General features: G+C 45.6%; 2 protein-coding genes across 5 annotated transcripts; one reads left to right on the top strand and one right to left on the bottom strand.

The window, feature by feature from the left end:
- Nucleotides 1-380: 380 nt before the first annotated feature.
- LOC116940832 (cytosolic 5'-nucleotidase 3-like) lies at nucleotides 381-30,266 on the top strand. Of its 4 annotated transcripts, XM_032951064.2 has the most exons (10): nucleotides 420-518; nucleotides 9,573-9,662; nucleotides 14,755-14,853; nucleotides 19,171-19,240; nucleotides 20,043-20,089; nucleotides 21,714-21,799; nucleotides 22,375-22,464; nucleotides 26,290-26,452; nucleotides 26,841-27,041; nucleotides 28,141-30,266. In XM_032951064.2, exons 1-10 carry the CDS (start codon nucleotides 486-488, stop codon nucleotides 28,294-28,296), a joined length of 1,035 nt encoding a protein of 344 aa, XP_032806955.1. In that variant the 5' UTR covers nucleotides 420-485; the 3' UTR covers nucleotides 28,297-30,266. The 4 variants fall into 4 exon arrangements, with proteins under 4 accessions (XP_032806957.1, XP_032806955.1, XP_032806958.1 ...); XM_032951066.2 differs by lacking the exon at nucleotides 9,573-9,662 and having other exon boundaries at nucleotides 381-518; XM_032951067.2 differs by lacking the exon at nucleotides 9,573-9,662 and having other exon boundaries at nucleotides 444-523.
- Nucleotides 30,267-35,983: 5,717 nt separating this feature from the next.
- On the bottom strand, nucleotides 35,984-61,464 carry LOC116940831 (uncharacterized). Its single transcript, XM_032951063.2, has 2 exons — nucleotides 61,036-61,464; nucleotides 35,984-43,003 (listed from the first exon to the last, which is right to left on the bottom strand). The coding sequence occupies exons 1-2, from the start codon at nucleotides 61,097-61,099 to the stop codon at nucleotides 41,493-41,495; spliced, it is 1,575 nt and encodes a 524-aa protein (XP_032806954.1). The 5' UTR covers nucleotides 61,100-61,464; the 3' UTR covers nucleotides 35,984-41,492.
- Between the last annotated feature and the right edge of the window lie 3,391 nt (nucleotides 61,465-64,855).

A 64,855-nucleotide genomic window follows, 5' to 3' on the forward strand; every position in this document is an offset into this window, starting at 1 on the left:
ATTTATGATAGAATATAGTATCGTCATCAGTATGACATCAGTATACCAAGTTTGCAGTCGATACCACATTGGGAAGTGGGTTAAAATTGAGTTACAAGATTTGAGGATACAACAACGACAATAACAACAGAGTTAAAATAAAGCGTGTAATAAAAACTCTATTATGGATAATTAATATATATAAAATGCGGGCGGGGATTACGTGAAAAGTGGGCGGGGACCCGATCGAGGTGGGCGTGGCTATAGATGGTCTGGGCGGGGCGTGGAAGACGCGGGGGGAAAGGGGAGTGGGGGGGGGCGCCAAGTTCATAAGGATGGGGGTGGGGTGGAAGGGGGCAGTTTTTAACGCGACGTAAACATAGCGTCTGATTGGTGAATTATCCGCACGTGATGCAAATGGACCAATCGCAGCGCTCGGAGGCTGCCGTTATAAAGTCAACAGTCGCCGACGCCTCAGGGTTGCGGCGGTGTTGGAGGTGGCGGCGATGAAGACGCCGAAGACGCCGTGGCCGGCGATGGTGAGGTCCGCGTGGCGTTTCCGCTCTTGTCGCAGCGGGTCGGGGTTCTCACTCGAGCCCGTGCGCATCATTCGCTGCCCTTGTTGTTGTTGTGGGTGCGTGGGGAGCGCGCTGCGTTGCGAACCTCGGCCCGGCGATCCGAGTTCGATTCCCCGCTGACGGACACCCCTAAAGTCCTAAACCGTCGGTGACGGCTCGTCAGAGGCGGTACCTCGTGCTGTGGTGTGTGTAAACACCCCTGCTGGGGAGACAAAGGCGGCCGCGCGTGGTGGTGGTGTCCACCCCCCCCCCCCCCCCCTCGTGTGCCACGGTGCCGGCCTTCATTAGGTGCTACTCGCTAACAGCACTTGCCCCCACAACAACAAGCAGGCTACACGGGGGATCTTTGTCTTTGCGTCGTTGTTGTTGTTGTTCAGCGAGCACCTGCAGCTCGTCGTCTGTGTGTGTGTTTTATTAACAATTCCCTCCTGGCGGCAGCGAATTTGACCGCCACGTAACCTCCGAGGCTCGCTGATGATTGCCAGCACGGGCGAAGCCGCTTTGTGGATTACAACACACGCGCTTGCCAAGCAACGCTGACGGTTACCAGTGACTTTTATTTCTGGCGAAGCACATGGACTGTGTTTATTTAACAAAGACTTTGTTGTCACGCCGTGTAGCGCTGGTGGTTACAGTTGTGGGTGAAGCCGGATCGTGGTTGTTAGACTGACTCATGGATGGTGGTCACAAGTAATGGTTGTGGCTGGCTTGTATAGTTCACCCGCTTGTGCAATCGCGCCCATGATCGCCAGCAAGGCTAAAATAAAGGTGGCTTGTGATGTACACGCTTGGCGGGGGTGTGAGGATGGCACTGATGATTACTGATAGCGGCGAAGCTGGTTTGGCATGACTAATAGGATTCTACTTCTTCTTTGGTTCTTTCGGTAAAGTCGCGTAGAATGAGAATGATTTTACTTAACTGGTAACCACCAATATTACCAACCTGTCAACCCCTTATCAGTGCCCTACCTTATTACAGAACAATTCAGACCTTATTGGTCACCCCGTGCCCTCACAAATCTCAAAGTTCATCCTACAAAGTCCCATCGCAAGGGAGAAACACAAACAGACGACAACACCGAAGCAAATGTCTGGTAATGAAACGGCTGTACGCCGTATGGACCTGAAACCCCAATTTCCCTGTACAAGAATACGGGTTGGCAGCTATAAATATCGATTAAGCTATGTTTGTATAGTGTACCCTTCCCCTTGGAAACGACACGTAACTGATGACAACCAATTGGGGCGAATCGTATTAATAGTTCACAAAGTGGACATGTGCAACGGGGATATGATCCGCTCGTGGTCGGTCGGTCATCGTGAAGCTGGTTTGCATATTGAGCACTTGCCATTTAGGACTTCACTGACGAGCACCAACAAGGTCGAGACTCGATTTGTATAATGAAACAAGTGTCATTTAACGTGCCAATTACAGCGCTTCACCGATTAGCGCACACGATCGACTATCCAACAGCTGGTCGAGCTAACCGAGTAGTCATTGTATTCGCAGCAATGATGAACCCGGTAAGCGCCAAGTCGTTAATAGCACAAATGTGTCGAGGAGCTGAAGCTCCCGCCACGTGGAGCGGAGCGAAACGTCGGACACGGCGAGCCGTTAACAAGCGGTGCAACCCGAAACACATCCGGAGCGTTTATCCGGCACAATTGGTGACAACCTACGCGGTCGCTAACACAGTTGGTCACGTTACACTTGTGTTCAGTTGTGTGTGTTACAGTTGCGTTGATGATGATGATATGTGTGTGTGGATATAATAATGATGAAGCTGTTAACAGTTAGATATGGTGTGGTATGGTGGCGCTACTGAAGGACACCCCCCCCCCTCCTCCTTGATGGTGAAATGACGAGTCTTTCACATTCTTGGCACGCAAGTTAGCGATTCTGAAAATGTGCAAATGAAATGTTACTTAATTTTCGATTTAAAGCTTTCGTGACTGCAAGGATTCATCTTCTTTGGTTCTTTCGGTAAATTAACGTAGAATGAGAATAAAATAATAAATAAAATAACACAATAAAATTCTCACGACGTTTCGGCCACAACACAAGTGGCCTTCTTCAGGTGAAAGGAACAGACCTGTCGGGACGACAGAGCTTCAATGAACGTTGTTAAGATTCGTAGCGTCTTTTAAGCTGGTTTAGAGAAGTGAGCCACCTTGACAAAGGGGTTTACATATCAAACAGGATAATTTTAGCATTGAAATAGCTGAGTGATTAGCTCGTGACTGGTCATAGAAATAGCTATGTTAAAGTCAAAGCTTACACATCCACAGATTGATTTATAGTAGGTGCCTCTGTGGATGTGTAAGCTTTGACTTTAACATAGCTATTTCTATGACCAGTCACAAGCTAATCACTCGGCTATTTCAATGCTAAAATTCTCCTGTTTGATATGTAAACCCCTTTGTCAAGGTGGCTCACTTCTCTAAACCAGCTTTAAAGACGCTACGAATCTTAACAACGTTCACTGAAGCTCTGTCGTCCTGACAGGTCTGTTCCTTTCACCTGAAGAAGGCCACTTGTGTTGTGGCCGAAACGTCGTGAGAATTTTATTGTGTTATTTTATTTATTATTGTATTCTCATTCTACGTGACTTTACCGAAAGAACCAAAGAAGATGTTACTTAATAATATCGCATTAAGTTCTGAACGCTGGTGCTTAAAGAGCAGGCTGTTCTGTAGCTAGCCGACAGCATTGCAGTTTTTCCCGTTACTGTACCGTATACTCTATGCTGCATGATTGTTGTTGCCATGAAGGATTCCTTATTTGGTTACGTAACACTTTCGGCCTAGCTTAAATGGTACATAATGTGTACGTGTGCCTAGTTCATAGGTCTGGTTTGTAAAACAAATCTCGGACCACTCCTATCTAGGAAACTCCCTTCACTTGTGCAGACCAAAGTACTCGATATATATTTCGATTTGGGGCCGTCCATAAATGACGTCACGCGATTTTGGACGATTTTTTACCCACCCCCCCCCCATCGTCACACGGCGTCACAAAAAGTCAGACCCCCCCCTCAAATATGACATCACAAAGCTCTGCTCCCCCCCCCCCCCAAATATATAAAAAATGCTTCAAATCGCTTTAAACTATTGTATTGTCATTGTAGCACGTATTTAATGTACTGCTGCACTCTGATGTTGTAGGAGAAAACATTTATAAAAAAAAAGTCTTTAATACTGATAGGAACCTCCTGGTTACACCAACCCATGGGATTATTGTGTCCGTCGTGCATCCAAAAATGGGAGGGGTGGGGCTGGGTGGAGAGGGTGGGGGTGGATTGGGAGGGTGGGGGTGGATTGGGAGGGTGGGGCTGGGTGGGGAGGAGGGGCAGGGTGGGGAGGGGCTGGGTGGGGAGGAGGGGCTGGGTGGGGAGGGTGGGGCTGGGTGGGGAGGAGGGGCAGGGTGGGGAGGAGGGGCTGGGTGGGGAGGAGGGGCTGGGTGGGGAGGGTGGGGCTGGGTGGGGAGGGTGGGGCTGGGTGGGGAGGAGGGGCTGGGTGGGGAGGGTGGGGCTGAGTGGGGAGGGTGGGGCTGGGTGGGGAGGGTGGGGCTGGGTGGGGAGGGTGGGGCTGGGTGGGGAGGGTGGGGCTGGGTGGGGCTGGGTGGGGCTGGGTGGGGCTGGGTGGGGCTGGGTGGGGAGGGTGGGGCTGGGTGGGGCTGGGTGGGGAGGGTGGGGCTGGATGGGGGGTGGGAGGGGTGGGGCTGGGTGGGGAGGGGCTGGTCACCCCGTGGTGCCCTTATAAAACTCAACGTTTAACCTACTCACACCGCCTTGTGCCCACCCTCACAGTCGGGCATATTTGCGGAATACAACACGCCGCCGTTGACCCTGGCCATTGACCGAGCAACCCAACGTTCCTACCAGCTCCTTCCGCAGGAATGTGTTTAAGTAGAACGCGTTGTCTATATTTAAAGTTGCACATTTTGATGTGACGTCACATTTTTCAAACCCCCCCCCCCCTCGTCACACATCGTCACAAATGTCTGACCCCCCCCCCCCGGTGCGTGACGTCATTTATGGACGGCCCCTTTGAACATAGACTAAATGCTATACATTATGCATATGCAGGCCATGCATTTACTCGTGTTATTGCAAACATTTCTCTCTGTCCTTTTTTTAGTAACATTGGCTACGACGCTTTACTTGGGAGCACGTTTCAGGGTTTGCAATGAGAAGACCCCGTTAACGTAGCAGAGAGCGAGAGAGAAAAAAGCTCTGATTACAACATTTTGTTTACCGATTTCAGTCATGGCCTTCACTTGTTTGTTACAGCATGGTTGGTTGAATTGCTGTACTGTATTCTCTGGATTGATAAAAAAAACATTCCACCCCCTCTGTCTTTTAAAGTAAAAGTTTAAGGTGCATCCTAATTTTCGGAGCTTATAATCTGGAGAATACGATACATGTCATGTAATTGGCATTTATTTGCATGTACAGTATACGTGTTTTTATGAATAGTGTTGTCTTATGAGAGGCAGTTTGCGAGCGTTGGTTAGGACTCCACTGCAATCCCAGAACACGTGTTTTCGATTCCCAAGTTTGCACACGAGAAGAGACTCATCCGATCCTCTCCATGACTCTTCTCCAACATTGACTTGGCCAGAGATCAGTGGCTGGTACAGTATATCTATTATTATGATTGCTAAGGAGATAAAGATGGCTGGATGTTCTGCTGACCACACCACCCAAAAACCATCATTGTGCTGTAGCAGCATTTAATTTACAGAGCACTTGCAAATCCAGTTTAAACGCGGATTGGGGCATCCCAGAGTTTGGCTTTGTATCGTAGAGTTGGGATATCCGATTACTTAAGTACTAGATTTCCAATTCATATTTTAATAGCCCAAGGCGCAGTTGACCTCTAACTGGGATATGACATAACAACCTTTTGATTGTGATTGAAACGCTCGAACCTAGTCGGCCAGATTTCAACGCTTGAAAAATTGCCTGCAAATAAATGAAAATGAGATCTCTAAGCACACTTTCTTAATGAATATGAAGTTGCAAAACTCAATGAAATGTCACAATTCGGCAATTGAAAGTTATGAACCAATTTAGACATCTATTAACGTTTTGTCTCGTTTTTACTGGCTAGTTTGTATTGTTTCTCGTTTATCTAGCCACTTTAATTCCATTTGCCATCATGTAGAATTAATGTACAATTTGAGTACATCTTTAATAGTCACTTATGACATGTACAATTCAATGCACACATCATGAGCGTAATAAAAAAATTAGTTTGTTAATTATCACGTCTAGTCTCTCCAACTATCGTATTTTTAACATGGTGACCTTTGTAGTTGTAGAAGCTAAAATCGAGGATCTTTGTTATAAGTTGTTGACTTCAGGACTTTGTGAGAGGGAAAAAACCCTATTTAAGTAAAATGGCATCTACGCTTAACATTACATTGCTCAAGCTGGAGAAATATTCAACATCCTTATTCTGCCAATGTTGCATTGCGATTAAACGACACACACAAGATAATTTCAGCTAAAACAAGCAGCAGTAGTAAATTGATGCCCCTATCTGTATAATTGCAGGGGATACATGCCGTTCCTAGGTTACGATGTATTTGAACAACCTGCCACTAAAAGGAAGCTGTAAACGACTCATGTGTCTTTGTTATAAACCGTTAAGATGCATTTGCAACTGTTACGTTTGTTCTGGTAAACTAGGGCCATCTTGTGACATCGTGTTATTTCGCACAAGTGTAACCCTTGTGATCGGGCGTGACAAATAATGCAACTTTAATCCATAATATTTATCTTTTGTCAACGTGACACATTTTTTCCTGATTGGCCGTGTCGGGTGGTGGAGGGTTGCAACACATTTATAAATAACGCGATCTAACCCAAAAACCTTTATTACGAATAATATTTGTCGCGAAAGCCTACGTGTTAGAACGTGCCAATTCGTGACGAGTAAAGCACACCGGTTGGTTGGAGAGCAAAGCCACAACATTTACAATCGCCTCATCAGGCGACAGCCAGATTTGTGGAGAAATCCTCCTGTTTCGTTCCTTCAGACGATTATGGATGATATTGGTCACGAAAGCCTAGTGTTAAACCATACAACTTTGCTTTGCCAAAAGGAAACTGAGAGTTGTCACAGAGCTTTGAGTTTGTCGTCGTTTCTCAGTGATAACTGCACAAATGCATTCCACGTGGGTTCTGCTTGTTATGCAATCCATGTTATACTGTACCTCTGTTTATTACATCGAGTTCGTTACATAATTCACTTGAAATTTATTTATTTTGGGTGCAACTGCAGCCTTTGTCAGATCCTTTGAAACGTCTTTGACATGTATTCGGGCCCATTCAAACTACGGTCTTGTTGCAGTATTTTTATTTGTATGTTTTACATAATAAAACATTTGTGTAAAGACCATGTATGATGACGCATTGAGGCACTGTGGCAGTGTCTTGACAATTAATCAGATGCTCATTCATTATCATGTTGGTTGGGGTCGACTCAGCCTCTCATCATGTAATGTTCCCATGATTTGACTGGTTGCTGCTGCTTAGGGATTGTGGAGTGTTAACCATTCATTGATTCAGGATTAAGCATGGAGACACCATTGTGAATTTTAAGTCACTTTCACCAACATTGAGATCCGACGAGGTTCTCTAAAGCAGCAAATTATTGCATGCATGAGACAGGACGACTGTGGCCAGTAAACAACGATACAACGTGTACAGTAGACTTGTCGATCCATCTGTATGGGATTTTGAAATATCTCACCCCACCTAAGTTGGAGTTTACTCGCAGTGTTTGGAGATCTTGTCCTAGTTGACAGTCAATTGTGCCAGAGGTGAATTGGCATTTTTGTCGCCATAATTTCCAGAGTAGTCCATTCAAACTTGTCATTGGCATGGATTTATCATACAGTTCTCCATTGGAAAAAAAATACGTTTTGCTGGCTGGCTTCCTAGCTGGCTGGCACACGTGCGTGATGACGTCACCACGCACACCTACCTGGTAATAGTCCCATTTCTATAGCGCTTTTCATCAAGGATCTCAAAGCGATGTACAGGACAGTAGTAACAGACACTCAGCATAAAACGTATATAAATACATTTGAAGGATAATTTACTAAATGAACAAAAAAGTATAATAAGCGGAAGCGTAAAAATAGGTTTTAAGTCCCATTTTTTAAATGTCCACAGACTCGGAGATCCCTCTGATATCTCGTGGAAGAGCATTCCATAGCCTGGGGGCTACACGGGGGAAAGCTCGGTCACTCATAGACCGAAATCTCGACCTGAGAATCCCCAGATATTAGGGACCTTAAGGAGACATGGGTGCAGCATGGCAATGGTGTCGGCTGAGGCAAGATGGGTCACTGCTTTGTAAGTTAGCAATATGATTTTAAACTGTATTCTATGTGAAACTGGAAGCCAATGTAGGGAGGCCAAAACGGGCGTAATATGATGTGAAGAAGGTGTTCTAGTGAACACCCGAGCAGCCGCATTTTAAACATGCTCCAAATTGATCAGCACCTTCTTAGCCACGCCAGAGACTGAGAAATTACCATAGTCTATGCGAGATGAGATGAAGGCATGGACCAGCTTTTCTGCATCTGAGGCAGAGAGAAGCGATCAGATACGGGAGATATTCTGAAGATGGAAAAATTAAGTCTGATCTTTTTTATATATGCCTTAAAGGATAATGTGGGATCAGATGCCCCCTGGATTTGTGGCTTCCTGTGCCAAACTGATTACATAACCGTCTCGTAATGTTGAAGGGTGCAGATTATTTATTAAGTTGGTGCGGTGACCCAATGAGTATCACCATTCAATTAGAGAGAGTTTTGTTGCAACCAACTTTTGATGGAAGCCACCGCCAAAGTAAGCATGGAGGCAGAAAAAGGGATATCGGACTCAGTATGCAAGTAAAACAAATTTTTAAATCTAGAATTTAAACAATTTTCCAGAGCAAATGACCCAGTGGGACCATATGAATCCAAAGAGAAGAGGGCCAAGAACTGAACCCTGAGGAACCCCAAATGAAACATGGCTGGGAGCAGATTTAATATCTCCCATGGATACAAACTGTTCCCAATTAACTAAATAAGATCTGAACCAACGGAGAACAGTTCCTAAAAGCGCCATGATGCTTTCCAAGCGAATAGTCAAGATGTCATGATCGATGGTGTCAAAGGCTGAACTCAGATCCAGCAAAGCAAGAATACTGTGTGAGCCAGAGTCAGGAGCGATCAAAAGGTCGTTCACCACTTTAACCAGAGCTGTCTCAATGGGCGTGTCCAGCCCTGAACTCTGACTGAAATGGATCCAAAAAAATCAGGACAAATGGTGGTTCAACTGCAAGGCAACCAGGCGTTCAAGGACCCGCATTACACAACCTTCAGCTAATTCGTGTGCGTGCTGACGTCCCCCCTTCCCCCTCCCTCATGCCTGCAGGACATGCTGGCTTTGAGTGTTGAAAATACACAATAGGAGCCAGTTGGTTTTGGAGCTTCAGAAGAGTTGCAAAAGCCATCCCAATCCATACTGAAACTAGATCCCTAAAATAATAATTGCTTTCGTGTCACTTTTGGACCCATTGGAAGCGGGACAAGTTCAGAAACCAGCCAGAACTCTACCTTCGAGCGGGATGCGCTAGTTATGGATGACAGCTTCATGAGTGCCGTGAATGCTGGTCCCTGTGTTCTTGTTGCTGCTGCTGTGCAAAGTAATTGTGAGAAATAGCGTGCAGGAAGATACAAAACGGGCAGAGCAAATTAAATATTCATAGCGCCTGCAGCCGTGCACCTGGCCGTTCCCAGTTGGGTTGCCCTAACTCGCTGTTGGCTAGAATAATGATGGCTTAAGTGTCTGGAGGTCTTGTGTACTTGGCACTGAGTAAATGTGAATCAAAGCATTTGTGTATAAGCTAAATCCAGGCGGTGTATTGCATGTGTGGACATTGTTCAAGCGGAGCTGCTATGTTTGCTTCTAAAACTGTTTGCCCTCTTGTGTTTTTGTATTTAATCAGGTGGTGTTGTGGCAGAGCGTTCAACCTACAATCAGATGGTCGTTAGTTCAAACTCTGGTCAAGGATTGCCTTAACCCACCTTCCTTCAAGGTCAATCAAATATAAGTGGTCATCCTTTTGGGAGTCTCTTCCCCCTCGGTTACATTGGGGAAACAAAGCGACATGTCTCAGACCGTGTTCGTGAACATAAGGCAGATTTGAAACACGGTATGACCAATACTTCTGCCGTGGCTGATCATTATTTTAATGCGGCTGGCTCACACGAAATTGATTTCTTTAAGACGATGGTACTTTGCAAGCCGACTGGCTATCAACAAAACTCGTTCATGAAGCCATCCATATATACAGACACAGAGACAATTTCAACCGAGAGGAAGGTTACAGACTCGGCATCAACCACTTTGACTTGTGCTTTCTTAATCTTTGGATCTTTCGGTAAAGTCACGTATAAATAAGACATGATAAAATAACATAATAGCGTACGACGTTTCGGTTGCAACACAAGCAGCCATCATCAGGTACAGAAGAGCTAAATTTACGAGAGAGGGGAAACATATAACCCCAGATGTATACACAGACACCCAAGTAGGGGGAACTAACACAGACACAACAGGGGACACAGAGAGAGAAGCATACCAAACAGACAGGGTTTAGCAGAATTTGGAAACCATATAAAGCAACACAGACGGTCGGTCAAAACACAATTAACGCATAGCCTGGTTGATTACGCTATTTCAAAGATTGCTAAATTGCAAGTTAAGTATGAAATTTAAGATACAGATGGCACACACACATAGACATTCAAGTAGAGCGGACCAGCACAGGTACAAGCACACAGTGAAGTCGCCTTAAATAGGCAGAGAAGGCAAGGCTGAGAGACAATGGGACATATTAGCATGAGAAGGCAAGGCTCTTTTCTTGTCGATCAACCTTCACCGTCAGCAGTGTGTGTGGAGCGTGGTGCAGGGATTTTTGCTGCTGCATTGGCATTCTGCTGCATTGGCACTGCGTGCACCGCCCATGCTCCTGGTGCTGTTGATACACTTGGGCTACTTCGCCCGTCCCCAGACCTTTATAAACAGTTAGCCTTTAGAGGCTGACTCCTTTGCCTGATGACGACCGCTTGTGTTGCAATCGAAACGTCTGAGCCCATTGACCTTCAATTTCACCCATAGCTGTATATTTATTGTCCTCTGCATGCCCGGATTTGTTTTGTTGTAATATAAATATGTTGGATGATATAGACATTCACATTGCGTATCTGTACTCAGCCTGGGACTTATTGTTCCTGTACTCGCTGAATAAAACAGAAAAATTTGAGGAATTAATTAGTCATCCACTCCACGATTTCATTCATTTTCAAAATTTGTAGTCATGTTCCCCCTTGTGCTTCATGTACAATTTGTAGTGGTATGAATCTATTAAATCAGTAGTGATATAAAAACAATTGTATATGACCAGCATATCAGTTGAACGTAACCTCCTACATGCTCAATAATATTCTCGTGTAAGGAGCGTAGCTGTCTATTTTCACTGTCGAATTGTTACATCCTTACTTCACGCTATTTAACACGTAGGCTTTCGCGGCCAATATCATCCATAATAGAAGTTTTTGGGTTAGATCGCGTAAAAATATGAATGTGTCGTTAAAACCCGCCACCACCCAACACAGCCACTGGTAAGGGTTGTCACGTACACAGAACTTGCCATCATCATCATTAGACCTTTGCCAGTACCAAAATATAAGAATAGGGTTTTCCCCCTTTTTTCTGGCAACAAAACTGAAACTTTTTTTTTACATACCAATTCTTCTCTAGTACAGCACACCGGTGTGTTGGACTCGTGACAAATTGGTATGTTCTGTTTACGTAACAACCCTTACTCGTGGCTGTGTCGGGTGGTGGCGGGTTTTAACGACACTTTTATATATTTACGCGATCTAACCCAAAAACGTATATTATGGATTCACGTTATTTAATGTGCGATTCACAACCGTGCTATGTTACAATATAACGGGAATGCAGTCGATTTAGACGTGTTTTAGTCCACGGATTTATACCAGTACATTTTTACGGAAAGCAGGGTGACCTACTTAATATGTTATAGGACCTCCAGGGACTATGGGTCACTTGGCACACACAAACAAGATTCGAATAAACACTAACCACTCTCTAACTTTCCATCGTTTTCCATCCATACGGGGATCGAGTGTTGCCCCCTTAGGTGGGTTTCCCCGGGGGCTCTGGTTTCCTCCCACGCTTGTAATGACCCTCTTGTAAAAAAGCCCCAAGGACTCTGTCATATTCTTTATATATATTGTTGGTGGTAAGTGTGCAGATCTTGGTAAGCAAAAAAAAAAAGCTGTCTTTTCTCTCCATATTTTGTCCCAATTGTGCGATCAGCATCAATTCATAAGATAAAAAGAATTCAAGCAGAGCAGCCACCAAAGCTGGTGTAATTCCAATAATTATCAGTGTTTCGCAGAAATGCATACCCAGTCTCTCGACCTTTCCCCGAGTCTGATCACTCACGGGAATGTGCGATTGAGTACTCTTTTTTTTCCCCCATTAAACTCCGCCCTGTTTTCTGTTGCTGCCCCATATAAGTGGCTGCATAGGCAGTGTAACGATTAACTTACACTTCCTCTTGGTTTGGAGTCGGGGTGCCTGCAATCCTTTAAACGTGAGTCGAGTCTTCGTAGTAACCACATAATATGACACACGACATGTTTAATTTGAATGTAAAAAGTATATATACGCTTTAACTTTTGTCGCAGTTTACAGTCGTGTTATTTGGTTCTAGCGGAGTGGGGCTGCGGTTATGGCACGTGGTTTGTAATTGGAAACATTTAAGATTAACCTGTTGGGGTTCCATGTCCTTTGTCGCACTCGGATCAATACATCAGTTGCAACGTTTTGGGAAGTCAACAGTTGTTGGCCAGGTCGCTTGTGAAAGTTAAGTTAATACTTTAGTGGGCTTTACCTGGTAAGATAAAAAAAATATTTGTATATATTTAAGTGATTTGTTTACCTTTCCTATACTTTGCACTCCTATTGTGCTTTTGTATTTTTGTTGGTATAATGTTCTTACTCACCCTTACTGGACATCTGTGAAAAAGAGTTGTAGCTCATTGGATTCCTCCAGGATAAATAATTATTCCGATGCTGTATGATTAATGTCCTGTGAACCAGAAACGGCAATGCCCCCACCCTCATTTTATACGGACACCACCTTAACTTGGATTTTGTAAAAAAAAAAAAATGCGTTTGTACTTTATGCTCTTTGGTTCTTTCGGTAAAGTCACGTAGGTATAAAATAAAACAAATCGCGACGTTTCGATCGCAACACAAGCGGTCGTCCTCAGGCGTAAAAAATATAATCCAGCAGTGGAACTGCTGAACCAGCGAGAGAGCTGTTACAACAAGGAGGTTATAGATGTGGCGATGGGCAAGCAAGCGGGGTCTGAGCTGGAAAGGAATTCCATCCACGGACGCAAGCACGTCAGTTGTGTTAACGGGGGAGATTAGGGGGAGAGGGATTAGGGAGGGAGATTAGCATTAATGAGCTTCCGTCGCCGCATAAGAGTATCATGCCCGCATATGAGCACAACAGCAGTGTTAATGAGAGATGAGCACCATGAGAGTGTTGTACTTTATTGAACGTGTATAATATTATTTGAGGCCTGAACTCATTTCAACATGCCCATTTTAATTTTACCTGAGCGTCTTTATGCCCATACCTTCGGATAATTAATACAAATGTATGTGTTTGTGCCAAACGCAGTGTTGCAAGCATATTCCAGTATGATGCACAAATGCAATGATGTATCTACGCTTACCATAAGTTCCTCGTGTGTAATGAAAGCTGTAATTTCTCGGTTGGAGACCTGTGTCCCAGGCTTGAGTCGTGCTCCCCCACCAATAGGTGATCTTCGTATTTTCCATCATACAGTATTGATAATGGCTATTGATTCTTATTCCTGTCGTGGGGTTCATCATGACTGTCGTATTGTTTTGGTTTTAATAAAGACCCATCTTAATTCACAAGGTGCAACAATTGTATTACATTGTTGTAACCCAGCTGGGTTGTTGGAAGAGTGGTTGTCCTATCTATATAATGGCCCTGCCATAGGAATGTAGAATTCCACTCTTGGTTTATGGCTGCCAATCATTGTTTGACCACATCATCGCCAACATACACATTTTTAATGAAACTAGCCATAGCTAAATAATGGAAATTCATGATGAGTTATGAATGCCACTTCCACTAGCTCACCTGCAGAATAAACATTGTTTCTCAGTTACCTGTCATCCATTTGAATTAAACCGTAATTTGTTGAGAATGTTGAGAGTACTGCATCTATGCATCTCTGCTATTTTAATGTCAGAGGACACTATGGTCCTTTGTGGGACTGACACGACTGCCAAAAAACATGACATCCTGAAATATGTTCCTTCTGTGTTCACATTCCCCGTATAGTCTTGTGCTTTATAATTAAATATATGTCTTGTTTAAAGAACGCCTTACAATTGCCAATCAATAAGTTGTTTTGTTGTTTATTTAATTTCTTTATTTAAACACAGCTAAGCAACTACAATGGCCCAGCTAAAGTGTGCCCTGCAACCTGACACACCACAGGCATGATATGCCAGGCAGCTTTACACATTGAAACTATGAGGGGAAATGAATGTGTATTGTAATTGAATATGTTCTGTATTGCACTAAAGCCGGATGGTACTGTGGTAGGAGTGCTTGACTCACAGGAGTGATTTGCACGTGTGAGAAAACACAAAGCACTCTGAGAAAACAGTGGATAACACTCCCAGAGGCTTGCACATATGGGTTCACGTATGCATGTTGAACTTCTTTCGCACTGTACGTAGCCAACCGTGCTAATTGCTGGAGTGGGGCATGGGCAACAAACTAAACGCAAGAAGCAGTTCTGTGTGGTGCTGTCGAATACTTCCCGTACCTCCGATTATCACGGTGCAAAAGAAGTTGAGCATGCATGCTAGACACCTCACAATATTGTACAGTGGAAGTTTTACAAATCAATGTGACACATTGATCCATCAACCTTTGCTCACAGAGCACACGGGCTTACAGCAACAACAATAACGCCATTGACCATGGGAGGCTGGTGGTGTGGTGCCACTAACGGTTGTGTGTTTGTTTTGTGCAGATGCCGGCTTTTGCGGATCAAAAGGTCCACATGAAGGATCCAGCACGCGTGCAACAGATCGTGGATTGCCTCATCAGTGGTGGCCCCAAAAAGCTACAGGTAATGGCCAGATTAGAGACCTGCTCCGATTTTAATTGTTGTGTACCACCTCTCAATCAATGCTCTGGCAAATTGAATTCCGTGTTGGCAATGTGGCCATACAAGAGTTGTCCTCATTTTTACTTGACATGTTTCTGTGACTATCAATCCAAACATCCACGCTTTTGTTCCTCATATCCACGCGAAGATGCATGGATAATCGTGGATGAATTTTCCAACGCTTCTGGGTTAATTATGTTGTCGGCACTTTCGTTCGGACAACTTGATTAGTTTAAAACCTTCCGCAACTACTGCCGAGGAACTCCTATCCGTGGATATAAACCCATCCATCCCCATCGTCATCATTGTGGCTGCTCATCCCGATGGAATAACTGGACAACCTGACCGCTTTTGACCACGAGCCGACCCGATAGGATACGGTGAACAAGGAAGCTCCCATCTGTCTTTACAGGGAGCTGTTGTCTCTTTTGTCACATGTGACGTGATTCGTTGCTTGGTGTTTTACACTTCGCTTGTGTCAATCTTGATTTTAAGCTTTCGTGACTGCAGGAATCCATATTCTTTGGTTCTTTCGGTAAAGTCACGTAGAGGAGAACTGCCGTGTTTGTTTCACCTGATTGTGGTTGCTTGGGTTGCGATCGAAACGTCGTGTTCTATTAAATTTCTATCTACGTGACTTTACCGAAAGAACCAAAGACTACGCTTGTGCTACAAGTCTATCAGAGAAATGGCTTCTGAAAGACAAGATTATTCTTCCATAAACCAGCTATGGGTCCAGGTTCTATTGCTCAGCGCATATTTTAACTCTGCGGCAATGGCTTGCTGGCCAATCAACCATTAAGATCTTTTGTATGTCTTTATGAAGTCATGAGGATGTTCTTTTGCTTTTAAAAGACATTTTTCTACTTGAAGTTCCTCTTCATCATCACGTGCCCCTGATCTTGTTCGCTCATTTTTCCAGGTGAAAAAGAGTAAATATAGCAATCGTTATAAAAAACATTGACAGTGTTCCTAATGTACCGTCGTACTTACAGCTTCTAGAAGTTCGCAGCCATTTAAATTCCTCGGTTGTGTTATTTAAGACAAAAGGACCACTCTGTTTCTTCATTATACAACCACGTTATGTAAAGAAGAGACAGCGACATGTAGGGGCGTGTGGTGTTGTTTTGCAAGCCACTAGCTCGGGTGAACATTGGCACACTGTCTGGCTGCATTCCAGAGAGCAAGGCTAAAGAGGTCGATACTATCTTCTTTGGTTCTTTCGGTAAAGTCGCGTAGAATGAGAATAAAATAATAAATTGATAAAATAAAAACGACTTTCATTGCTCAATATAATTTATAATCGATGTACAATGCACTGAATTTGTGTTTAATACACGATCGGTATGGATTACAGCATTAGAGAATACTCTTTGGTTCTATTCGGTAAAGTCACGTAGGTAAAAAATAAAACAACAAAATTCTCACGACGTTTCGGCCACAACACAAGCGGCCTTCATCAGGTGAAGGGACGAGACTGTCTGGAGGACAGTGTTGGAGCGAAAAAGCCATGCTCAGATCGCGACCTTTAAGCTGTGTGAGAAGAAACAAAGCGCCTTGACAAAGAAATTAGCATAGAATTTAGCATTGAAATAGCTGAGTGATTAGCTTGTGACTGGTCACAGAAATAGCTATGTTAAAGTCAGAGCATACACATTCACAGAGGCACCTAGTACAAATCAAACAGGAGAATTTAGCATTGAAATAACTAGGAGAATTTAGCATTGAAATAACTGAGTGATTAGCTTGTGACTGGTCACAGAAATGGCTATGTTGAAGTCAAAGCCTACACATCTGAGCTATTCACAGTAACTGGGTATACACTACAATATATAATGAATACTATATAGTGAACCAATAAAAAACTAAAATATAAATTACCTCAATGTTATCAATAAACTCTATATATTCTCCAATCAGCTAAGCTACCAACAATAAGTCGTTATATATCACAATGCTATATGGCGAAAAAATGGGTGGATTCTTACCCTCAACTTTAGCAACACGGATAGCTACGGGCCCCGTTCAGACGGACGAGTTCATCCATGGTCGGAACAGAGGAGGGGGAGACAGACAGCTGCGAGGCGCTGTTATACTCCATGTTGTAAACCATACCATTAACCGTGGTGTGAGAGGTATTAAGAGTCAATGCCAGCGAAAGAGCTGCGGTCTGAAGGTCATCGTAAAATACAATTAATTAAGAATGGAAATGGTTTAAAACATCTTTCCAATGGTTACTAAGCCAGAATCCATCTTCTCGGTTGAAATTGTCTCTGTGCTTGTATATGTGAATGGCCTCATGAACGAATCTCTCATGGTAGCCGGTTGGTTTGCAAAGAACCTCCGTCTTGAAGAAGTCAATGTCATGTGAGCCCACTGAATTATAACAGTGATCTGCCACGGCAGAGGAGTTCGTTCTATCGTGTTTCAAGTCTGCTTTATGTTCGCGGATGCGGTTCGAGATATGTCGTTTTGTTTCTCCAATGTAGCTACTACCACAGAGGCACTTTAATTTGTAAACGCCCGGGTACTGTATATCTGGAACAGCATCTTTTACAGATGAACTAGATCACGGATTTTATGTACTGTGTTGAATCGGACCTGGATCTCGTGTTTATTCAGGATTTTGGAGATCTTTTTAGTGACCCCTGCAATGTAGGGTAAGGTGATGGTTTTGAGTGGCTCCACAAGAGGATCCTTCTTCATGACTGGAGTGATGGCTTTGCAGATTGTGTAGTCGGAGTAACCATTAGCCCTGAGAGCCTGGTGTACGTGCTTGAGTTCACTGGTAATGTGTTCCTGGTCGGAAATGCATTGGGCTCTATGGTATAGAGTCTTGATGAGGAAGTTCTTCTGGGATGGATGGTGGTGGGAATCCGGTTTCAAGTAAGCATCTGTATGGGTAGCTTTCCTGTAGACAGAGTGGCTCATTGAACCATCATGTCTCCTTTTAATTAAGACATCCAAAAAGGGTAGTTTGCCATCTTTTTCGACCTCCATGGTAAATCTGATGGCTGGGTGTATGGAATTGATGTGGTCGTGGAATTGGTCTAGAGCAGGCTGGCCATGTGGCCAGATGACAAAGGTGTCATCCACGTACCTCTTCCATAAGGTCGGGCGTAGAGTGGCAGTCTGCATGGCGTCAGTTTCAAATTTTTCCATGAATACGTTGACTACAACCGGAGATAGGGGGGAGCCCATTGGGGTGCCCTCAGTTTGTTTGTAGAAAGTTCCATTCCAGGTGAAGTATATGTTGATTAAGCAATGTCTCACCAGGGGGGGTACATCAGTATGCAGTCTTTGATGAACCAGGTCTTCAATGATAGCGATGGTGTCAGGTACCGGGACTTTGGTGAACAAGGACACCACATCAAAACTGACAAGCAGGTCGTCTGGGGACAGGGAAATGCCTTTGATTGTCGATACCAGGTGAGTAGAATTTAGTACCGCAGAGGTGGTTTTTCCAGTGAAAGGTCGCAGTATATCAGCAAGAAAACGTGCCAATTTATAGGTGGAGGAGTTGATAGTTGAGACGATGGGACGAAGGGGTGTATCTTCTTTGTGTATCTTTGGAAGGCCGTATACTAATTCATATCTGTAAATAATGAGAAAACCCCCGCACAGAAAAGAAAATGCAAACCATCACAACAGAGGTCAGCACACTGACTTTAATCATAGCTTTTTAAAATGTGTGGCCCGGAGAAGGTTTTTCTTAGATTTGACGTGCCAAATGTTGGGCTTAAAGCATATGTGCAATGTACATGTTTCTGTATCCTTATACATCGCTCTGAGGTAGCTCGATGGTCGAGTGGGATCATGAGTAAGCTTTTGAGCCAACTTGTCTGAGCACCAGCTATTAATGAGACATTTTGAGATCCTGGGTGCATTTGAGCAACTCAATTTGTGCCTTCCGTATCATCTAAATCATTTGATTTGATGTATAACAAAAAATATCCAAGTAAAAGCCTGTTTGTATGCAAATGGTGGGCACTCGCATCCGTTGGTAGCCGTAAACCAGTGGTGGAAATTCCACGTTCCAATGGCAGTAGCCATCATCTCATTTGGACCACCATCCGCTTATCTTCTCACAAAATTGGTTTTCCAGGAGGTAAGTTGGGGATCGGTCAGCACTGTATACAGAGTTGAATTCTCAGCCCTTCCGATTGTGGGTTGAACACCGTTTAACCTCACGTGGCTGATGACAGAACATTCCATATTTTCACGATTGTCCCAACACACACACACACATTTAAACCCCTGTTTTTTTATGATTCACAGGTGATTACAGACTTTGACATGACACTGACGAGGTTTTCCAACAATGGAAAGAGGTGCTCGACGTGCCACAGTAAGTGGGTGCACGTAAACAAGCACAGCTCCCATCAATGCTTCTCAGCTGCTGCTGTTGAACTTGAGCACCTCCCGATTGGCACGGTTGGCTATGGTGCGGCGTAAAAGAAATGTATGCATACACATGGCTGTCAACCCCTCATCAGTGCTGCCTACCTTATTACAGACCAGTTCACACCTTATTGGCCACCCCGTGCCCCTTATAAACCTCAACGTTCACCCGACAAAGTCCCATCACCAGGGAGAAACACGAACAAATAGACAAAGGAAACATTGTTTTTGCCCGGATTAAAACGGCTGTACGCCGTAAGGACTTGAAAACTAAACGTCTCTGTGCAAGAATACGGGTTCACGGGTGTGCATACAAGTCGTTTTTACCCAATACAGGCGGCCTCTGCCTTTACGATGTCACAATGCCTTCCTGGAAACCCCGTCGTCGTAAATTGGACCGTATTTTCCCATGGACGGTCGAAGCAGTAGAAACGCCAGTAGAAACGCCATTTACCGATGTGTTGTTCCTTTTTATGAGCCATATTTTAGCGGGGGTTCAGTCGGTAAAAAAAAATCCACGAAAACACTCGAATAACAAAAGCTCCACGCCAAGTTACATCGGGAAACCAGACTGACTGTTCAAATGTGTTCCGAGTCGTGTCGGAAGATGGGTCGTATATCGGGTTACTGCTGCCATACATCGATCCGAGGTGGCGTTGTGTAAAAGTCGTGAATGTGTGTGTTGTTAATCGCCTGTACTTGTCAGGTTGGACATTGATATTTAATACCTTTGTCCATTTTTTTTGCAGATGCAATTGAGTCTTGCAATCTAATGACAGAAGAAATAAAAAAACAGGTACGGCCATTTTTTTATCCTGATCATTTTGTGCGTTTCACTATTTTACGTGCTCCCCTCCATCTAAGTTTATTCACGAATTTTATTCCTTTAACCTCCCCATCCTGTACAGTTCTGTAACCAGTAACCCTCTTCGTGATATAACCGGTCAAACCGCTCAAGTCGACCTTTCACCTTCCCCGCTGTTGCTGCTGTTGTGGAATTTCTGCCCGCTTTCTGTCCGCATTGCTGGCATTTTCTTCCTGTTCAACAGCTGCCTCGAGACACATCGCTTCTACTCTGCGTATGCATGACTGCCATCACAGTTCAAATCAAGAAAAACTCACCGCATTTGTGGTTATACCATTGTCTTATAACAGGAAAATATAGAACGCAGAAGCGTGGCCACCACATCTACGCTTCTATATAAGGAACGAAACAGGTGGACTTCACAAATCTGGCTGTCGCCTGATGAAGCTAGTTGTCATTACTGGCGAAACTTCGTACTCAGATTGTAAATGTTGTGGCTTGGCTCTCCAACACACCGGTGTGCTGTAGTAGTGACGAATTGCCATTACGTGACAACCCTTACTAGTGGCTGTGTCGAGTGGTGGCGGGTTTTAACGACACTTTCATATATTTACGCGATCTAACCCAAAAAACCCCTTGTGGATGATATTGGTCGCGAAAGCCTACGTGTTAAACTTCTAAATAGTTGTTGATTAATTTTCTTTATTAAAACTTTACATCTATTTTACATCATTTCATCTTTATCACTGACATGACTTTATTGAAACTCATTATGCATGTTAGTGGAACATAGGTAATTACATAACTAAGCACAAATCCATTAATTGTTTCGTTTATAAATGAAATGTTTTGAGTCCTGCCTATTGGTTTTCAAAACCAACATTATCCAGCAACATCTGTTTTAGGAAGCAAATTCAGGATTGGTTTTGACTTTCTGGGTCCCATCAGCAGCGTTGGGCTCATTAAACAAACACTGCTTGAGTTGTCATGTTATTGGCAATAGCCCTCTTTTTCAATTATGGGACCATGTTCCACACAAACATCAGTATGGTATGCTTGCTAAAACATATTTTGTTGATATGTGAAGATACATTTCTTTTGTTTATTATTTCACCTGCTGTTTTCATTACTTACATCCCACTGCTGTATATCACTTGAAAATATTTTGTTTAGAATCAATCTAAAATTGTTGTTTTGTAATTAGCACAGATGCAAAGCACTGAATTCTTGTGGTTATGATTGTTTTTTTTACGTATCATGCTTGCTGTAATCGGGGAAGCCAAACTGAGCCTCAGGACTCGTTTTCATGAGAGTCCTGCCAAGTTTTTGATATTGCTGCTGTGCAATATCCAAAGAGACTGATTTGCAGATACTTAGTCAGTATTGGGATCTTTGGCCAATACAAATGATATTGTATGGGTTTTTTTTTCTATGGGAGCAAATCTGGAGAACCTGGAGGAAAGGCATCCAGAACAGCGGGAGATAACATACAAACATCACACGTGCCCCCAAGTCTAATTAATTGCTTATTGTTTGAATTCCATCTTTGTTTACGGTTATGCATTGTGACTGCCGTACATTGTATTTGCATTATAAACATTTAATGTCTCCGCAGATGGCTGCACTGAAGTCAAAGTTCTACCCCATTGAGATCAACCCCAATCTCTCTGCTGAAGAAAAGATTCCTTTCATGGTTAATTGGTATGTATTGCACAAAATAAAAGTCTCCGTGATTGGCTGTATTAATTGTATGTATGCATCTTATATGATTGTGTTGTGCCTCCTATTTGTTCAGTGTAATTGATGGGTTAACTTCTGTGTCTGACCAGTAATTCTGTAAGGAACTGCCAGAGCCCATGAAAAGCTGTAAATTGGGCATTACTCTTTCGTATTCGCAGTGAAGAGGCAGGTGCACAACCAATACCATTGATGCCGGCCTTGCCTCTGAACCTTCCCGTAACTTCCTAGATTTGTTTTGATCCCTGAAATATTTAATGGAAAAGTGAACGAGTCGAGTCCCTCAACGATACCCCTGATCAAACTCATGTTGGAAGGTGCTCCTGTCCGTTATTGTGCTGCACCATTGGTAAACATTGGCAATCATTCCACAGGACGGCCAATCTTGAATTCTCACAAAGTGGTAATCATTATGTCAACCTCGGAGTGGTATTGTATTTTTTGTTGACTACTTTTTCCTCGAAAAATTGCCTGTGATCAACATGGAGCAATCCCAGCGCAATCCAATCAATTTCACAAAAATTGTGTTTTTTGCACAGGTGGTCAAAGTCCCACGACCTTATGGTGGACATGCAAATCCGAAAAGAGCAGCTGGCCAAGGTGGTGCAAGAGTCTGATATCCAGCTCCGGTAAGCATCGACGCACTTACAGTGAGGGAAAAAAGTATTTGATCCCCTGCTGATTTTGTACGTCTGCCCACTGACAAAGAAATGATCAGTCTATAATTTTAATGATAGGTTTATTTGAACAGTGAGAGACAGAATAACAACAACAAAATCCAGAAAAACTCATGTCAAAAATGTTATAAATTGATTTGCATTTTAACGAGGGAAATAAGTATTTGACCCCTCTGCAAAACATGACTTAGTACTTGGTGGCAAAACCCTTCTTGGCAATCACAGAGGTCAGACGTTTCTTGTAGTTGGCCACCAGGTTTGCACACATCTCAGGAGGGATTTTGTCCCACTCCTCTTTGCAGATCTTCTCCAAGTCATTAAGGTTTTGAAGCTGACGTTTGGCAACTCGAACCTTCAGCTCCCTCCACAGATTTTCTATGGGATTAAGGTCTGGAGACTGGCTAGGCCACTCCAGGACCTTAATGTGCTTCTTCTTGAGCCACTCCTTTGTTGACTTGGCCGTGTGTTTTGGGTCATTGTCATGCTGGAATACCCATCCACGACCCATTTTTCAATGCCCTGGCTGAGGGAAGGAGGTTCTTACTCAAGATTTGACGGTACATGGCCCCGTCCATCGTCCCTTTGATGCGGTGAAGTTGTCCTGTCCCCTTAGCAGAAAAACACCCCCAAAGCATAATGTTTACACCTCCATGTTTGACGGTGGGGATGGTGTTCTTGGGGTCATAGGCAGCATTCCTCCTCCTCCAAACACGGCGAGTTGAGTTGATGCCAAAGCGCTCCATTTTGACTCATCTGACCACAACACTTTCATCCAGTTGTCCTCTGAATCATTCAGATGTTCATTGGCAAACTTCAGACGGGCATGGATATGTGCTTTCTTGAGCAGGAAGACCTTGCGGGCGCTGCAGGATTTCAGTCCTTAATGATGTAGTGTGTTACCAATTGTTTTCTTGGTGACTATGGTCCCAGCTGCCTTGAGATTATTGTCAAGATCCTCCCGTGTAGTTATGGGCTGATTCCTCACCGTTCTCATGATCATTGCAACTCCACGAGGTGAGATCTTGCATGGAGCCCCAGGCCGAGGGAGATTGACAGTTATTTTGTGTTTCTTCCATTTGCGAATAATCGCACCAACTGTTGTCACCTTCTCACCAAGCTGCTTGGCAGCCCATTCCAGCCTTGTGTAGGTCTACAATCTTGTCCCTGACATCCTTGGAGAGCTCTTTGGTCTTGGCTATGGTGGAGGGTTTGGAATCTGATTGATTGATTGCTTCTGTGGACAGGTGTCTTTTATACAGGTAACAAGCTGAGATTAGGAGCACTCCCTTTAAGAGTGTGCTCCTAATCTCAGCTTGTTACCTGTATAAAAGACACCTGGGAGCCAGAAATCTTTCTGATTGAGAGGTAGTCAAATACTTATTTCCCTCATTAAAATGCAAATCAATTTATAACATTTTTGACATGCGTTTTTATTGATTTTTTTGTTGTTATTCTGTCTCTCACTGTTCAAATAAACCTACCATTAAAATTATAGACTGATCATTTCTTTGTCAGTAGGCAAACGTACAAAATCAGCAGGGGATCAATTACTTTTTTCCCTCACTGTACATGGGAACTTGGTGCCTTATTTTCTGATACATGTGAAGTTCTCTATAACACGATTCACCAACAAGCGCTGTCACTGACACAGTGACACCACGATTTCAGTTTGGCACAACTGATGCCATTGTAACAGGACAATATGTTGTAGCGGGCATTGCATTTTTTTATTACGATAGAATGGCACAATACATTGGATTATCCTATCAAAAGAATACACTCAAACAGTATGTGTACAAAGTCTTTGTGAACAGTTGTATCTTCATTGATTTGCAAGGAAAATCACACTGAAAGTCCAACCTCTGTGCACGGTATACAATGTTAATTTCCTTTCGACATATAATTATATCTGACATTTAAAAACATGCGAACAAGCATAAGAAATTATTGCCGAACAGACAATATGCACACTTTGACGTTTCTGCTGATCTACGGTAATGAACACGTTACTATTCTTTAGCGCCACTCTGAACCTTGGCATGCAGGCGGAATGAAAACGCAAATGTTGCGAGTGAAGGAGTGCTTTCGTTCGAAATGCACGCACGCTACTGCAGTGCTAAATGTGGGCGGGCATGTTGACGGCCACGTGTAATGCTTACAGGCACTCTCTATTTTTAGAGTGAAAGGGTCTAACGGTACATGGGGATTGGCTTTTCCAGTCTTCAGTTTTCCCTCACTACACCAAGCTTCCCACGGCTGGCGGCAGAGAGCAAATAAAAAGGAATGCTGTCGGCCTAATTCGTTTGCTCTCAGAATCTGAATATTAATTTAGACTGGTGGAATCCGATGAGCTATGAAGCTCTTTTTTCACAGCTGTCCACCCACCTTACCTCCGAAACAATGAATAACTGTTTTTATGTAAAGCTTTCGTGACTGCAGGGATTCATATTCTTGGTTCTTTCGGTAAAGTCACATAGAAGGGAAACAATCAAATAATAAAAATATAAAACAATAAAATTCTCACGACGTTTCGACTGAAAATGTTCTTGCTGTGGGTTTCACACCTGATGATGATTGCTTGTGTTGCAGTCGAAACATCGTGAGAATTGTATTGTTTCCCTTCTATGTGACTTTACCGAAAGAACCAAGAAAATGAATAACTGGTGTAGGACAACATGGCTGTCAATAATCCAATGCCCGTTGGAGGAGCCACTCCAGATACATTACATTCTGGTCATGCTACACAGGCTCAAGAAGAAGCACATTAAGGTCCTGGAGTGGCCTAGCCAGTCTCCAGACCTTAATCCCATAGAAAATCTGTGGAGGGAGCTGAAGGTTCGAGTTGCCAAACGTCAGCCTCAAAACCTTAATGACTTGAAGAAGATCTGCAAAGAGGAGTGGGACAAAATCCCTCCTGAGATGTGTGCAAACCTGGTGGCCAACTACAAGAAACGTCTGACCTCTGTGATTGCCAAGAAGGGTTTTGCCACCAAGTACTAAGTCATGTTTTGCAGAGGGGTCAAATACTTATTTCCCTCATTAAAATGCAAATCAATTCATAACATTTTTGACATGGATTTTGTTGTTGTTATTCTGTCTCTCAGTGTTCAAATAAACCTACCATTAAAATAATAGACTGATCATTTCTTTGTCAGTGGGCAAACGTACAAAATCAGCAGGGGATCAAATGCTTTTTTCCCTCACTGTAGTTATTAAATCGCTCCATTTATATAATTAGGAATTATTTTACCTTATTCACTGTCCTAAATGCATCGATTGTAAAAGGACACTTATTTATACCTATATTTCAAAGGAGATGTAGATTCCGTTCATGTTGGTAACTTTTTGCTTTCTTTATTTGATTATTTTCAGCTCTTTGTCAATTGAGCACAGGGTGAAGGCCTCCGCAAGTCATGTCAGACATGGGGGTTATTTGATCTTACTTCACCGCACTGGTCAGTGTGAGATGGTGAATGGGGGGTGACCATGAACATTTCACTGATGTACTCTATAACTCAGCCGTGTTGAGAGTGCAGCCCCTATAACCATCACTGCATTTGTATTTATTATTTTTATAATCAGCAAGGCTTTCTCAAATCCCCAACACAAATGAAAGTAAAGAAGGTCGCATTGATTCCATTTAAAAAGCTTGTTTGCGTACCCAGCGTCGGAGTGTCCCGCTTTCCCCCGTGCCCTGCGCGCTTACTACTCAGTCCATCCCAGCTCGACCTTCTGCCGCTCCCAACCAAACGGTGTCCGCTTCCCGCCTCGGCGCAGGGATGGTCACACGCGGTTTTTCGAAGCGCTGCACCAGCTGGACGTGTCTGTGTTCATCTTCTCGGCCGGCGTGGGGGACATTTTGGAGCACGTGCTGAACAACGCGGGCGCCATGCGCCCCAACGTGCACATCGTCTCCAACTACATGGACTTCAACGAGGAGGTGCTCTGCCGCGCGATCGCTACGAGCTCGTGTTGAGTCGATGCGGCTAAAATGATGCATCCTGCAGAAGGCCGTGTCGCTGATGAGATGTGGGAAACATGCTTGTACTATTCACGTGGTGAGACGGATATGCAAATAAAGCATAGTCTGCCTATTTTATTCATGCGAATGACGGGTCGGTTACAGCGGTGCGTGACTGTTAGGGCACTAGCTCTGTAGAAAACTCTGCAAATTGATTGAGGTACCATCCAGAATCTGTGACTTAATTCGCTCGTCGTTAAACGCGTGGGCGCCTTCAACACGTCGCGCCCCAGGTGGGATCCGACTCGATCCCTGGGACTCTGAGTGCGAGTCGTCCACGGTGCGTCGGCGTGTCCGCGTCTCGCAGGGCGTCCTGCAAGGCTTCAAGGGAGAGCTGATCCATACCTACAACAAGAACGAGGGCGCACGCTCCAACGCCGGCTACTTTGAGAGACAGCGCGACTGCACCAACGTCATCCTGATGGGCGACTCGATGGGCGACGTGCGCATGGCGGACGGGGTCCCGCACGTCGAAAACAAACTCACCATCGGCTTCCTCAACGACAAGGTGGGGGGGGAGGGGGGGGTTCGTCTTACCCTGGGGAAACGTGACGGCCGTGGTGGGGCACGCTGGCAGCAAGCACCAGGTTGCTGTTTAACACGTCGGCTTTCGCGACCAATGTTAACCATTTATAAAGTAGTCTTTTTGGGTTAGATCGCAGAAATGTAAATGAGTCGTTTACCCTCCTCGTTCTTGTTGTAGGTGTCGATCGGCTCTAACTTGAAGCCCACAATTCTGGCAAATCGCCTGATGAAGCTGGTTGTAATCACCAGCAAAGCGTCGCACTTCCATTGTAAATATTGTGGGTTTACTCTCCAATACAGCTGTCTGCTGAAGTAGTAACTAATTGGCAAGTTTTCTTTACGTGACAAACCTTACTAATTGGCTGTGTCGGGTCGTGGTGGGTTAACGACACATTTATATTTAAGCGATCTAACCCAAATCCTTTATTATGGACGAGGTTGCTGTTTTGTGCATGCAGAGATTGTGTTGACCGATGTCCTGCTCTCAAATAAAAGGTCGGGCTGCAGCCTTCTCTCCTACACAGCCATTGGTGGACGTTGCTTGTTTTTGCAACAGGGGTTAAGCCACCCATAGGGCAATCACTGTTGAGCTCTCATGAAATGGTTCTTATTTTATTGACCCAGAGGGATGTGGCACTGGGTGAAACCGCGATCGCATTTATTGAAAACTTCTACTTTTGAGCTGAGTGCTCTAACTGCTGCACCACACAGCCACTGTGCCGCCTGGCTGTATGGAGAATCCTCTTTGTCGTCACCGTCATCATCATCAACCATGAGAGACTCCTGGATGAAGGTCTCTGCAAGCTGTCACCGTCCCTAATTGTCTTGTGGGAGACATGGAGTAACAGTTGGGTATGACCTGCCTCAGCAGACTATAGTTAACGCCAAATAAATCGAATCCCGATCCATTGCACGAATCTAACCTGGCAGAATCCCTGCCAAGAGTCGCATTCCCACGAAAGAATCGCACGACTCGTGCAGCAATCGTTCCTGCAGGAAAATCCCCCCACCGCCAGCCCTCGCGGCGATGCCTGCAGGGTGCCGCTTGTGAATGGTCGGTGCTGTGCATGTGGCGGGTGCAGGTGGAGGAGAGCCTGGAGAAGTACATGGACTTGTATGACGTCGTTCTCGTTCGTGACGAGACTCTGGACCTGGTGAACAGCATCCTGGAGGAGCTGCAGAAACGCACTCAAGCGGACTGGGCGGGGGAGAAGAGCGACACTCCCATTGTCGTCTAGTACTCTGTAATAATATAAATATTATTATTGCTTGCACGTTTTATTAATTTTAATATTATATTGAAATACTTCATTGAACCTTTTCAGACTTTATGGGCGTCACGTTTATTGATGCAATCTGATGCACTTGACGGTACAGAGGAGGAAAACCGCAACAACTGAAACGCACAATGCTTTCTTTAATATTTTTAAATGCACATTTAAATGTATAAATACATTGGTGCAATGTTTATTTCTGTCTGATATTTTTAAAAGAGAAGTTCATGAAGACTAACACCTAAGCAAAGCTATATGGAGGTCTGGTTGGCCTCGTGGGTGGGCTTGGCAGGGGCGGCCTATGCATCGCAATGGTCACTTGTGCAGCTGATTGTTTAGTTTATCGGAATGCAGCACTCTTGCGTATTTAGTGGTGCACCTTTGCTGAAATTGCATCGGAGCCAATCGTTGCGGGAGAGTCGTGTGGTGTTCATTTTGGCCAGTACAGCACAGGTGATGAAGACATCTGCGTTATAACCACTGCCATTGTTTTCCACTCATTGTATAGTCAAACAACCTGCACTTGCCGAGACTATGAAATCCAAGGTGGAGGCAGTTGGGAGGCGTTCATTTATAAAATAGTCCTATACGTGCACACGATTAGAAGGATCGCATGGCATTGTCGGAGTTTGCCCTGTGGCATGTGTTTTGCATGAATTGTCGCATTCGAGACAATGGGTGGGAATTTCTCAAATGCGGCATCATCGCTAGGACTGCCACCAGTAGAGTAACGTGTCAAGGTAAAGCACTCGAGTGGTGATGGTAAATATTGGTCAAGTTCATCTGCCAGCGATGGGCTCTGTGTAAAGTTCAGATGGGATACATTTCTGCAGTGACTTTTACCAGTCGAATAAAATCCACCGTGTTTTTATTTGTGACACAAATTAATATCTGTCCCGCACTTCGGACCTGTTTGCTTACAGATGCTATTTTCTAAAGGACCGTCGGGTGTGTAAAATCTATTAATTTGCCTGAACAGTCAAAGCTAAAACAATGTATTGAAACCACACGGTCGTGTATTTTGTTTGCACTTGACTATAATTTGTTATTAATACATCGAACGTTAGAACATGGATTTAAATTACATGAGAAAATGCGTTTTTCTAATTACAATATTGTGTTAATCGCAATAAACAAATGTGGCGGTGTGGCGGTGTGGCGATGCAGTGGTTCGCGCACTTAGCTATGTGCTGTGCACCTGGCAACCCAAATTTGATTCGCGGCCAAAATTACCTTCAGTGGAGCTTGGTGATCTCTACCATCCCACTCCGCCCTTCAGTTCATTTAGTTCATTTATTTTGGTATATCCCTATGAGCCATTCGGCTCTTGAATCGGGTGCAACCACAACAAACAAAAACTGCACTGACCAGCACGTGGAGTGTGGTCACACAAACTCCACGACTGGACCCGGCATGATTGGAAGGGTCTCGTCCACTTGGACTTAAAACAGATTTCGATTAAACTGTCCACAGCAGCCACCGTTACGTTATTCGTTAATTCACAGCACGATATGCAATAAAGCAGGCAAAACACCAGGGGGCAGTTTTATCGATAACTTCCTGCAGGGTATATGATGGAAAAACACTTTTTAGTATTGTTTGTGTCGTCACCAATTCCGAAGCTTCCTGGTACTGTTCAAGGATTGTTACGAATGTTATCCAGAGGGCCAGATCTTCCCTTCTCACCACAAGCAGCTGTTATCCATATACTGGGTTTCACTGGTTTGTATTGAAAACCAAGCTGCCGTTGATTTGTACGTGTTATAAAAAAAAAACTTCGGCTGAAATGCGTTATTCATAAAGTATGGTTACGTGGACAGCTGACATAATCACGTCATTTTGATATCGGCATTCATTGTTTTTAGAACATGCACGATATAAACATGTTTTTCATCCAGACATGACTTTTACAAATAAAAAAATATTTCAAAGCATTGGTTACGTGAATATTTGTTCTTCGTGCCTTCCTGAACAACCACCCATGACTTCGCCCAGATCCTTGTACACAGCAAGATGCATTCGTGCCGGCATCTTCCTAAGCCCCAGTGGGTGGGTGATGGATCTGCTTGGAAGGTGCGCGCACGGCTCTTGGAGACAATATTCACGTTGTGGGATCGTCCGAGATGGCGACAGATAGGGGATGTCTTCATCCGGTCGTGGATTTACGAAGGCAGAGACGGTGGTGGTGGTGGTGATGATGGTGACTGTATTAGAACACTTCATTAATATTTGATATCAGTCCGGAAGGTGGCAGTGCATGATGTGGTTTTCATGCTTGCATGGATCCCATGATGGCATGCAGCCAGGGAGTTTCTGTCACGAGTGCCCATGTCACAGTCACAATTCTAGTCCTCTATCGCGTCCACTCGGTCCATCGTTATTTATACAGCCCTTTGTCAACCCACATTACCTAAGTACTTCGTGCTGTTCAGTGCATGTTAGATGGGTGGGGGGGGGGTGGTATAATTCGCATCACCTTTTGAGGATTAATAATTAATGTATCACGATCATCTTCTTTGGTTCTTTCGGTAAAGTCACGTAGAATGAGAATAAAATATTAAATTGATTTATTTTCGGTAAAGTCACATAGAATGAGAATAAAATAATAAATTGATAAAATAACACAATATTATTGTGTTACAATATTATTGTGTTATTTTATTTTATCAATTTATTATTTTATTCTCATTCTACGTGACTTTACCGAAAGAACCAAAGAAGATTAATCATTGCAGTCACGAAAGCTTTAAATCGAAATTTTTTATCACGATCATGTTTTGCCAGTCCAAGAACGGGTGGATATTGCAGTAAATCTGAAATACTCAAAAGAAAAATTGTTAAGCTCATGATTATTAATGAGTGACGTCACCCGATAATTATTGGGGAGGGGTGAGGCATGTGGAGTGCCGTCACCCGTTCATGATTATTAATGAGGGGAGGGGTGTGGCATGTGGAGTGACGTCACTCGCTCATGATTATTAATGAGGGGAGGGGTGTGGCATGTGGAGTGACGTCACTCGCTCATGATTATTAATGAGGGGAGGGGTGTGGCATGTGGAGTGACGTCATCTGCTCATGATTATTAATGAGAGGAGGGGTGTGACATGTGGAGTGACGTCACCCGCTCATGATTATTAATGAGGGGAGGGGTGTGGCATGTGGAGTGCGCGACCTTGTGCGTCGGTGTAAATTTCCACGCGTGCATGAATATTAATGAAGGGGGGGGGGGGCTCTTTTGCAGTGACGTCACGCACGGATGTAGCACTGCTGCATAGATTTATTTTTCCCATCACTAAAGAAACGTTCTATTTGAAGCGACTTTGCGTAAGAAATTATTTCATTCTGCTCGACCTTCCTCTGCGTTCGTGTAAAAATCCACCCACTCATGAATACTAATGAGGGGGGGGTGGGCCTCATGTGGAGTGACGTCACTCGGGGGGGTGGGCCTCGTGTGGAGTGACGTCACGCGCGGGACAAACAGACATTTCTGGGTGATTATAGTTGGTCATCATTGCACCTAGTCTCTCAAGAAGGAATATGGACCTTTCACCCCTGGATTATGGCCACCAGTGTAAATAAGCACTGTCCACCAAATGCTATTTTGTTTGTGTGCATTTCAGAGATGTTCTTGATTTTGTTTTTATTAATCTGAACAATTTGAATATTGGGCACAAAGTACGAAATTTCGGATGATCCCAATTTTTCCAATCATTCACAGGAAGTGATGTCACTTCTATGGCATCACCTCCACGCTTGTGGCAATACGTTATGTCACGATTGCTTTAAATAAAACAAATGTACATAAAAAATGATTGAAACAAATGTTAGAAATAAATTCATTGTTTTTACATCATTAAAATAACAAAATTTAGTGCACAATGCAACTTATTAATATGCAATATGGTCAATCTAAATCTTAATATATTAAATATCTAAAACTTGGCCTCCACATCCAAAAATCGAATTTCCAACAACAAAATTGTATCTCAATCTCTCATCCAAGAATACCCCGTAACCTTGAGGAGATGCGTTCCTTTGTAGACGTATCATCATTATAAAAATAGCGAAAAGCGTGCAAGTCTTGCTGTTCATGGGAAGAGAGAATAAAAAAAATTCAAAGAAATAACGACTTCGCCAGGGAGGTGTGAGTTTTAAATTTAGAGGCTGGCACACCCCACCCTACCCCTCCTTTTTGTGTCCTTGCCACCCGAGTGTCACATCCATCCATCCCTGGGCCAGCATGTGCCACTTTGCCTGGCCCCCCCAGAAAAGTCAGTGTCCGGTGGCTCATGCTACGAATTTCCTCAGCCCTTACTTATTTGCCCGACCGTCAACCACTCCCCCACGCCCTAACCCTCCCCCCAACCCCTCCCCCCATCGGTGTGTGTGTGTGTGGCAGGCGGCAGACAGAGGCCCCTTTTCACCGCTGCCTTTCTTCGCGCGGGCCCGAGATGTGACATCGTGGCGTTTTCGCGTGTCTCTCGCCAGACTCGCGGGGCCTTGTCTAAAAGTGATGGGGGGACGAGGCAGGGGGGGCCGTCGCGTTCGTTAACAAAGTGGCGAGCGCTCAGTTATATAAGAGACGGGCGTTAGCACGGAGTCGCGCGTGAAAAACAAAGCGGGCGTTTGTGATCCTTTCCTTTGTGTCGTCTATCGACGGATAATGCTGCAGCTTTTTTCGCTTAACAAAAAAAACCTCTATTATGGATTAACTTTGTTTATTTACCCCGAGCGAATTTGCAACTTCATGAGCGCTTGTTGGACGATTTTAGTTTTTTTAACAATGGCTTTGATTTCCATGAAAAGCTGACTTCCCTGCCACGTGGCCAGTTGGTGGGGAAATCGCCTTGTATTGTGTACGGGATTGATCAAAGGGTCTAGCCAACCATACAATAGTGGTGCTGTAACGATTGGGTGAACATTATGAGACCTCCTTTGCCAGTAACAAGATATAGTAATAGGTTTTACCCTCTTAAGGACTGCATATTATTATCAGAGTTGTCTCTTTTGTTTGCATTTTGACTGCTTGTGTTGTGGTTATTGCAAACATGATGCCTTGAATGATTGGGTGAACGTAAGGTGAAAAGTAAATTTTCAAAAAAAGCGACTTTACCAAGATTCATTCTCAGAGTTGGGTTCAATCAAACATTTGGACGTTAACTTGAAAAAAACAATTGACCAAAAAAAGTTCTGAAACTTCCAGCCAAATCTCAAGGAAAATGAGAGAAAATTCGGTAAAATATGGTGAAAGCTCATACTCATTTATAGACGTGGCTCTATGAGACGGGCCTAACGGCAATGTCTGAAGAACCACGGGGGGAAAGCAGTTCCCTAATGACTGCAAACTGATGCGCGCCGTGGAACAGAGGTTTGTAGAGTAATACGATGTACTTCTGGTCGGATATCAAAGCCACCTGTTTCACGCTTGAAGGACCTTTCTTGTTGTTATGTGCAACTAATTTGTGTTCCAAGAAAGATAAAGGTGTAGTGTGCTTGTGATGTGCCACTGCTGGCAGGAAGGCCTCCATCAGAGAGTGTCTTGCCTACTCTGGGGAGGGAGAGAGATTTAAGAAACATTCACATTGTTTCAACTGCAACGCCAGAAGCTCGAAGCGGCGAGCTCTGGATTGAAAGTCAGTCCAATGTGCGAACCATCACACCGCCACGGATGAATCCCACCATTAAGAAAAACTTAACGGAAAAAAAAACAATGTTTTTCAGATATGCACCTAAGCTGTTTGTGTTGGGCTGTCTGAAATGAGTTTGCAGGCTTCAATACTTATTTTTTAAATACTTTAAAGAGACGTTTAAGAGCACCATACTGGCATCATTGCGGTGTGAATGCTGTGCTCGTAACAACAATGCGGTACAAGTACGGTCGAAACTCGGGCCTCCGTGTCTCTAATTACATCATTACAACGGACACGGGCAGTCATCGACTTGCGAACGCAATTCGTTCCTGGAGTTCGTTTGTAAGTAGAACTGTTCGTAAGTCGGAACACAGTACTCTACCCTATATTTAAATGCCCACACAAGCAAACATTAACTCCCAGCACGAGGCTGACTCATTTCTATCTCGCGGAGTATTGCTCCGCTGAACAAAATTGCACCGCGGTTCAATTTGCAAGTGAGAGTTCGCGTTTTAAGTCGATGTAAAGCAAAACAAATCTAATCTTTCATGGAAGCTGGTTCGTAAGTGCGGGTGTTCGTAAGTCGATGACTGCCTGCACACACTCAGCACTTCTAAACTGTGCTGGCTGTCCCGCGCAAAAGCCACTCACGTCTCGCGTTGGGCTCCTGCTTGACTTTCAGATGAAGGATTTGGATGTACATTTCTCTGTATGTGGTTTCTGGTGGTGCTGGGGTGTTGTTCGGCACGTGCGGCATTTAGCTGCACGTGTGAGGAGCTTCTTTAGAACCTGGGAGTGAACCGTCGGACATCATAGCCAACCACGCACAGCTAAACAGCACAACTATCAAAACCTACGCACTAGTCTTTGTTATATATACTGAAGTGTATATATAATTAATATGTTAATGTCCTTATAGAAGAAGAGACTCGCTAAGTATCAACATTATTTTAGGAGAATCATGCTTATGTTTTGGCTCATTTCTAGATTTAAAGCTTTCGTGACTGCAAGGATCCATACTCTTTGGTTCTATTTGGTAAAGTCACGTAGGTAGAAAATAAAACAGCAAAAATCACGACGTTTCGGCCACAACACAAGCGGCCTTCATCAGGTGAAGGGATCAGGCTGTCTCGAGGACAGAGCTGGAGTGGTCAGGCTGTCCTCGAGACAGTCTGATCCCTTCACCTGATGAAGGCCGCTTGTGTTGTGGCCGAAACGTTGTGATTTTTGTTGTATTTTCTACCTACGTGACTTTACCGAATAGAACCAAAGAGTTTTGGCTCATCTCTTGAGTAATTCGCATGTGGGAAGATATGGGATCGAGCGCTTAAAGAAAACTCAATACAAATAGGTCAACAACTGACTCATTGTACTGCCACGTTCCGGCCACATCGAAGTCTTGTCTCGTGCGCGATGCCTGCATGAGCCACCAACCCCCCCCCCCAAGCCCCGTCTCGGAGCAGGCCATGGCGTACGCGTGCCACTCTACCCCCGCAACGACGCAGAGCAACGTCGCACTTCTTGCAGTGTCTCTGTGTGTGCACGCTGCAGCTACGAGCTCGGCCACCCGAGTTCAAATCCTGATCACGGCCACGAACACCAGTGACGATTATTTGAACCGATCCTGGGCCTCCCATGGGTCGACTCAGCCTCAAATGAGTACCTGGGTGCGGTGTGTAAACATCGCCACTGGGGAGACAAAGGCGGCCGGGCGTGGTGCTGGCCACCCACCCCCACGTGTGCTGTGGCGGCCTTCATAGGTAGGTGCTCGCTAACAGCACTTGCCCCAACAGTATTTTCAGCCTATACGGGGGATCTTTGTCTTTGCTGCAGCTACACGTTTAAGAAATTGTAGACATTACGCCTTTCGAAATTCCACTTTTACTATTGACCCAGAGGATTATTGGCACTGATATTTGGCACGTACTGGAGATTGCATAGCGAAGCGATGACATTTGTCATGGGTCAATGGAACGTTTGATGATTCATTTCCCGCATAAACCCGGCAACTTAATGTGGGACGTATTGAAATACATTTTATTTTTTAAAATCTTGACTAGTACTGCAAATGTCTGATCTCTCTCACAAATGAGACATTGTGGCGAGCGTCATCACTTCACGGCATCCACAGTCCGACGCCGTCTGTGGCACCGAAATTGGCACCGCGTGGCAATTTGCGAGCTTATTTGAGTTGAACGCATTTTGGGACGAAAACGGTGAAGCGCCGTCCATGAAACGCTCCATGTGGCTTCATTATAACGCTGCTTTAGTTCGCAGATATAATAATACTTTCTTGACTTAAAGCTTTCGTGACTGCAGGAATTCATATTCTTGGGTCTTTCGGTAAGCCACATAGAAAGGTTATTTTTGTTATTTTCTTTGAACCGATCTACGTGACTTTACCGAAAGACCCAATAATATAATAATACTTTCATTTCATATTGCGTCATTCATTAATGTTATACTGTATATGTATAAGGACCAAATCTCAGATATGTGGCTTCATATTTACTTGTGTTAAAAAACAATCTTTCATGACATCCAACTCACTTGACCATGCCTAATTGGGGAAATGTGATTTTATCAACAGCACAGCATTGCTAAAATTAGTTTCCTAAACCTGGATACAAATGTTTGAGGAAACCATTTGTGAGGATACCAGGTCATCGGTTTACTGACAATACAGTATTAGGAACCCACTGGAGTTATGCACTTTAAAATCTAGATTGAAAAACTATTTTTTTTAGGACCGCTTTTTTGTGTTTAGTTTGTTGTTGTTGTTCTTCCCCCGCACCTACGATTAGCACCGTTGGCTACGTAGGGTGCGAAAGGAGCTCAACATATATTATGCAGAGAATGCGGTGCGTAAAACTCACTTTGCAACTCGTTCTGAAGACTTATCTTCTTTGGTTCTTTCGGTAAAGTCACGTAGAATGAGAATAAAATAATAAATTGATAAAATAAAATAACGCAATAAAATTCTCACGGCCTTGATGAAGGCCGCTTGTGTTGTGGCCGAAACGTCGTGAGAATTTTATTGTGTTATTTTATTTTATCAATTTATTATTTTATTCTCATTCTACGTGACTTTACCGAAAGAACCATCCTTGCAGTCACGAAAGCTTTAAGTCGAAATCGTTCTGAAGACACCAAGGGCGTTCAAGTAAATGAAGATGATTTCCTTTGGAGGAATGGTGACATTTACAGTCTGACTTTAAGCTCTGATTTCGAGTCAAGATCTTTGGGAGATGCTGAGCGAATCCTGGAGGCATTTCAGGAGAAAGAAGTTCCAGCGGGAACGGTTGGTCGCTATAAGTTCCGTTCCGTGACGTTGTTCACCACATTCGCACTCCCGGCTGCGCTTGACTCTTCATTTGTTGAAGCGAAAGTGACCGGGCCAAGCAAGAGACATTGCAGCTGAAGACTTTAGCTTCCAGAAGTCACGCTCTTGCTGGCAATGACGTGTGTGCCCGTGTGAGTGTGTGCGAGTGTGTGAGTGTGGCACAGTAGGGGGCACAGGTAAGTACATCGGCCAGTCATCTGAATCAGTTGACCTATGGTATGCCTGCTGGGTCTGTCCCGTGACATCCTGCCAGCGGGCGTTCGACACCTCACGTGGCCTTAACGTGCACATAGCCTGGCACAAGCACCATGGTGCCGTCACCGCCACTTAGTGACGAATAGCGATTGTTGTTGTTGTGTGCGAGTGTGTGTGTGGTGTGTTCGTGTGAGTGTGCAGATGCTAACTTACGTTATAAACGTATAACTGAACTAGTAAGGATTTAATAAATTCCGCTAATTTTATTACTGGACCTCACATTTGCCAAACGCTTCAATGCAATCATACGCAACCCACTCTCTCTGTCCATTGCTATATCATAACGATTGCTTATATATATTTTTTCTCATGGAAACATTCTGTGACTTAAATCCACTTCGCATGCGATTCCTGTTTTACAAAAACCCTCAACTCCTGCCAGCAGACATTCTCGCTAATCACCGCAGTACACTTTACATTATGTCAAGGTAAAACAACACCAATGCCACGTCACTATTTTCTGCACGAGGGTACAGACATTTCTTTTTCTCATAAAATATACAGAAGCAGCGTCATTTCTGTATAGATTTTAACTAAGCCCTCTACCATTTTATACACCACGTCTTGTAGTAGTCAAAAAAGTAACGTCTACGGATATATAATTAAGTTACACTCGGCGATATCTCCTCGTGTTAACAACACTGAACAACTCCGACGAAATCACGCAATTACAAAGCACCGCACGTGTGGCTTCGTGACCTGTCTATTGCCGAGGCCTCTGTGGGTGATTTACAAGAAACAAATGCTATTACAGTAGAACTCATATTATCTGATACCCTATCGCTTCCTATTATCCACAATAATTTGCAGATTTTTTTGCATTCTGCATTGTGCAGCATTTTTAGCCATTTTTTCCCATGGAAAGGTGGAGTACATTTTCCAGATAACTCCACAGATAATAAGATCCGCGATGATCATCTCCCACATTACCACAGATAAGATTAATTCTACTGTATTTTCGCTTTCTTTGCCAGGGGATAATCAGTGCCACAGTCTATGGATTTCCATCAAGCGTTTAAAAACTTCAGAACCGCAGGATGTAACTCTCTTTGCCCCCTGCACAGTAATATAATTTTTTGACTTTAGAAGAACGAAGCAAGTGGCTGTGCGGGATGAGAAAGCACGTGGCATGACACTGTAACGTGTGAAGCTACAATCCTCGTAGATTCACAGCGCCACTGTGACGAGAATTAAACTCCCTCGCTTGCTATGCAGAAGGTCGTGCGTTCGATCCCGACTCTGGCACCTGCTGTACATTTGGAGTTTGCGTGGTCTCCCCGTGGTCGCGTGGATTTTTCTCCGGGTCCTCCGGTTTTTCCTCTCAACATTTAGAAACAAACATTTTGAGTATTTGGCTGCAATTCATTTCTACATGACAAGCCACTAAGTTGAGCTTTTATTTGTGGCCAGGTCCGCTGCTGAAACAAAGCTGTATAGCGCAGTGCGCGTCACCTGGTAAAATAAAAAATAAAATAGAATCAAATGAACCATGTTAATTGGTGTCATAAAAATTATTATGATGTGGCCAAAGTAACGAATCATGGAACTACTACTCAGTCAAGATCTATCCACTGGTGGATCAAGGCCTGCCCCTAAGCCGCCGCCGCCGTCGCCACCAGCTCTCACGAATCTTGCGATGTCAGCTCCGTCTAACTCCCGCACTGGAGCCGATTCCACTGCGCCATCCCTGCCGTGGACGTCGTCTGGGGGCATCCCTCCCCTCCTCCCCCCTGGCTGCCGTTCCGTCGCTAGACTCGACCGCCGGCCATCGTCGCTTCTCGCGACCGCGTCCCGGTGTCTCTCGCTCACTCATTAGTTACTAGTACAGCACACCGGTGTGTCGGAGAATAAAGCCACATATTGTAAATGTTGCGGGTTTACTTTCCAACACACCGGCGTGCTGTATTAGTAACTAGTTGCCATGTTATGTTTGCGTGGTAAACCTTACGAATTGGCTGTGTCGGGTGGTGGCGGGTTTAACGACACATTCATATTTCCGCGATCTAACCCCAAAAACCTATATTGTGCCATATTCATCAGCAACCATCACAATAAAGTGGTTAACTGGTTTTAATTTGTCAGTAATATGCATTTATAGACTTGGGTTTATGGATAACATTTCACCAGTATAAAAAATATAGATTTACTTGCCAATACAGTATACTGATATCAAATATCAACACATTATGAAGGTGGCTTAGATGTCTGGGTGTGACGTTCTGATAAGATATCTAGCGCTATGCACATTTTGTCTAGATGCTTGTTAACGTGGCTTGCAAATTAAATAGCGTTCACTGCAGGACGCTGCAATACCAAAACTTCTATTAATTTATCCACAAACAGTGCTGGGAAGGAGGCATTTAAAAGTGATTAAAGATACTTGGCACTATTAACCGACGGTTATTGAGATACCTCGTGGAGTTTAAGGTAAAATCAAACCGTCAACAATCATTTCGCCACTCTCGATTTCTGGCTCGAGTTTCAGAAGCAAAATATCCCGACCTTTCAAAGTCCAGCGGCTGTTTCACCAACAACTCTGCCCTGCATTCCAGACCGCAGGCGAATCGCAACTGTGAGGTTAACGTGACAGTCGGTTTGCTTCGAAAGTTATTCGCATCACTGTGCAGAATTCGTGCGGGGCAACAACTTTCGTGGGCTCCCTTTCCATCGGATCCATCCAAAAGGGGCCTCGTGCGAGCAGACCAAACCACAGCCGGTGGGTCCCAGTGAAGGTTCTCGTACTTTGGTCAGGCGTGACATATTTCACGGTGGTGATATCGATTTTAGTCAAAGGTAAAGGTGCAGCCCTGAAAATATATTGGCAGCAGGACCTCCACTCGAGGTGAGCTCGAGATAGAGAGTGAGCCCTACGGATGGTATTTTTTTTGGCCTACCCCTGTCCACGCTGGCGAGACGTCTGGAAAGCGACGGAAGACACCAGCCACCCTTTACTCCACCACACGCGACTCTGCCGATCGACTTAGGGTGGCCAGAGCCAATTCGTACCGCTGGGCGGACGGAGGCGGAACGATTTGAGAAACTTGCACCGTTGCTTCAACTGACGTGCCGGGACATCGAACTGGGCAACCTCCGGGTCAAAAGATCGGTACGTGATGGGTGCAGCCATAGACAATTGCATTTTTTAAGTTTTTTGTCTGAAGCGTATAGTTCTGGGTGTTTGTAATGGGTGACATGGCTACTGATAGAGAGGAGGAGTCTATGCCTAGACAAATTAAACGCATTTGACTGAGAAGCATTGGGCTGATAAAGGAGTTGGTGACAGTGCAGATGTCCCTTGAGAATTGGTGTTCTGTTGGAGTGGCATTTCTCATTCTGTTTCCCGACCGCAAACGTTTGAATATTTGTCAAATAAGTAACCAGCACGATTACTGACTCCTGGAAGTTGTACAATGTGAAATATATTTGGTGTTTTCAAAACGATGAGATTGTATTATTTGACCACTGTTATAATTACTCTCTTTGAGTTAACGTACATTATGTTGATCCGATCTAGGTTGTTATTGGAGGCTTTGCCGAACGATCGGTGAGCATTGACTGCTGTGCTGACATGAACTCAAGCTGCGACCACAATCGTTTAAAACCTTGAATCATTATTGTAGGCTATTTCTTTCAATGAAAGCAACCAATAACAGCAACGAACTTGCACATGCTAAGCAAGGGCAATCTGATTACAAACAGGAAATAGGTCGAACCAGGGCGTAATTTCGCGGGGAATATATTCCAGGGGTGGGCGGGGATATTTTCTGGTGCTCAGCCCCGGATAGCTTCGGCTGAAACGAAGCCCTGGGCGTAATCGAACAATTACTTCTGGTAACCCGCCCGTTGCTAACGTGACCACCGCAATGCTTTAGGCCGTAGCACGTGAACACTCCCAACACCGTCCGTGCATCACCGCCATCGCGACGTCGCCCCTACACAGTCTGGTGCATCTCAATGTTTTCCCGCTGCCTCGAGTGGCCCTTTCCGTTGAGCTGGAACGTGGACGACTGCTGCTGCTGCCGCTTCTTGTAGCACCACACGGCGATCACGGCCACCACCAGCGCCGCGCACAGGACGGTCACGATGATGGCGATGATGGTGCCGTGCTCGTCCGAGGGACAGCCGCCTCCCGGGCACGGCGGCTGCGGCTGCGGCGTGGGGCCATCGCCGTGGCGCTGCTGACCCTCGACCTCGGACACGGTGCGAACCTCCGGCGGCGCCTCGCCGGCGTCCGTGGGCAGCGCCGAAGCCACGGGCTCCTCCGAAGCCTCCGCGCCTGGCCAGGGATCGGCCGGCGTCGGCGACCTTGGATAGGACTCGTGGACGTCCTCGTCATCTCCCTCGTGGTCGTTGTCACCCTCATTCTCGTCTTCTACATTCGCATTGCCATTGCCATCCTCGAAATTGCCGTCGTTGTTGTCCCCGTCGTCATCGTCGCCGTCGGTCGCGAACGTCTCGGGGGTCGTCTCGCCGTGTCCCGTGCCCACCGCTTCCTCCGGCCACACGGACGGGCGGTCGGTGGCGGCGGCCGCTCTCTCCGCGTCGCTCCAGCCCGGCCGCAGGGGCTCCTCGTGGCCCGGAGAGGTGGCGTCGGGCAGCGGCAGCGCCGGGAGCGTCGGCGCGGCCTCCACGGCCTCCATGTCCCGGTCCGGCTCGCGCGAGGTCGTGGACGCTTCCTGAGATTCGCCCTCGTACGGCGAATCCTCGTCCACGCCGCCCTTGATCGTCTCCTCTCTCTGCAGCTCCTGCTCATCATCACGTTCCTCGGTCTCCCCGTCATCCGCCTCCCTCCGCTCTTCCTCCTCCGCTTCCTCTTCACGCTCCTCATCCACTTCATCTGCCTCCTCTTGATATTCCTCCCCCTCCTCGTGCCTCTCCTCCTCCTCCTCCTCGTGCCTCTCCTCCTCCTCCTCCTCCTCTTCTTCCTCCTCCTCTTCCACGTCCTCATCCGCCTCCGCGTCGTCCCCGAAGTCGTGCGCGCCGTCGTCCAAGTGTCCCCGTCCCCAGGAGAATCCGGCGGGCGTCGTGCCGCCCACCTCGAAGTCGTCGCCCCACTCCCCGCCGACGTCTCCCGCGGCCTTCACCCCCACGGCGTTGGTCGTCAGGAAGTGCGGGGGGAAGCTGCCCTCCCGCCGCTCGGACAGCAGCCGCAGCAGGTGACCGCCGCCCTTGGCCGAGCCGTGCTGCTGCTGTTGCTGCTTGTCGAAGGAGGGGGCCGCGAGCAGGGGGGGAGGCCCCCTCTGAAGCAGCCGCAGGATGTCCTGCGGCGGCACCCCGCGCGGCTTGTCGGGCGCGTGGCTGTCCTGCCACTTGGCGAGCTGCGAGGTCACGGCGGCCTCGTCCGCCTCCGCGTCGAAGGGCGCGGAGGCGGCGGCGGCGGCGCTGACGGCGGCCGCTTTGTCCGGGAATTCGTGGCCGCGGCGGAGGCTCCAGCCGTCGCGCTCTGCCGAGAGAACGCGACAACGAGGCGAGGGGAGCTTTGAGTCGCGGAATCAGCGGCGGCAGCGCGCGTGCGTGTTGGGGAGCGGTGGTGCCGCGGTTAGCGCTACGAACGCGGCGACCCGAGTTCGATTCCCGCTCACGGCCAACATCAGCGACGATTATCTGAACCGGGTCCTGGGCCTCCCCTAGGTCGACTCAGCCTCAAATGAGTACCTGGTGCGGTGTGTAAAACCATCTCTGACAGCTGCTTCATCAGCTGTCAGAAGGAACGAGGCGATGACGAGATGGCATCGATGGCGTGGACTGTGATGATCGTCCTACTGGACATCTGTGAAACAAGAGCTTGATTGCTCATCGGATTCTTTCGGTATAAATACATATTCGCACTCTGATTAATCGGAGTGCTCCCCAGGCGCTCTGAGGAGCTGCCTCTGAACAAGAATAGTGCAGGGAATCTGACATCTACTCGCCAACCCCCCACCCCCAACACCACCTTCGGTGACCAGTATAGTGAAGTATGGCCAAACAATTCCCATGACTGACACAGAGTGGAGATGCCCTCAACCGCAATTTATTCGGTTTGTTTTTATTTTAGTTCCTCCGTGTGATGAAGACAGTGAGAGGAGAGAGGCTCAAGCCTGAGACTGAAGCCTGGGAGTGGAGACAGTGGAGGGAAGCTGGGCCATAGCACAGGAATGTGGAATTTCCACAGATCAGCGCCTACCCTCGCGCATTTGACCGAGTGAACATTTTGGATTATTCAGCAACAGCACTGGCTTACGCATAATCCCTTTTCTGTCTTTCAGGTGTTTGGTATTTGTACTTTGCAGAGTTTATTTTGTTTGGATGTGAATTTGGACGGAGCTTCGGTCCCTGTGTGGGCACATTCTGCTGCCTAAGAGGCTGCACCATGGGCACTGCCACTCCGTGCTGTGAGCGTTCCTCTCACGGAGCCGACAAGCACACACACGGCCCACTGAATACACACAGCGGAATGTTCCCTCGGGTTCCTGAGCAAGCTGCCAGAACGCGGAGCGAAACGTCGGACAGCATGTGGCACGACCCTGAAGCATGCCAGAGCGCTGTAAGGGCACAAGCGCCAAAGACCTGCGCAGTGGTTTTATTCAAGAGACACGTTGCATCTGTGGTGCAAAATGTAGAATAAGTAAATGTTGTGGATCTCCAAACACATCGGTGTGCTGTACCAGTAACGAATTAGCATGTTCTCTTTACATGGCAAACCTTACTAGTTGGCTGTGTCGGATGGTGGCGGGTTTAACGATGCATTCATATTTACGCGATCTAACCCAAAAAGAAAAACCTGTATTATGGATGATATTGGAAGCGAAAGCTTACGTGTTAAAATGTAGAATAAGATTCATAGGGCTCAGCTTGTCACGTGGTAAGACAGACATCCCTTTGTTGTCATGAATGCATCTATGCATGTTGAACTTATTTAACTCCGTACATAGTTATAGGGCGCGCAAATTTTTATTTTGTGTTTGAATTTATTAATGGGAAATTAGCCCAACATTCTAATGCAAGACCACCTGTAAAAAAGTCTTAAAACTTATGCTTTCCTGGATAGGACATTATCATTATTATTATACAATGTGAGTTAACAAGGTACTGCCTAAGTGATGATAGATTAACTTTAATATTAAGTTACAGGTTCATTTAAATAAAAACTGGGGTTTTTATTTCCACAACTCAAACATAACACAACACAGCACTGTACGTGTAATGTGCCTGCTATTTTATAATGATTATTTTCATTACACTTTCTTATTTAGTGTTTCCATGCTCAGACAATGGTGGGGATTTTCTCCGCAACATTTGCAGCCCTGAGGCAATGGTCACAAATCCACACGTTCCCACAGTACGAGCGAGTAGTTGTTTGTACAATACAACCTTGGTGGCATCCAAACACATATTGTGTTCATTCAATTCAATGTGTCCTTGCGAACACGGCCAATGTTGCTCTTTTGGTACAAAAACAACGCTGTTTACAAATGTTTAAGCCTGTACTATATACACTACACTAGTGACGTGCGGTGAGGTCAATGGCTGGGGAGGCACTGGCTCGTATCAGAGCCAGATTCACACACCAAGGGGGGGGGGCGTGTCTGGAGGCGTGTCTGACACGCCCCCCTCAGTGAGGCAGATGTGATAGCTGCCTCACTGAGGGGGCGTGTCCTCACTGAGGCAGATGTGAAATCCACAGACTGTGTAATGTGGGGGATGAACATCGTGAATCTTAGCATCCGTGGAGTTATCTGGAAATGTACTCCACATATGCATGGAAAAAAATGACTAAAAGAATTGCGGAGAATATGAAAGCGTTCCACAATGCAGCATAGGAAACCCTGCGGATAGTTGTGGATAATAGGAAGAATAGGTCTGCAGCTAATGCGAGTTCTACTGTAATCGATAGATACCTGTACAGTATTTTAATTCAAAGCGAATTTCTTAAGAACTGATTTTTGTGTTTAGTTTGGTGTGTCCCCCCCCCCAGCACGGTTGGCTATGTACGGTGCGAAAGAAGTGTGCACGTGTGCAACGAGCCGAATTGCAGCTCTCAGAAGTTAAACACCGCCCATGACGTCAAAAGTGAAACACCGCCCATGACGTCGTCAGCTCTGCGCTTCTCCCCCACCGCGTGTAGCGGGCACGTGGCTTTGGGTGACTTACAAAGACCATGTGTCCAAGGGTGCAGTGATGAATCCATACATCACGTTAACTATCTATATATATAAAATTGCCTTTCAAAATCCGATTTTTTTTAATTAATCCGAAGCTCGCCCTTCGTACAGTATGCAGTGCGGCAGGGCAAGTTGTCTGTGATGTTGTCGTGTTGCCGCCTTGGGGTCATGTTAACCCCTCGACGTGAACAAATACCGAAGCTTTCCAGAGTTATTTTCTGGTGGCAACATTATCCCCCTAGCTAAGCATTTACTTTTAATCAATTATGGGATATTACGGCTTACACGTGGCATAAGACGTGATGTTGAATATGTGCAAACATGCCAAAAACAATATATTGTTACTCCTTCGGTGAACTCATGCAAAGAATAACGGTGAATAGAAATACTGCAGCAGGTTCTTTATCCCAGGCCGCTAAGAGACAATGAACGTGTTGACATTTTGGCTCACGGGCACCTCCAAGGCACATTTTGCTGAGACCTTTATGACTAGATGTTACGGTGTTGCAGCCACAGTATGCACTTGTTGTAGACTTGCACTTAGTTTGAGCACATGAACCTAAACGGTCAATCGGATTATTTTAATACACGCTTAATGAGCACGGGCACAGCAGTGGCACACAGTGATGTTGAGCACAGCTTTACGAACCCGCCATCCTGAGCAATATATATGTGTATATGAACTGTTCATGGCCACCCCGTTCACCAACCCACACTGACCAGTGCGGTGAAGTATGGTCAAACAAACCCCGCACGACATGGGAAGGCCTTCATCCAGCAGTCGATTTACAAAGAGCTGTGCATACACACGACGATTAGTTCACCTTCGTGCCTGTAAAACGAGGCCAAAAATGACCTGTCCGTGTGCCCAAGCCTCGGCTGGTATGGCCCTGTGGGTGGTGTACGAAGTCGCCCAACAATGTGGATGTGCGCCCAGTCGCCCCGGGGAGAGATTGAGTTTTCCACCTGCCCCGGTCTTCCAGGATCGACCTCGTTTTGAGGTGGCAGCTGTCCAGCGAAATATGTCAATTTTACCGTGATTTTAGTGGTCCTGGCTTTTGTCCGTTGCATAATAATCATAATACACCACTTAGGACAATATATTCACACGTGGTTCAGAATATTTTTCCTGGAAGAATCCGATGAGCTATAAAGCTCTTTTTCACAGATGTCCCATCTTCCGGTTTTGTGAGATATTCTGCCCATGATGTGTTTTTTTGTACCTTAGAGGTGGCAAACACACCTAGCTGGCCACACAATGATAAATAATGATCAGGAATGCATGCATGGCTCAGATTTGACCGACGTACACACACACACCGGTTGGGTGAGTACTGTGCATTGCCCAATTTAGAGATGGTGGCTGTTGCTGCTGCTGCTCATGGTGGTGGTGGTGCTATTGTACGGGCCATGTCCTGATGATCACAAGATGGCTCTCCGTATCTCCCAGGGGTCTCCAGCCGCTTAGCAATTGCTCTGTTCAACACTTTTCCACCCCAGAATCTTGGTGCTGTAAAGGACAGGTACAGGTGAAGGCTCCAGTCGAAGTAAATATTCTAATATTGTGATACGTGTACCGGTAGACATTCAGTACCGCGCACACGAAATAACGAATCGATTGGTGATGCTGCGTTGGCAGCGGCGCACAATAAAAAAAAAACTCGGCCAACCCGTCAACAATAGCGCCATAAACGAAACACGACACAATCAGCGGTGACGTTTCATGCAAGGGCCCATCTTCACGGTGCATTTAATTGACAACAGCAGGTTTTTGTTGACTGTCATTGAGAGGAAGGATCCATATGAACTCTTACAGTAGACAAGCAAGCAGAGGAAGTATGAATATTTGTTGACAATATTCGCTGCACTGAAGCAACACTGCGAGTTTGATAGCGCAGCGACTATCGAGCTCACGCAGTGAGCGCTGCGACGCAAAGACAAAGACCCCCCGTGTAGCCTCGATAGAATGTTGGAGCAAGTGCTGTTAGCGAGCAGCACCTATGAACGCCGGCACGGCGCACGAGCGGGTGGGTGGCCAGCACCACGCCCGGCCGCCTTTTGTCTCCCGAAGTGGCGACGATAACACACCGCACCAGGTGCGGCGCTCATTTGAGGCTGAGTCGACCTAGGGACCGGTTCCACAAGTCGTCACTGGTGTCGGTGGCCGTGAGCGGGAATCGAACTCGGTTCGTAGCGCGAGCGCCATCGGTTCCCGCACGCTGCGACGCAGAAGGAGGAGGAGGCGGACTCAGAGACGCATCGTCGAACGCAAGCGGAGACCACGCCGCGCTCAGTCCAACACGGGCGAGTGTCTGCTGCGATTTACACGTCCGGACTTTGTCAAAGACATCAATATTCACGGGATGGGTTGACACCTACATGGGAACTCATTTGGTGAGAGGTGCCGTCGTTGAAATTATGATGCCCTTTCATCCGGAGAAAGTCTCACCGCGTCTCAAGTGATGTCCAGAAGGTTCCCGCAACGGGGAGGTTTGGCCAGTTCTATGAATGATTGTTTGGCATTCAGGTGGACAACTTAGAGGACCCGAGGGGGATAACTATAAAGACTCCATTGATAAGAATCAATTTCTAAACGATTAAAACAACAATAAACTATATATTTTATTTTGCCAGGTAAGACCCAACTGAGCTATACAGCTCTTTTTCAGAAGCGACCTGGCCACAAATGAAAGCGAAATGAAGTAGCTTATCACGTGGACATTTCTAGCAGCCAAAAATTTTAAACGAATGTTTCTAAATGTGGAGGGAAAAACGGGAGGATCCGGAGAAAAAAATCCACGTGACCACGGGGAGAGACACGCAAACTCCACACGTGCAGGAGTCAGGGTCGGGATAGAACCTACGACCTCCTGTACACCGGGCGAGGTAGTTAACATCTCATAGCCACCGTGGCACTCGCTTGATTCCCAGCCACGGTCAACGTCAGCGGCGAGTGATGCCTGAACCAGTCCTGGGGTCTCCTTCATCAACGCGCATTGACCAGCGCGGTGCATGACGGTCAAACAATGCGGCTGGTGGCTGTCCGCACGCTTGTGCCGCGATCCGGCGCTACGGAGACTAAGGTTGGTGGATCACAACTCCCTGTGGGCACTGAGGCGTCATACCCCTGGCTTGCCTGGAGAATGCGGTGCAGAAAGTGTAGACTAATCTCCATCTGTTCCCACCTCTTTGGGATAGTGTTCTCATGCGGAGGATTTCTCCAGGCACTCTGATTGGCTGAAACCATTTCAATCTGCCTGCACCTCCTTGCATTGCAGATTATATTCGCGCGTACGTATGTTGAACTTTTTTCGCACAGTACGTAGCCAACCGTGCTCATCCGAGGTGCAGCATTGCGATATGCAGCTTGCACGAGTTTACACGGCATACCAAATTACGTATTATATTATCTAGCAGTGCGTCGACGAATTCCCGCAAATCATTGTTATACAACATTTGCGAAGTCTCTGTCACCCTGCCCTGCGCCAATTGACTGGACTCAACGAGGTGAAATGGCACGAGGAATGTTGTTCCCACACTGCTACAAGACGTACAGGCAACGAACAAAGCACACCGCCCTGTGTAGAACTGCCAAGGGGGCCCCGTGGAATCACTTGAAAACACAATCTCGTTCCCCGGTCGCAGGAGCGGCGCTTGCAAATAAACACAGAGAGGCATGAAGGTTTCTCCTGAGAGATAGATCTCAGCGGGCTCTCTCGCTCACGCAAATAAAGCCATGTGTTACTGCTGCTACTACTACTACTACCGGAACGGGGAAAATCCTGGCGTGATGGCGCGTTACGATTAGATCGTAGTTGTCGTGAATGATCGTAGTTGTCGTGAATGATCGTAGTTGTCGTGAATGATCGTAGTTGTCGTCAATGATCGTAGTTGTCGTCAATGATCGTAGTTGTCGTGAATGAGTGTAGTTTTCGTCAATGATGGTAGTTGTCGTGAACGATCTTGCTTCGTGGGTCGCTGTGACCTGCCACCCTGTTTGTGAGATGTAAACGAGCGACACGCTGTGAACCTGGCGTCCCAAGTCCGATTCCTGTCAACGGCTAATATCGGTCGCCAGTGCCGTCTGCACTGGTCCTGGACCTCCCTCACCAACCTGCACTGACCACTGTGGTGAAGTATGGTCAAACAACCCCCACCACTAAAGCATCGTGGGGAGACCTTCATCCAGCAGTGGATTAACAAAGCGCTGTAAATTTATTATTACATGTAACTTAATAAAAACGACATTTTTTTGGCGTACGTATTGTTTAAATGCCACCAAAATCCATAATTGTAGCTTACTACGGTAAAATAGTTTAATTTTGAAAGGGAATGGAACTTGTAATGGAACTGACACTGCATTAACTAACAGCTGTCTTCAGGAGCATTAGATTGCTTTCCATACGTACTCTTCTATTTCGGATTTATATAGTGCCCTTTCCAGGGCTACGGACGTTGTGAAAACATTCCCACAGGCAGACAGACGAATTGGGAGACATTCAGAGAGGTAACATATACGGGCAAGCCTATCGGCTGATCGAGAGGAGGGTTGCCCTCGTTTTGCACAGACCAAATGTAATAAGTTCAACATTTCACCACATCTTGGTACAAATCGATTCTTGCCACGCAAACGCAGATGCCAATTCCCAGAAAGGTGGCACACCTAAGAGAGAGAGAGAGACACGGATGGACAGATGCACATGTGGCTAGGAGATGTTAACTAGCTCGCCTGGTATACAGGAGGTTGTGGGTTCAATCCCGACCCTGACGCCGGTATATTTAGAGTTTGCGTGTTCTCCAGTGGCCGCGTGGGTATTTCTCCTGTTCCTCCCGGTTTTCCCTCCGTGTTTTAAAACATGCATTTAGAGTAATTTGGCTGCTAAAAAATGTCCACGTGATAAGCCACTTCGTTGAGCTATACATTTGTGGCCAGGTCGCTTCTGAAAAAGAGCTGTATAGCTCAGTTGGGCTTGACCTGCTAAACTCAAAAAGAGTGTTTTTAGTATTAGCAGCAATGGATCAGATCCTCATCTATATCCTTATGTAGACACCCAATGTTTACTCTTACGACAGTGTTGCATTTCATCTCAAGCAGAAGCCGTCACCGTCAGACCAATTCTCCGCACGTGAGACGCGCACCCCACTGGAATTCGCGCTTTATTCATCATTCGTGAAAAACCCTCAACCGGTGAGAAGGGGAAGCAGAGGGTTGGTGCGTCAACACCTCGCTGATCAGCATTACCCTCTCCAAGTCCTTCAAATACAGGGCGCTTCAAAAAAAATGTTAACACTTCAGAGAATTCTCAACAATATCACGAGAAGTGCGCTGCTGCCTCGGGGCTCTGGAGACCACCTGGAGAAGATTCCAGGCCACGTGTCGACAACGATGGCGAACAAGTGGGAGACGCTTAGACTTTTTGAAGCTATTAACATCACATTCGTTATCGTGTTACAGTGTATTATTATCCGTTCTTTTCCCATTACAAAGATAGTCCCGTATAAGTGTGAACATTTTTTGAAGCACCCTGTATATTAATGTTTCACGAAGGATACCGAGGTGACATTTTGTTTGCGTGGGTACGGTTGAGACAATGCGATCAAGGAATTGTATTTTGTATGACTGTACGTGGTTCACGATCCACAATAGAGGCCTTTGGGTTAGATAACGTAAATATAAATGTGTCGTTAAACCCGCCACCACCCGACACAGCAAATTACTAATGTTTGTCACGTAAACAAAACATGCAAATTCGTTACTAGTTCAGCACAACGGTGTGTTGGAGAGTAAACCCGCAACATTTGCAATTTTTTTGGTTCACGAAAGCCCACGTGCTAAATGGATCACGATACTGCTCTGCTCATGTCGACACTGACTGTTCTGCGAACACGTGGTCGTCAGCCACACAATATACCACGTGGTCGTCAGCCACACAATATACCACGTGGTCGCCAGCCACACAATATACCACGTGGTCGTCAGCCACACAATATACCACGTGGTCGTCAGCCAGACAATATACCACGTGGTCGTCAGCCACACAATATACCACGTGGTCGTCAGCCACACAATATATCACGTGGTCGTCAGCCACACAATATACCACGTGGTCGTCAGCCACACAATATATCACGTGGTCGTCAGCCAGACAATATACCACGTGGTCGTCAGCCACACAATATACCACGTGGTCGTCAGCCACACAATATATCACGTGGTCGTCAGCCACACAATGTTGGTGGTCATCGAATAATCCGGCTGGGTGGTGCGGCGATCAGAGCGATCGGCTCACAGTGGGAAGGTTGCGAGCTCATACCTCGGTTGGGGATTGACACACAGCAAAACCTGCTTGTATTCGTAGTATAGGTCAATGCAGAGTGCACATTTCCAAAGAAAAATCCCTAACAAGCATCTTTGCACCCTCCCGTTGAGCCAGTAATGAGCACCGAAGATTTATGATCGTTCGAGTTCCTCTAATGAGGCCGGCCTTGGGATGTTGGTGCGATTGTGTGCGCATGCACTTATCAGCGTGGGCTGCGTGGAGACACGGGGCTATTTGTGGCTCAGTGAAGCGAGCGGAGGTCGGTGCCAGCTATCGCACGGCACAGCCACATTGTGCTTCTCGTTCTGGGGCTCAATGTACTTTGCATTCTCACGTAGTTATTAGTTCTACCCGTCGGCTAGACCTGCGGCCATGGGGGGGGGGGGGGGGGGTGTCGTGTGACTTTCATGTCCCATTGGTGCCATGTTGACGGGTGGATTAACCAGCGACGGTCATCATTTGTCACTTCACGCCGGTGCTGGAACGAATGCGTTGGCTTCCAGTGAAAGCGGCGGTCGTTAATTTAAAAAAAATTGAGCTGGGGACCTGCGTGTCTGAACAAGTCCATCACACCGTGCGTGACACGTCTCATCTGCTGCCGTCGGCAGATTATTATCTCTCGGCCGGCTTGCCAGCCAAACGTGGCCCAGCTTACGCGACCGAGATTTGTTTTTTGTCAATTGTGTTGCGACATCAACGGAAACATTTCCCATGATGACGACGACTACGGCGAGCAATCCGCTACGCACAGTTTTAAGATAAACTTCAAATCGAGGGATTTTTCGACGGAATTTTCATTGCGAGTACCGTTTATGACAACAACAACAACTGCCGGTCGGGCGAGTTTATAACGACTGGCATTTGAGTGCCGTTTGGAGTGTGTAATGGCCTTCATTGGTGCTCGCTAACAGCACCTGCCCCAACAGTTTACTAAGATTATACGGGGGATATTAAACTTTTTTTGTCTGTACTGTACATAATTTTTTCAGAGGCGAGGGAGACGTTCGTCTATTTGTATATCAATAACTCGCTAGATGGACACGAGACATCTGCAAATCAATAAACAAAGGGCATCTCTTTAAATTTCGACAGGTTACACATAATCTGAAAATGTGGCAATATTGACACCTAATGTGCAGTATTCACAGCACAAAGTCACTTGGCCGCTGTCGTTCTTGGCTCGAGACTCTCAGCTGCTAGGGCGCACTGCGAGTTCCTCAGTGACTCAGCAGGCAGAAGAGCTACGATTCGCATTGGGGCCATTTCGATGGCTGCCACGTTGAGAAGATGTCAGCACCAGTTGCGACGGTGCGGTGTGAAGCAAACGTCTGCATTTGTAAGCGGTGAAGCCCAACCGTCCGTTGGAGCGGCCACAGCAGGTTTGGTGTCCAACAGGTATTCTTTATTTAAAGCAGTTTTAAAGTTTATCCTAAATATTAAAATATAGCAAGAGAGCTACGCAGCCACGTTCAATGCACCAGCTCACACTCATCCCCCACGAGACTTTCCAAATCTCTGGCTCAGCCTCCCTTCATATAGGCGGAGATCTCTCCCTTAATAATGATTCCAGCTGTCCCCCAATTGCCTAGCTCCCTGGGGAGTCGCCACATCGCCCAAGCAATCATCCTGGGTGTGCGGGTCCACACACACAACACAAAGCGACTCGCCCCTCCAATCCCACACGAGATACACAACCCCTGGCCATTCCCTCCGCAGGTGTGACCACAGCTCACAACGTTTGTGTGCACGCGCGTTGAACTTCTTTCGTACCGCACGTAGCCAACCGTGCGAATCGGAGGTGCGGGGGAAGGACAACACACTAAACACACACAAAAACGTTTGCTATGACGGCGCGTGTGGGAGGACGCTGCCGTTGTAAAGACACATGATGGCACGTGCGTGAACGACCTCGCGTGGGGAGTGTGCCAATCGTCTGCGCTGCGCTGCCATCCTGCTGACCTGGGTTCGATTCCTGGCCATGCACAACGTCAATAAAACGAAGACTACAAACCTCTGCAGATCCACTCAGCCTAAAGTCAGTGTGTGGTGCGGAGTGCACGATCACAAACGTGGACCAAGGCCAACCTATCGTGTGCCGTGCCAGCCTAAACATGTGGCCGCTAACAGCACTTGCCCCGAACAGTCTGTTAAGGCTATGTGGGGGATCTTCGTCTTTTGTGTGTGTGTGTGCAGTGTTTGCTGATTGGACTTGCCTTCTACACTTCCCGTGGCCTCAAAAGTGCACCTAGCATGGCACAAAGCGCCGCTGCATAGTGGTGAACGGCCGTCGTTGTTGTTGGGAATGTTGTAGTTGTTGTTGGGAATATGGTAGTCGGAGTTCGTATCCTGCTATGTGATCCTAACCCGGGTTCAATTCCCACCGGGCACAACATTTTGACATTAAAATTGGAACGTGGTCTGGAGCTCTCTGAGAACTACTCAAACCTCCGTGTGTACTGGCCTCATCATCCCTGCATGTACCATGCCAAGCGTAATAGGCGATAAACTAACAGCGCTTGCCCTCGCAGATGATAGCACTAAATTAGGGGAAGTATTTTTGGTTATTTTTTTTTTGTTGTATAAGTGTGTAGCGGTTAGCGCGGTAGTGTCGCGGTTAGCGCGCTGCGCTACGAACCTGGTGACCCATGTTCGATTCCCGCTCACGGCCGGTCCTGGGCCTCCCCTAGGTCGACTCAGCCTCACATGAGTACCTGGTGCGGTGTGTAAAGTCATCGCCACTGGGGAGACAAAGGCGGGGTCGGGCGTAGTGCTGGCCACCCACCCCCTCGTGTGCCACAGTGCCGGCATTCGTAGGTGCTCGCTAACAGCACTTGCCCCAACAGTCTGCTAAGGCTATACGGGGGATCTTTGTCTTTGGTGAACACATCCTTGGTACAATACGTATCTGCATCAATTCACGCATTCGGCTTCATAGCGTTATATCACTCGTAATCGGTGTCGGCGCTTATGGATGATCAACCGTGGAGCGAGTGGGCACCCCCTTGGGTTGACTCAGCCGAGAATGTGCACCCCATGCATTGTTTACAGGGAGACAGTGCTGCCCGTCTTTGCTGTATACAATGCATGCACGTGTGTGCATTGCATGTATACAATGCATACACGTGTGTGCAAGCTTGTTTCCTCTAGGGTAAAGGCGCAGCCCTTCAATTCCTTTCTCACGCCACTGTTGGCGGGAGGGCCTCCACGGAGAGCGAGCTCTACATGTGAAGTACAGACAAACGTCTCGCGGTACCAGCAGAGGGGAGAACTGCGCGCGTGTAAGTGCATCGTCTCGAGTTGTGTGTAGCATTAATGCGTAACTCACACAAAAAAAAAACCGGGACTTTTAGCTTCGTGGGAAAACTGACGACAGCTTTCCCAGGACGACTACGGCAAAAAAGAGTGGAGGATCTTGGAAAGTCGAGGACGTAGATGGCAACCCTACTGAAGGCCATCTACTCGAGACAATGAGAATCTAGTTTCATCACGGGTGGCTGCAGACTGGATTCAAACTTGGGGCCTCAGCAGTGGTGGCTCAGTGTCGATTCGCAGCCAGAACAACCAGAACCTCAGCAGTGACCACTCATTGGCACTGAAGCTTCTTGTTTGCCAAACGCTCGTGGTAGGACGACTACAGATAATCAATGATGCACGCACGCTAAGCATAGGCATCCGTTTGATGGGTTTCATGGTAACATTAGCACTGGGAAGAACCCCTACAGCAGCATGCATCTGTGTAACGTTTCCACTTTATTTAAAATATTGGCAACTGGTTGTCAACAAATGTAATCACTTTCAACAGCGATCTGCTTGTTTATTTGCAAGCAATTGCTTGGTTGCTTATAAAAACATGCGCGCATTTTTGTTTTATAAATGTGCTTAATTACACTCTTGTGCCCTGCCATAGGAATGGGGAATTTCCACCACGAGTTCAGAACCTCCAATGAGATGAGTGTCAGACGACACTGAATGAGACACGTTTTGCTTCATGTTTATTTTGTTTCACAAAAGTGCTGGGTTTCTTTTACGTTTGCAATTTAGCAATTTGTAATTTTTTCCAAATTTTCCCAAACTACCAAAGTAAAATACTCTTAGCTCTTTCGGTCAAGTCACGTAAATACGTAACTTTACCGAAAGACCCAAGAGTATGAATTCCTGCAGTCACGAAAGCTTTATACCAAAGTAACACTGAATTATCATTACTTGAAGAGGCACAGCGAGACTGTGTGCCCTAAGTTGTCTGACACAAGTTAGAAGCTGCGTTAATTAACAATAAAATGTTCAAAAGTCATGGCCATATGACGTTCTGAAACATTCGCGTAATAACCCTGTAGTTGCGTTGGCTTATACTGTAGTTGGTTTATGGCTGCCCAGCCTGTTAATATAAGATGGAGGACCCGGCACAGGGATGCCAACAGGTTTTAGGAGGCCCTGAGCCAAATGCCAGATGAGGCCCTCTCGATCCATTCTAAGGCCACCTCTGAGGCCCCTTCTACCCGTACTGAGACATCCTCTGAGGCCCGCGTGGCTTATTCTGAAGGACCCTTTTGCTCTCCGTGGCCCTGTCTGGCCACATCAAACCAATTAAGGTTTGGCACGTGCCGGTAAATGTAAAACCCATGATGGGCTGTCATTCACTTCTGGGGCTCGGTAAGACGGGGATTCGCAGTGGAGTTGTGAATTTGCGATTTAAGAGAGCCCATTTCAAACCGAGGCACTGCTCTGGATCATTGCTATTTTGGTTACAAAATAAATAAGTACGGTACAATTTTTAACTAAATGTTGTGTTGTCAATCGTAGGCAGAGGGCAGGATGCCTTATTGCTACATCTCTGTTGTGGAGATGACACTAACCATAAACAGCTGTGTCTTGTCTCTACATTGGTGAGCTGTTCATTAATTTCCATATCCACCGCTGAGAGTTTTAAGCGTGCCTACCTACCTGTTTTCCGCTGCTAATGGAAACGTGCTGTTACAGTACTTAAATATATCAAAGCTAATGATTATTTTATACACACAGGGGTGGTGTAGTCGCAGAGTAGTTAGCGCGCTCTGAACCCGGCGACCTGAATTTAATTTCCGGTTACGGCCCACTTTAATAATGTCAAAACTGATGCTGCCTGACCCCCTTCACTGACATGCATGGTGAAGTATGTTAACAAAAAATAACCCATACCCAAGATGGTGTTGGGAGGTCTTGGTCCAATGACGGATTTAGAATTGCCGTCATTTATGTATTATTTACATTATATAGGCGCACAGACACTTTTAATCGATTACTGCCAGGGAACGATCTTGCATCAAGCACCGTACACCTCAGTCGACATCTCTTTTGAATCCAGAACGATGTTTTGCCGTCGGAAACCGCTTCACGAGACAACAAAAACACTCAGCACTTGGAGTGATCTCCATCGGTGACCCCTAAGCTGAGCGAGTGTTGGAAAAAAAATCCACATTCTCATGGCAAGGGCCAGCCTCTGCCGGGAACAACCACTCTTGATTGCCGCCAAAGTGGTTACTATTTTATCGACCCCAGAGAAATGTTGGACCCCCCCCAACCATAGAAGTAAAGAGCCTCCAATCTGGGTTACAAGACAAAGGTAAGCTGCACTTTTTAACTCTGAGCAAGTCCACGATTTGGATTCATGTGGTGTCGTAAATATGACGAGAGGGAGCATCTCGAGACGCTGCACAGAGAGAGGCAGTCGCACACAGGCGGCCCGGCGTCTCAGACGCACGGTGGCATTTGCTTGCGAAACGTCGGGCGCTGGCAAGGCCTAGCAGCGGTGCGTCCCCCACCTGCGACAGAAGTCCACGGTCCGAATGCAGCGGCTGCCCCGGTTAATCGTTTGGCGCCGTCTGCTTCGGAGTGGACCTCGCTGACCGCGTGACGTCAGTCGCAAGAGTTGGGCCATTGCGTGCCAGCGTGAAGGGCCACATTTGCTAGGATTTGAAGAATTTCCCGTAAATTACTCAATTGTTGGGTATTACACAATGCAACATCGCCCCCCCCCCCCCCCTATTGCACAGCGCTTGGCAGGACCCTCTTGAAAAGGAATCGGCATACTCGGTGATGCTTCCGTGGGTAAAACGGGGTAATACTATTTAACACGTAGGCTTTCGCAAACAATATTATCCATAAGAGGTTTATTTTTGGTTAGAGGGATATAGAATATTCAATGTGGTATTTTACGTCCATGCCTTTGGTTTGTATAATAGTACGTATTGTGAATACATTATTTTTTTTATAGAGATAGGGAAACAACCTGCGATGCAATTCCCACTTCCATAGAATGAGACAATTCTCAGGCCTGTTGTCACCATAAGGGTGTGCGATGCGTACACTCGTGAATGTCAATGTAAGTCATGGTCAAGTCATCGTCAGTGTAATTCATAGTCAGTGTAAGTCATAGTCAGTGTAATCCATAGTCAGTGTAAGTCATAGTCAGTGTAAGTCATAGTCAGTGTAAGTCATAGTCAGTGTAATTCATAGTCAGTGTAAGTCATAGTCAGTGTAAGTCATAGTCAGTGTAAGTCATAGTCAGTGTAAGTCATAATCAGTGTAATTCATAGTGTAAGTCATAGTCAGTGTAAGTCATAGTCAGTGTAATTCATAGTCAGTGTAAGTCATAGTCAGTGTAAGTCATAGTCAGTGTAAGTCATAGTCAGTGTAAGTCATAGTCAGTGTAAGTCATAGTCAGTGTAATCCATAATCAGTGTAATTCATAGTCAGTGTAATCCATAGTCAGTGCAAGTCATCGTCAGTGTAATTCATAGTCAGTGTAAGTCATAGTCAGTGTAATCCATACTCAGTGTAAGTCATAGTCAGTGTAATTCATAGTCAGTGTAAGTCATAGTCAGTGTAATCCATAGTCAGTGCAAGTCATAGTCAGTGTAAGTCATAGTCAGTGTAATTCATAGTCAGTGTAAGACATAATCAGTGTAATTCATAGTCATTGTAAGTCATAGTCAGTGTAATTCATAGTCAGTGTAAGTCATAGTCAGTGTAAGTCATAGTCAGTGTAATCCATAGTCAGTGTAAGTCATAGTCAGTGTAAGTCATAGTCAGTGTAATTCATAGTCAGTGTAAGACATAATCAGTGTAATTCATAGTCATTGTAAGTCATAGTCAGTGTAATTCATAGTCAGTGTAAGTCATAGTCAGTGTAAGTCATAGTCAGTGTAATTCATAGTCATTGTAAGTCATAGTCAGTGTAATTCATAGTCAGTGTAAGTCATAGTCAGTGTAAGTCATAGTCAGTGTAATTCATAGTCAGTGTAAGTCATAGTCAGTGTAATTCATAGTCAGTGTAAGACATAATCAGTGTAATTCATAGTGTAAGTCATAGTCAGTGTAATTCATAGTCAGTGTAAGTCATAGTCAGTGTAAGTCGTAGTCAGTGTAATTCATAGTCAGTGTAAGTCATAGTCAGTGTAATTCATAGTCAGTGTAAGTCATAGTCAGTGTAAGTCGTAGTCAGTGTAATTCATAGTCAGTGTAAGTCATAGTCAGTGTAATTCATAGTCAGTGTAAGTCATAATCAGTGTAATTCATAGTCAGTGTAAGTCATAGTCAGTGTAATTCATAGTCAGTGTAATTCATAGTCAGTGTAAGTCATAGTCAGTGTAAGCCATAGTCAGTGTAATTCATAGTCAGTGTAATTCATAGTCAGTGTAAGTCATAGTCAGTGTAAGTCATAGTCAGTGTAATTCATAGTCAGTGTAAGTCATAGTCAGTGTAAGTCATAGTCAGTGTAAGTCATAGTCAGTGTAATTCATAGTCAGTGTAAGTCGTAGTCAGTGTAAGTCATAGTCGACATTTTTTCCTTTCCGCTCATGTCAGTAGGTAGCCCTGAGCCGTTAGCGGATATTCCACATTCTTATGGATGGGACAAGTTTATCTGTATAACTACCACTGGTAAATAAAATAAGAAAAACGCAAGACTTATTATATTCTCCTGGAGGGTTTATTAACTCAAATATATCCCCTCATTAACATATCGCTCAAAATGCTGTTTATTGATGAACACCTATAATAATATGATCAATGTATCTTACAATGCAATAAATGACTCCTCATGGCATACCAGTGTTATCTAAAAAAAATACATCTTTAAAATGTAAATATAATCATTTGCGAGGAGTGCTCACTCCAAATAGCAGCCGGCCTCGTGTGAATGCCCGCCTGAGTTCTACTCGGGGTGAGGCTCCACTCACTCCCATCACACGAGCACCACCTGGTGAGGCTGCACGGCTTGGAGAATCCAAAGTTGTCAATGGACGCTGAAGTAGATCCCTGCCATCGTAATGTGGATGTTCCACCAATGGCCAATGTCACCAAAGGAGATGAGCAAAGCTCATCGCTTGATAAGGGCATTGAGATATTTCCATGTTTTTTCTTTGAATTAGAATAATGGATACAGACTACTTCACTACAATATTTCACCATTGCAAACATTCAATTATGCACGTTTCTTAAAATATATCCGAAGCGGAAATAGCCAAACAGTTTGGGCAGCTCATTTCAATGGGGCATGACATATTTTAGGGAAAACAACAGTTCTTGTGATATGTCCCCACAATAGAAATGTGGAATATCCACTAATTGCTTAGGGCTGCCGACAGAGATAAGCGCTGAAGCACACTTATTTGACTTCATGATTTCATGCTTTTTTTTTGCAATGATAAATTTCTCTGAGAAAATATCTCCGCTTAAAGCCCTCTATATCAGCCAGCCTGGTCAACAGCGCACCCTATTCCCATCTCACATATTAAACAATAAAAACAAACGCCTACCAGTGTTCATTATTCATACGCATGTAACATCTGCACTGGTGCAAACGAAAGCAAAACGATTCTACTCAGAAATGAAACTACGCGCGCGCAAGTCAATTGCATCGTCACGAGAAACGCGGAATGTACGGTGCAGAATTAATTGAACAATCAAATAATGCGAACGGCACAATACTAAACGTGGTATTAACATGTCTTAATTGCACACGATTTTCATACCTTGAGCCCGGGCCAGCAAACACATGCCCAAGCTGCAAAGAAGCCACAGGACGGGCGATGCCATGAGTGCTGTCTTCAGCCGGAATCGGAGTAAATTATCGGCGTGAAAAACTCCGGCTTCTGAAACCCACTTTGGCGAAATTTCTTTCAAGGGGCGCTAAACAAATAAGTTGTGTGTGTTTTTTTTTTAGGGGTTTGCAACCGTCGTTGGGAAAGGCACTTTGTGCAAGCAGTCTGCTTACAAGTCTATTCAACTGTGGCCAGTGCTTTATTGCTTGCGAATTATGCAGTCAGTGCAAATGCCATAGCGATGTGAAAACTGGCACCAGAGAAAAACTGGCACGCTCATGTGAACAAATAACTTGCTTGGGACGAGACTCAAAAACCGCCCAGAAAGCGAGGATTATATATATCTTTTGAAGATATGAATTGGATGTCTGTTGTGGCCTAACTTAAGATGGATTGAAAGTGCTATTCTTCTCGATGTTCATGATCACGCTCACACAATTAGGGTCGGAGCCGTTGGCTCGTATAGTGAAGAGGGGTGCGTGAATGGTTATGCAGGTCGACTTAGTCAGACACGAGGCTGAAATTTAAAAAATAACAAGTACAACTTGGGTATATTATGAGCGGCTGGTGTTGGGCCCACTGATGCAGAGTGCGCTATCCAATGCAGGGAATGTTGATGTGATTGTTCGCGCGTTTGGTTGTCTGCCGTGTTTGCAGACAACAAAGGTAGAGATATAACGACGGTAGAGACAGAGAGATGACGTTAATGTTGTGCGAGAGTGTTCACGCCACACTACGCTGATGAAATTCTCTGGCATGCGTCGTGACGGGTACTGCAAGATCTGACCGTGTCCGTCCAGTGCTCACTCGAGCTGCATTGGCTCCCGGTTTGCCGAACGAATCCATTATTTAGGTCGCACTAATTACACACGAAGTGCATGCCACTAACGAAGCACAACACCTCGCTGATCTCGTCAAGAAGCATAAACCATCATCGCGTGAACTCCGATCATCCTCGCATCAGTGGCTTTTGCTCACCACCGAAGAAAGACGGTCACTGCATCGCGCGCTTTCAGATGCGCTTCTGCGGCCGTCTGGAACGCTCTTCCTTCCGATATTAGGAAGCCATTGGAGCTATGCACTTTTAAATCTGAATTGAATACGAATTTTTTTTAGAACTTATTTTTGTGTTCAGTTTGTTGTCCTCCTCTTGCACCTCCGATTTGTGCGGTTGACTGCGCACGGTGCGAAATAAGTTTAATGTACATAGTATATACACGTTTGGCTGCATTACTAACTTGATAAAAACAAATACAGTACAGTAATTCAATGTTTCTATTTATGTCTTTAATCATAACCCTCAAATAACTTCAAAAAGCGGCAATCATTTTATACTGATGAAATAATAGAATTCAACTTCAATGTAGTTGAATTCATGACCGAGTAAAAGACCTTGATCGATGTTTAATCTGCCACGACGATTTTGTCTGAGAACATCTCCATACACTGAATACGTCATTGCCACAACATGTCATGAGTGTATAAGTGCTCAAACACTGGGGGAATGCTAGTATCCTTCGTCATCTTGAGTGATTATAATTCCACATTACTATGGCAGAGACCAATCTCAGCATTGTAAAACCACTTCTGACTTACAAAAAAAATGTGTGTTTACAAAGTGGTTTTAATTTTAACCACCCCAAAGGAATAGTGAGTGACCTTAGTTGACTGGCCAGCATTTGAACGTCATGCTCACGAAATGTGGTGCTTTGCTATCTAAACAACTACTGAGTACTCAAAGTACTCTAAGGTAAGTTACTATATTTACATGTATTCCTCGATTTACGAAAGGGATGCATTCTTTAAAAAAAACACGTAGAACGAAATTTCGTAAATCGGAATGCCGTTCCCCATTCATTTAATACAAAACAATGTAGGTACAGGTGTTTCGGACAGCCATTTCAACTCTACTCCTACCCTAAAAACTATACACCCGTATGCCCTTATCACAATCCAAAAAAAAGATGTTAAACCGATTGAACAATAACAAATTCACAACTAAAACAATTCACCTGTTTTGTCCAGGGACCTCACCAACAGATCAGCGTGTTGGCGCGACTGGCAAGGTGACTTGGAGGCGCCCACTGCTGTACCTCAGGGACATCGCGCCGCTGGGGCTGATGGGTAACCCCGCAAGCCCTCCTCGCATGGCTTCTCCTTTGACGATCCTCGTGGCGCGTGGCCGCGGTGAAATATCGCGAACGTGGAAGTTCGATTTCGTTCATCGAAAGGTGTGCCGTCATTTGTCAATCGCGTTTCACGCGAAATTTCGGATACCGAACGGTCGTGAATCGAGGGATACCTGTACAGGTGTTGTACACGGTGTTTAGGTCAGCCAGGTGACACAATGGTTAGAGGTCATTGCTCTAGAATCAGAATGTTGTCGGTTCAAATATCTGGTCGGGTGTCAGCTGTTCATCCTTCTGCATGTCAACAGTGGTTGTCCGTAAAATAATTTGTTCCTGCCATAGCAATGGGGAATTTCCACCGCTGGTTCAGGACTGAGCCACTGGGACAAGTTCTGCCCCTGTGGTCACGTGTTGTATAAAGTTCAGTACTCTGGTTGCTGTTCACATCTGCTCGTCACTTTGAACCGTGTCACACAAATGAACCAAAATTACTGGCTTAAAAATAAACGCTGATACTTTAATCGATTGAGATTATAAATGTCTTGCTGAACACCAGATTCCTTAGACACGAACGCGGCCATGAAATTCTAATGGTTACACCGCTCATTAATAGTAATTTGACATGTGACTTTCAAACTACCCTTCTGTATGAGCAATGTTCTTTTTGATACCATTAATTGCTTTGTTTGGATTTTCATTTGTGAAATTTATACCACTCCGAGTATAAGTATGGAGCCAGCCGTCATAACGTTTAGAATTCGCGTGTTTAAAGCTACGGTTATAATGTCATTGCATCTATAATCATATTCTTGGTTCTTTCGTTAAAGTCACGGAGAAGGGAAACAATAAAAATAAAGCAATTATTATTTAATTATTATTTTATTGTTTCCCTTCGACGTGACTTTACCGAAAGAACCAAGATTATGAATCCCTGCAGTCACGAAAGCTTTAAATCAAAATTTGCATCTATAATCATTAACTTGTAACCATATGATAGTGAGCCCATCAATATTGTGCATAGCACAGGCGTGATAAATGATCTCTCTCGTCATCGTGAGCCAGATTAATTGAATTCTGCAGCGGGGACAAACTTCTACACGGCGCTGTCTGCACGCACATGGAACACGTGTCCACGGACCTGACCCTTTCGGGACCCAGAAAAATGTCTTGTCTGCGTGTGTCTATATCTTTGTATTGTTTGTCTCGCTGTCTGTCTTATCGTTCTGTCTCTCTCCACCACCTCGCACAGCGGAACCCTTCGGTTTGGCTGCCGACGGACGGCACGTAAGAAGTCCAACGTACGTACACGCGTACGTAGACATCGCTGTTGCACGCTGCCACCTGCAGGAATTCCCACTTCACCACTGGGCCGGATGAGCAGCACTCACCTCGCTTCCGTTGGCTTTAGGCTCCTGTGGTCTCCTGAGGAGCCAGATGCACCGACTCAGGTGCGATGAACTCCACTCAACTCTGCCGAATCCCACCACCGTCGTTATCCCTTGGGGCCATCGCGGGCAGCCCACCCGCCCTGCTGCACCTGCAGCGGGCGAGCAGGAGGACCCTGCTGCACCTGCAGCGGGCTAGCAGGATGACCCTGCTGCACCTGCAGCGGGCTAGCAGGA

The sequence above is a fragment of the Petromyzon marinus genome, chromosome 10 (assembly GCF_048934315.1).
Source record: "Petromyzon marinus isolate PM22_M1 ecotype Great Lakes invasive population chromosome 10, UKy_Petmar_22M1.pri1.0, whole genome shotgun sequence".
In the NCBI taxonomy this organism is placed as follows: domain Eukaryota; kingdom Metazoa; phylum Chordata; class Hyperoartia; order Petromyzontiformes; family Petromyzontidae; genus Petromyzon; species Petromyzon marinus.

Excerpts from the sequence above, each read along its gene's own strand:
- LOC116940831 (XM_032951063.2), bottom strand. The coding sequence starts at position 61,099 with ATGGCATCGCCCGTCCTGTGGCTTCTTTGCAGCTTGGGCATGTGTTTG. Across the intron at positions 43,004-61,035 it reads TTTGCTGGCCCGGGCTCAAG|AGCGCGACGGCTGGAGCCTC; the intron begins GTATGAAAATCG and ends TTCTCTCGGCAG.
- LOC116940832 (XM_032951064.2), top strand. The coding sequence starts at position 486 with ATGAAGACGCCGAAGACGCCGTGGCCGGCGATG. Across the intron at positions 19,241-20,042 it reads GAGGTGCTCGACGTGCCACA|ATGCAATTGAGTCTTGCAAT; the intron begins GTAAGTGGGTGC and ends TTTTTTTTGCAG. Across the intron at positions 27,042-28,140 it reads TCGGCTTCCTCAACGACAAG|GTGGAGGAGAGCCTGGAGAA; the intron begins GTGGGGGGGGAG and ends TGGCGGGTGCAG.